This window comes from Zingiber officinale, chromosome 7B (assembly GCF_018446385.1).
Source record: "Zingiber officinale cultivar Zhangliang chromosome 7B, Zo_v1.1, whole genome shotgun sequence".
In the NCBI taxonomy this organism is placed as follows: domain Eukaryota; kingdom Viridiplantae; phylum Streptophyta; class Magnoliopsida; order Zingiberales; family Zingiberaceae; genus Zingiber; species Zingiber officinale.
The window spans coordinates 78,283,123-78,347,850 of record NC_055999.1 but is presented as its reverse complement, the minus strand read 5'-3'; the positions used below and the strand labels follow the sequence as shown (position 1 = coordinate 78,347,850).

General features: G+C 37.4%; 3 protein-coding genes and 1 pseudogene across 5 annotated transcripts; 3 read left to right on the top strand and 1 right to left on the bottom strand.

The window, feature by feature from the left end:
- Nucleotides 1-5,235: 5,235 nt before the first annotated feature.
- LOC122006079 lies at nt 5,236-11,539 on the bottom strand. 3 transcript variants are annotated; one of them, XM_042561413.1, is made up of 3 exons: nt 11,221-11,539; nt 7,190-7,669; nt 5,236-7,087 (listed from the first exon to the last, which is right to left on the bottom strand). In XM_042561413.1, exons 2-3 carry the CDS (start codon nt 7,404-7,406, stop codon nt 5,532-5,534), a joined length of 1,773 nt encoding a protein of 590 aa, XP_042417347.1. In that variant the 5' UTR covers nt 7,407-7,669; nt 11,221-11,539; the 3' UTR covers nt 5,236-5,531. The 3 variants fall into 3 exon arrangements, with proteins under 3 accessions (XP_042417347.1, XP_042417345.1, XP_042417346.1); XM_042561411.1 differs by having other exon boundaries at nt 5,236-7,669; XM_042561412.1 differs by having other exon boundaries at nt 5,236-7,669; nt 11,287-11,539.
- A 14,176-nt stretch (nt 11,540-25,715) lies between these two features.
- LOC122006077 lies at nt 25,716-32,142 on the top strand (annotated as a pseudogene).
- Nucleotides 32,143-45,139: 12,997 nt separating this feature from the next.
- On the top strand, nt 45,140-46,249 carry LOC122003848 (G-box-binding factor 3-like). The gene is made up of 3 exons (XM_042558844.1): nt 45,140-45,341; nt 45,583-45,708; nt 45,828-46,249. The coding sequence occupies exons 1-3, from the start codon at nt 45,291-45,293 to the stop codon at nt 46,092-46,094; spliced, it is 444 nt and encodes a 147-aa protein (XP_042414778.1). The 5' UTR covers nt 45,140-45,290; the 3' UTR covers nt 46,095-46,249.
- A 2,983-nt stretch (nt 46,250-49,232) lies between these two features.
- LOC122006076 (mitochondrial carrier protein MTM1-like) lies at nt 49,233-54,573 on the top strand. The gene is made up of 10 exons (XM_042561410.1): nt 49,233-49,537; nt 49,796-49,885; nt 50,478-50,606; nt 50,693-50,752; nt 51,913-52,083; nt 52,826-52,922; nt 53,439-53,530; nt 53,641-53,790; nt 53,912-53,970; nt 54,119-54,573. The coding sequence occupies exons 1-10, from the start codon at nt 49,286-49,288 to the stop codon at nt 54,249-54,251; spliced, it is 1,233 nt and encodes a 410-aa protein (XP_042417344.1). The 5' UTR covers nt 49,233-49,285; the 3' UTR covers nt 54,252-54,573.
- Nucleotides 54,574-64,728: the final 10,155 nt, after the last annotated feature.

Here is a 64,728-nt window from a genome sequence, read left to right as displayed (position 1 = left end):
GGGCATCCACTGCACTGCTTTTCATTATACTATCGTTCAATAAATACAAATTCCAAAATCATAATAATATAATTATACACATTATATAACAACTCAAAAACATAAATATCAAATAATGTTGAAACAGTTAGGCGGTATATAAGGCAGATAGCAGAGTTATACAAAATCCTACATCACATTGAAAATGTTCTAATCAAAATACAACAAAAGCACAAACATATGCAATAGTCAACTCATATTAAAAACAACATTTCTCCAATTATTAAACATTTCAATTGTCATATTATTCCTGAACGTATTCCACTGGTCAGTTGGGGCAATTGTTTGTATGTATTCCACTTCATCATCATCATCACTTTCCTCATCTTCGCTTTCTTCATCATCCTGTATAGATTCCTGAGGATATGTACTCATAAATTTGCGAATCAAATTATGAAATAGACAACAGGAAATAATAATATGGACTTGGGTTTGTATTGGGAAAAAAGAAGGGGATGCTAGAATTTTCCAACGGCCCTTCAACAAACCAAAACACCTCTCGATTACATTTCTTGCTCTAGAGTACTTCATATTAAAATATTCTTTCGGAGTCTCGGGCCGATGACCATCAAGCTCATTAAGATGATACCTATGTCCACGATAAGACGCAAGAAATCCAAAAAAATTATAATAACCAGCATCCACCAAATAGGAACAACCTTCGGCAATAAAACAATACTAAATGTAAGACTACAATAAAAATTAAGGTAATTGGTTAATTCACAACTTTTTTATGTATACCTTGAGGAACTTTAAGCCCAGTAGGCCTACTAATGGCATCACGAAGAACATGACCATCGTGAGCAGAACCTTCCCATCCAGGTAACACATATATAAATTGCATATTTGGGGAACATACTCCCAACACATTTGTCGCTATACCTCCTTTCATTGTGCGATAATGTTGTTTTTCTTCTTTAGGAGGTGTCACTGGAATAAAAGTATCGTCTAACGCACCTAAGCAACCCTATAATAATCAAATGAATTAAAAAGAAATACTACTAAAACATAATGACCCTACCATGTTACTAAATACTTATCATATGTTATTACCTTAAATGGTTTCCATCTATCATCTTCACAGTTTTCAGATATAGGTTCTGGTGTTTTGAGTAATATGTGGTGAAGCTTCAAAATTGCATGAAGACACAGATTGAAGTGACGACTCACAGTCTCTTGACTTCGATGAAAAAGTAGACTAATTGTTCTGTTTTTCTTGTGATGTGCCAGAATATAGATAAAAAATGCAACAATTTCATCAACGGATGCATTTCTTGTGTCTTTTAATCCCCCAATGTCTCTTACCATATCATATAATATCCCAAAGGTTCTCTTATCCATACGGAGTTCACTAACACAAAATGCAGCACAACACTCTCTTTTGTAAGATTAAATATACATTGCATTCGCTTAATTCGTTTTTCTTCCTTATTTTTTATTCGGCAAATCTTAGTACGTCGATATATTTGATACGAATGTTGATAGAATATGAGAACCAACACAACCATAAGTATAACATGTGTAACCATATTTTTCTACAACAATACAAGTAATAAAACATCAATGAAATATAAGAGAAACAAATAGAAACTAATGCATAACTAATGAGGATATGTAACAAGGACACAAAGTTTAATAGCAAAAAAAAAATCATGTCTAGTTGAATAAGTAATATAGTCACCAAATGAAGGCAAAGGATTATAAACACTAGGGTTGTTGTGTAGTTACTGATAAATAAAATAAAATTGTATTTGCCGTTTCACCTAGATGCTAATGACAAATAAAATATATTTATCAAAATTTCGCTTTACTTATCTATAAAATGAGTTTCTTTCCTGTTGATTATTATTCAAAGGATCATAAGAAATCCGAAGAGACTCTATCACTGAGCTATAAAACTGATATCACTGTATACAAACTATGGCTCTTTCTTAAGTAGAGGATGAATATAACACCTCTATCTTAAGTAGAGGATGATCTCCTACAATCGAGAGGAAAAGACATTACATTGAAGGGGTACCTGGTGGTGAGCGTGGGGAGGAGATGCAGCAGTTCGTGATCGTGTCGGAATACCTAGGTCACCGGTACGACGCTATTGGGGAAGGCGGAGGAGTTCGGGTTCTGGGAGGAAGGGGATCTTTGAATCCCTGGCGAGGTGGCCGCGTTCAGCGAGGTGGCGGCATTCGGCGAGGTGGCGGCGTTCGACGTCGTTCGAGAGCGACGTCGGCTTCGTTCGAGAGCAACTACAAACAGAGGAGAGGAGATGAGAAATATTAGGTTAAGGCCAGTTTTGGTATTAAGGGGAAATTTTGATTACTGCAAATACAGAAATAGATGATTGAAGGGGTGGGACATGGGAATGAACCATTACCCACTAATAAAGAATCATTTGTTGGTGCAACCTTAGGTCAAGGTTGACCTGGGTGACCCGACTCGAGTTGACCTGACTCGAGATATATTTTGATGTTTGACAAGAATAGAGAAGTTGCATTTTGATGTGTGACAAGAATAGGAACTTGGGGGATTGTGGGTGCAACCTTTGGTCAAGGTTGATCTGGTTGACCCAACTTGAGTTGACCTGATTCGGGAAAAGTCCAAGTATGGAGACTTGGCACGGGAAAAGTCCAAGCAGGGAGCTTGGCACGGGAAAAGTCCAAGGATGGAGACTTGGCACGGAAAAGTCCAAGCAGGGAGCTTGGCACGGGAAAAGTCCAAGCAGGGAGCTTGGCACGGGGAAGAGTCCAAGTATGGAAGCTTGGCATGGGAGGTCGGAGAGGGCTCGGTAGCTCGTTCTCTGAACTGGATGGAGTCGGAGAGGGCTCGGTAGCTCGTTCTCCGGACTAGGTCAGAGAGGGCTCGGTAGCTCGTTCTCTGGACTGGACGAAGTCGGAGAGGGCTCGGTAGCTCGTTCTCCGGACTAGGTCAGAGAGGGCTGGGTAGCTCGTTCTCTGGACCGGACGTGGAAGTCAGAGAGAGCTCGGTAGCTCGTTCTCTGGACCGGACGAAGTCGGAGAGGGCTCGGTAGCTCGTTCTCCGGACTAGGTCAGAGAGGGCTCAGTAGCTCGTTCTCTGGACCGGACGTGGAAGTCGGAGAGGGCTCGGTAGCTCGTTCTCCGGACTAGGTCAGAGAGGGCTCGGTAGCTCGTTCTCTAGATCAGGAAGGCTTTAGGTTTAAGGCTGGGAAATTGGGTCGGTCTGTTGACCGATCCAGTGATACTATGGGTATCTGGATCGGTCTGCTGACCGATCCAGTGAAACACTAGGTCATCTGATCGATCTGGTGACCGATCAGTATCCACACAGAAACTTTCTGTGAGTTATCTGATCGGTCTGGTGACCAATCAGTAAGAAGGCTGATCGGTCCACAGACCGATCAGGGATCGCAACCAACTCTCTGTGAGAGTTGGGATCGGTCTGGGGACCGATCAGCGTAGGGCCTGATCGGTCCCCTGACCAATCAGAGACATCCTAGACCGATCAGGGTGGAGCCTGATCGGTCCAGGCCTAGCCGTTGAGACACAACGGCTAGATTTCTGTCTTCTTCTTTGCAGGTTTTGATATAAGGTGGAGGGCCTCTACTGTTGGGAATAGTACTTACTACTCTTCCTCCTTGCGATCTGAGCTTTGCTGAGCTCTTCATCCCTGAAGCTTCGTGTGAGCTTCCCTCGTCTGAGTTTCCAACTGAACAGTTGCTGCTGTGCTGTGGTTGGCATCCGTGAAGTTGTTGCTTCATCAACAGTCGACAAGAAGGCAAGCAAACTAGTGTTTTTACATTCATATTGTTCTTGGCTTCTTGCTGTATTTCTTGTACTCCGATCTTGTTGTTGCAAGAGAGATTGTGGCGAGGTTTCTCCACCCAGAAGGAGTTTTTATTAGCCGGTTTTCCGGGGTCTCATCCACCCACGGATTGATAGGATTCGTCCACCTTACGGACACGCCGAGGAGTAGGAGTATCATCTCCGAACCTCGTTATATCGTCGCGTTTGAGGTTTGATCTTCTTCATTTTCGTTTCTACTTTTTATTTTCGCTGCGCTAACTCAAATTGTAGGAAGAAACGAGAATTTGGGGTCGGCTATTCACACCCCCCTCTCTAGCCGCCATCCGAAGGTCCTAACATCATTTCCTCATTTGTATTCTCATTATTGTAAACCAAACACTAACATTGATTGCTATTCTCATTCTCTACTTGTATTCCCCCAAATTAAACACCCCTAGGTACTTTCAAATTGTAAGGCATATCTTACTATTCAGGATCGTCCTACGATTTGACATGATTACCTTCAGTGACCTTTTATCTTTTGTTCCATAAAGCCAACAAGCAATTTAGCATTGTTTTTGTTAAATTCTGAAGCATCATTTTAAATAATAAATACGATTATATAGATTCTGTGATTTTATGTGATTCCATCGGTTCTTATTTTACGGTTCCAAGCAATTTAAGTACTTTCAGATGGTAGGGCATACCCTATTATTGAGAACCGCCCTACAATTTGACATGATTATTTTTTAATGACCTTTTTGTCTTTTGTTTCATAAACCCAGCAAGCAATTTATTTGTTGAATTCTGAAGCATCATTTTAAATAATAAAACATTGTGTTTCAATTTTAACAAATTAATGGATAATTTTTTTTTAATAGACGATTGGATTGATAGATTATTCGTTATAAACATTTTTTAATTTATCCGACTAATAAAAAATTTTGTAGAATCGAATCAGTTTTAGGATTAATCAATATAAATTTGACTTCATGTCACTTAAAAAAATTAAAATAAAATAATAATGATAATAAAAATAAAGGTGAAAAAACAAACAGAAAGATGACAATCGAAATTAAAGTCACTAAAAAAAGTTAAACTCACTGCTCTAAATGGTCCAAAGGATCTGTTGTGCGACATTATCAGAAGAATGATCTTCGGGCAATCGGAATAGCTAATGGGGTTCAATCAGCGGGACCAGTCTTGCTCGCCGCCGCAAATCATCGCGCCTCAAGAATCACTGCAAATCCTAGCAATGAAGTGGACACCTACAAATAGGCAGGAAGGTTTCAAATTTAGGAGTGGTTCTCAAATCTCAATTTATAATTCAGTTAATGATGATACACTTCCATTTATCAAATCGAATGAAATATTGCATCACAAGGAATTGGGGATTATGCCATTTATGCAATGTCAATAGAAAACAAAGAATAACATGATCAAGAACATCACTTAAACCTTGAAACTAGTTATCTTATCAAACCTCATAAGCAGTTTGCAAAAGCAGCATGTAGCTTACCAATATAATCTCACAATTTCACACAATAATAGCATGTATGCCATGCTCGACGACAAGAAAGTAGTGTAAACTAACATGGTTTATCAAGTCAAGTTTACCTAATTTTGTTTACAAATCTTATTGGATTTTCTGGCTGGCGCCGCGAGCCAATCACAAGTACAAAAATCCAACAAACAAAGCACAAGATACACCTAATGGAAAGTAGTCGCTAATCATTACATCCACAGATACGTTGCGTTTGAGATGTGTGAAGCTCCATGGTTTGAAGTAACTGCGGTTCTTTGATCCCCAATGTTATCGCCAAACCCTGAACGACTCGCAAGCGTTGGTATTAAATTCGCTCCTCGCACTCTGCCTTCTGGAGCAGAAAACCCAAACTGAGATGTCAGGTGATGCACTGGATATGGGATAGTGGTTGACCCAAGTATGATGCCACCTCGAACTCGGTGGTCCTGCACCAGGGCGCTGTGTGCAGCACAGAGAACAATTTTACCCCTCGCAAGCTTATTGCAGACTGGCTCGCCAGCACCAAAGTTTGAGCCAGGTTGACCCCACGAACATCGTCTGCCTCCTCCATGTGCTTTACAAAAGTCGGTACTACCTTGTGCACTCTTCTCACATCCTTCGAACTTGCACCGTTTTCCACCACCGTGACCAACACAGAAACTAGTCCGCCCTCTAGCACTTCTAGGACACCCAGAGACAGCACACCTCTTTCCGCCGCCATGGGCTACACAGAATGGAGTTCCCCCATGCACACTCTTTGGGCACACACCTCCACCGTGATACGAACAGCGTTTACCTCCACCATGTCCTTTACACAAGGAAGTGCTCCCCTCAGCCCCTTTTGTACAGCCCAGAAATGTGCACCTCTTCCCGCCGCCATGTGCCTTACAGAGCAGTGTGCCACCCTGAGCACCCTTTGTACAATCCTCGATCTGGCAACGCCTTCCACCACCGTGGGCAATGCAGAGGCCCGAAGAACCTTCTGCGCTCTTTGTGCAATTCTCCCACTGGCACCTTTTACCACCACCATGCCTAATGCATAAACCAGATTTTCCTCTCGCAGCACGGGTGCAACTTGGATGGCTGCAGCGCCGACCACCACCATGTGCAATGCAGTAGTCTGTACGACCTTCAGCACTTTTTGTGCACCCAAGAAGTTGGCATCGACGACCGCCTCCATGTGCTTTGCAATATATCGTCCTGCCTTCTGCTCCCTTCTGACAGCCAAGTCGGTGGCATCTCTGTCCGCCGCCATGAGCTATACATAAACCAGAAGCACCTCTTGCTCCTTTAGTGCATCCCTGGAACGAACAGATACTTATCCTATTTTTGTGTTTCTGAGAATTAGAAGCCCCGGAAGTACAGGTAACCGGTTTATCCACTGCCTGCATTGTGGTTGATTTTCCATTCAGAACAACCGAAGTCGAATCAGCTTCGGCGCACTCTTTCCTTTCAGAAGAAAAGCTGCTAGATGTTTCTAAGTTGACTGCACACGGTTGAAGACAAGCCCCAAATATCCAACAATGAGCCGATCCTTCCTCATTGCTAGACAGCGCCTGGTTTGCAAACACAGAGTCGCTTGAGCTATTCAGTTTTGGGTCTGTGATTGTCTCGGCAATGGATGGAGCAGATGCAGAAGATACAATCGATAGACTTAATTCCAAGTCGAGCAGATGTCCAGTATGATACACCTTCAAATCATTCACTGATGATTTATCGGGACTCAAGCTATTCTGCCCGCCAAGGTGAAGCTGCATATCCAGTCCTACATTCACAGAGGAGTCTTCTTCAGTTTCCTGAATCAAAGATGCAGTGGAAACAGATGTTGAGATCGTCTTGCAGACATATGAACAACTTGACGACTGACCTAGCAAGGGATATCCCAAATTCTTAATTTCATTAAATTTCTTGAACTCCCATGTCGTCTCTTCTATGATGGGATCGGAATCATGCAGATTTTGAAGGAGATCAAGTGATGTTTTGTCACCAGTGCTGCAGTGATCTGCTGATTGCATTGTGCTCCAGAAACCAAATGTGGGGAGGTTTGTAGTAAAATCCATAGAGAGCATGCTCTCGTCCGCCATATTATTGAGAGTATCTCTTTATCAACCAAACTTGATGGAAAAAGAACCAGACAACCTGTCTTCCAGGACTCGAAGTTAAGAAAACATTCCTGAAAAATACTTTAATGAAGGACCGCAACCTCCACTGACAAAGCCAGATGTATCACGACGGTCCATTATGCAAAATTTGGTACTAAGGTGAGATGATCAATAAACCCTCAAGTCAAACAAACAGACACACAGCTTCGGCCAACAATGTCATCGACGGCAGTTAACAAGAGAGCCTGTAATAGGAAAGACAATCTTTTCAGAAAACGGTAAGAATATATGTAAAATGCATACTACCAAATCATGTTATGAATGCATATTAGCAATTATTTAAGCAAAGAACAAGCAAAAGTATGTCCCTTGAACTTGTTTATGAGTATCCAGCACGATTTTGAATCAGGTGTCTAAGACCATGTCGTCTAAAAAGTATTCTTTGTTGCCAATAAAAATGTAGGTGTGGGGGCGTAACTGATACAATAGAGGAAATTGAAGAGTAAAAAATCAGAGAGCAAAAATACTGTAATGCAGCACCAAAATTGAAGAGTCAAGCCACATAAAAATTTGGAACAAAATTGATGAAGCAAAAGTGCAGCTCTCTCACAGAGAGAAAATCAACCTCAAACAGAGATCATTAAGGAGAAAGTTATATTAATTAAAGATTGAATATTACATAAACAGGCACCACTTTAATTGACTCTATCAACTAAACTAGAAAAGAAATGCCCTTGATTATGAAACACGGTACAATACAAAGATGCTCATTAAATTATAACTAAATTAAATCCTACCAAATTAGAAGTTCCCAAACTTTGCAAAAAATTAACCAGAATTAGGATAATTGCCAGAATTCTCAATTTGCATGATATCATTATTTCCTAAATTTGACAATTTTAATCTCGATAGGTACAAACTGAAAACTAAATGGCAAAAAAATAACATTCTTCAACTGAGGGTATTTCCACATCATCTTCTAGCATCCAGCACGCCTGAAGTAGCCTACAATCAGCATCCCAATCTTTCTTGTTACTAAAAGTTACTCATAAATGAATGATTAATGTCAAAGCCATGCCATACTTGACTCAAGCATAGTGCTATTTGAGGTAATGATACTGCCATAGCAATGTGCAAAGAAATACATCCTAAAATGGGAAATTGAAAATTTCAACATCTAAATCCTTGACTTGGAATAATTCAGACCAGTCCTCAATAAAAATGGTCCACAATAAATATATAGTCTGAAAGGAAAGACAAAAGACTAAAATTTGAAAGTCTAAAATTCTTCCTTAGGTTCAAAACATAGAGAAACCTGTGAAATGACTCAGAAGCAATACACATCGTCATACAAAGTTCAAATAACCCAGTAAAAGAAGGGGCAATTAGTACTAGATATGCCAACCCCATTAAATTCAAGATATCCTTCACCGACATTAGAGGAAAATGTGCTGTTATTTAAAATTACTTGTGGTAGGTACTAGTGTAATTCATCTCAAGGCTCAACCAGTTAATCATTTTCTTCAGCCATTTGTAAATAACATGATGGAAGTGTAAGCTTTGATTTTGTGTGTACTTTTTCTCAAAGATGTAGACTTTAGAGAACTAAATATTAGTTCCGAATCATGTAGCACGACCAAGGTCAAATTTGGGACTAAACACAAGATAATGCATGATTCATGAATAGCATGATACAATAGTATTCTTTGGTTTTAATTTTATATACTTATTACTAACAATGTTGAAGTCATATCAGTTCAAAAATCATGTGTCACAATATTGCTCAAAATTGGAATTGATCACAATATAAATTAAAGTAATCAAAATAAAGAAATGTAAATATCTTTGGTTTTGTGAAATTGAACTAGGACATTGAAGAACTTTGTTTACCCAAAAAAATAGTCAGAAATGAAAAAGGCTAGAACCTAGTTTTAATAATTTCAACCTTCCATTTTAATTTTAAAGAAATGAAAAACAACTAATTGGATGATAGTTGCATTCCATTCCCAGAAAAAATAGTTGGTGTATGAAATCTTGATGTGTTGTTGGAGACTACATTTCCTTGGGAAAGAAAGCTTTTCAACAACTATGCCGAAGTATGATTATGGTCATCGGTAATGGCATTACAGTTTTAAAATCCTTGGGTTAAAGATCCCTGCAACATTGCAACATCCCAGTGACCAAGCACAACTCTGTGGTGAGCTTCTTGACATGTCTTTGATTATCTAGTTGCACAGAAGCTGTTCATTTTACCAAATAAAAGAACCCTCAGGCTTTTGAAAGCCAAACGAACCTCAGTATACCTTGTTAGAGTAAACAGAAAATGGTAACTGCACACCATATAAAGTTTAAGGGTGACATAACTCAAAAGAGGCTCTGTTCCCAGAAAATCAGGAAGCTATCATCCCTTAAGTATGATCCTAGCAATTACATATAATATTCCAAATTTGTTGACCTAGATACTTCCATTAGTTGGATAACCACGACAGACAAAACAGTGTGCAAAAGTCTTCTCTACAGCTACTCTTCTCTATATATCAATTGTGTGTAAGTGGGATATACTAAACAAGCACAAAAGAGTTTTTTTTTCTAAATCACAAATCTTCCAAGATTACAAGTTGAATTTTGCATTATTCCATAATAATTAGTAGAATTAGAAAAAGAATAGATTGAATAGTTAGATGCATGGATATGCATTTCATTTGTGAATTAGAGTTTTAGATATTTTAAATCTATTGTTCAACAAGAAGTAATATTGATAAACATATTATACACAAAATAAATAATGAGTGGTCAAAATGGAAAAGCTTCCAGAATCTTGTGTGAACGCGTGCCCCTTAAGCTAAAAAAGGCAATTATATAGATGAGCTTTAGCCCACCCTACTTTATGGATATGAGTGTCAGGCTGTTAAGAGATTTCCACAGCAGCGGGAGAAAATTTTTGGATACTTCACAACAAAAAGATCCAACAAACACACTCAACCAACAGAACACAACAGCTCAAAACTATTTGGACTTTATGTTACCATGATAGAACGCTAGAACAGGCTAGAAGATACAAGGAAGACACCGAACCAACTAAGAGCAGAAATTATATAAACGCCCAAATAAGATAATTAAATTAAAACGAAACAAGGGAAAAGATAGGCATCGGACAAAGATCGAGCAGGTAGTAATATGGCACAGATCCTAATCTAAGACATCAAAGCACGAAAGAGATTAATTCTCCAGTGAAGATTAATTCAAAGAGCTAAAGAAAGGGCGCCAAGTGTTCCTGAGTCCCACTGCATACTCAAAATTATTCCTGTGGCAACGAAATTACAGCCAACTGCCGTTGTTTACCTTGACGCTCAAACAGACAGACAAATTAATCCAATAACTGAATTGATCTATGTATTAAAATAAAAAAAAAAAAAATCGTCCCTAGAAAGAACATAAGGAGAAACTAGCCAAGGTGAAAAAATTAGTCCAATCGAACAAAAAAAATGTACAGATTTGAATCAATCAGTGAAGATAAAAGTTACTACGGCTCCAAAAACAAGCATGAACGAGGAAATGACCAGTACAAAATTATTGAAGAAAACATCGTCCTTTTCCATTCAGCGACTTATCCGAGGTAAAAAAATTCAAAGAAATCAGAAGCCAAACAAGGGGAAAAAAAACTTCATAAGCGTCACAGTCCCCTATGTTTCTATGAGCAAGATTAAAAAGGATTCTTCAGTGGAAAATAAACTAAATCAGAACGAAATTATATCACAGAAGAAAGGAACGAACTCAAAATCAAATTTTCTTTTACCTTAACGAAAGGAAACAAATAACAATCTCCATCTGTCCAAAAACTCCGACTGGAGGAATAAGATACCTGACGACGAGAAGATTCCCTCTACTCCTCCCCGAAGAAAGCAGAGTAGACAAAGAACGGCAATAGGCGCTTCTCAAATGACCAAAAGAAGCGATCTAACAGACGGAGATCTTGGAGTCGCCGCGGATCAGGAACTAGGGTTTAGTCAGCTTCTACTCGCGGATTGTTTGGAGACGCGGAGAGCGGAAACAAGCGGACAGAAGAAAGGAAGAAAGAACAACGACGCTTTCTACGGCGCGTCACCGTTCGGAAAGGCAAATCGAGAACGGAAGCTTAAAATAAATTAGAGTAAAAACCCGACATTGCCCTTCTAAAGAATTTTATAAATATTAAAATTAGGAAAAATATATATTTTAAAATTGAACGAAAATAATAATAATAAAAAGCGCCTTTGGTTTCGTCAGAAAATATAAAGCGAAGAGTCGCTCAGCTCAGAGGAAAATTCTAAGATTTTTCAAATTTCGAAAGGTAAAAAAATACGTATTTAGAAAAATTAAGGGCCGGATTGAGAAAATTGATAAGATGGGTAGCAAAATGAAATGCTCCCTGCTAAATATCCAGGAGCTTTCGGTTGGGTTGAGGGCACGCGCGCACGTTAGGGGGCGCCAGGAATTCCACAGTCGCGGGGCCCACGCGCGTGAGGGCTTGCGGATGCGGCGGATAGGAGGCCCGTCACTGCGGATTCGCTGCCGATGCGACACGTGGCGGTCCGGAAAGTTTTCGGAGAATAAATATTGTACTTTAAAAATGGTAAAGGAATTCTTTATGATAATTATTTTTTAGAAAAATAAAATAAAATAGTACACATATTAAATTTTTTTTTAAAACGTTCATCTTTTTTTTTTAAAAAAATATATATTATTATTTTAATATTGTTATGATAATTTGATTAAAATTATTATAATATTCTACATAATTTAAATATAATTAAATAATTTTAATCAAAATTATCATTATATAAAATAAATTTAATCAAAACTATTATAATATATAGGATTGTAAATAAGTAAGTTGAGTTTTAAAATTTGCTTGATAAAATAATTGAGATATACTGAGTTAAAAAGGAATTAAGTCATTGAAATAATTGTTAAAATTTAGTTTGATTTAATTTTATTAGCTTAAGGTTGTTTTAATTTTAGCTTGAACTTGATGTATTTAAATATTATTGAGCTCTCATCAATTCATGTTTAATTTTTATTTGATTGATGATTAAATTTGATAATTCAAATTTGTTCATGAATAGTTTATAAATATTATACATATTTGTTTTAGAGATTTTTTATTTATTTAGTACGCTAAAAGTGTTTTGTTAATGAATAGTTTATAAATATTATTCTTAAATATTGTACACCAATATTATTTATAAATATTATTATCAAATATTAGCAAACTAAATATATATTTATTCAAACTTATTTATTTAACTTAACTAATTATTAAATTTATTTATTTAATTAATTTTACATATATTAAATGAATATAAATAAATTTTTACTAAATTGAATATCAAATTTTGTTCATAAATATTTGTCATATTAATATAGGGTGCAATTGACTTAATATAATTTTAATGGAAATTATTATAAATCTGAAAAAAAACATATTTAATAAATAAAAAATAATATGATAAACCTTATTTTATTTTTTTTATTTTATCAATTTGTGCAATTACCCCTTTAAATTTAATAAATTCAAAATACAGTGGACTTGACTACTTTTTTTCATTAAACTTCTCTTTGAAACTGTACTATGCCATTTGAATGAGTCAGAGTAAATTTAAAAATAAATCTAGTATCAATAATAGATTTTTTTAATCATCATGAATCATGTCAAATTTTTTATCTAGAAATCTCCAAAGACTATTTCATTGTTAATATTTAAATCATTTAAATTATTTTGATTACCGACTTAATTATATTGTACTTTTAAGTATGCTTAAAAGTCATGCTTATGTAATTTTTAAAAATCTAAAAATTAAGGAAAATTAAAAGAAAAAGAAAATAAATTGATTAAATGATACTAATTAAATATTTTTACAAAAAAATGAGAATATTTTGGCAATTCTAAATTTAATTTGATAAAAAAAAAAAACGCTTCATGCTAATTATTATTTGGAGAGTTTTGGTATTATTGTCAAACCACACAACTCTGGTCGTGTTAGATACAATTTTATATTTGTGCTTGGCATGGCTTGAATTTGGGTCCAGCACAACTTGTGGGCCAAATAAATGACAGTTCTACCCTTTCTCTCCCTGGTCGAGTTTTGGCTTGAATTTTAAATGGCTTCATGCTAATCCATGTTGTATTGGATCAGGTCGTGTCCTGTGTCACGGGCAATCCAGCTTACTTGACACCGCTAGGCTACTCGTATAAGCCATCATATCGTCTACACTCACTCGAATTCTATATCCTAAATCTCTTCTCATTTGAAAATAATAGATAGATTGATTTGGTGAGAACAAAATAACTAAATTTTGAATCCCAATACGACTAAGTATTTCTTTTAAACTATTGGCATCCGACCAAAACTGAACTGATCTTTGGCCGAAGCTCCAAATCAAGTCGAGACACAGCTAGACGATGTGTTTAGTTAGTGTGGTATGCATTTTCGTGTGAATCATTTTAATTTTCTTTTTCTTTTTTTCTTGGCCAAACCCTCCAAGTTGCTAGCAAACTGAAGGTGGTTCTTCTCCAAAACCTAGTTCGTGCGACGAACATGAAATGTGTTCATATGGATATCGAAAAGGTGCGACCATTCTGATAGATCTACCGAATCAAAGTTACTGCCGGGATTATACGGTTCATGCAATAAATGTAGTCATTCTATCATACTTTGTATACTATATTCACATACATCTATGGAGGGATCATTTTTTCTGCTGCATTTATATATTATTTTTCATAAAAGATCCCTATAATTAGGATCCGGTCCGGAGCCAAGACATGAATGATATTAGTGAATGAGAGTGAGTCTTAGGTGATGTCAGGATCCAAGGTAGAGGCATGAAGGATGTCGGTGATTAAAGCCAAGACGTGGATGATGTCGACGACTGAAGCCGAGTGAGGATGTTAGGATCGTGGCTGAGACATAGATAATGTCAGCGATTAAGGCTGAGACAGAGTTGATGCTGGCAATTGATGCTGAGATAGAGGCGATGCTCTAAAGATAGTCGGCACGTCCGACGCTTCGACCGGAGATATACAATTTCTTAACCCTTACTGTTATTAACGTTTATTGCATGCTCGTCATTTATTGGTGCAATTATAGATTACTGCATTAGTGTAATTAGTTCTAATACAATTACTACAATTTTAGAAAATTGATTGTAGCATCAATAAACATGATGAACGATAAGGTAACGGGGTCTGATGAGGCTAGCGCCCGACCCGAAAGATTTTTCGGGCAAAACTTCAGACGTTGGCAACAACGAATGAAATTCTCGCTTACTACGCTAGGGCTATTCTCCGTTATAGAAACAGACCCTCCTTCACTCAATGAAGAGGAACCTGCCCGTAGTGATGCCTTAGAGAGGTTTAAGCAAAGGGATTATCTCTGCCATGGGAGAATCCTATCTGCCCTCTCAGACGCACTATTTGATGTGTACTGTTCAACCGCTTCAGCTAAAGAGCTGTGAAAATCTTTGGATAAAAAATACAACTCTGAAGATTCTGGTTTAGAAAAGTACACTGTGGCAAAATTCCTAAACTTCAAAATGGTTGAAGGCAAATCTGTGATAGAGCAGACACATGAATTCCAAGTCCAAATTCATGGTCTTGCTGAAGGAGATATGCCATTACCTGAAAAATTTCAGGTCTTGTCAATCATCGAAAAATTGCCTCTGAGTTGGGAAGATTTTGGCATGACTCTTAAACATCGGAGAGGTAAAATCTCTCTCGAAGATTTGATGATTGCCTTAAATATCGAAGAAGAACATCAGAAACAACATAAAAATGATGATACAAGAATGCCTATGGATTTTATTCCAAAGGCGAATGTAGTAGTCTCATCTGACAAGAAGAAATTCAAAAAACAGAAAATGAAAAACAAGATGAAACCCAACCTAAAGGTTCAAAAGAAAACTGGAACCAAACCTAAGCCTTGCTGGGCATGTGGATAGGTTGGACATTATGCCAAATTCTGCCCTAAGCGAAAGGACAAGGAGAAAAACCAAAGCAATACGTCCAAGGCACAAGTAAATGTCGTGATTGCTAGTGACGACACCAGCGATAGGTTTGTTACCTTCAAACCCGAACTAAACTTGATATATCAACTCAATGAATGGTTAGTTGATACAGGTGCTAATGTACACTGTTGTGCTGATCGCTCAGCCTTCCTTACTTATCAGGTAATTGAAGGCACTTCTGTGACCATGGGGAATCATTCTGCAGCCAGGGTGTTTGGGATAGGACAAGTTGACCTGAGGTTCACCTCTGGAAAAGTCCTGTCACTGCATGAGGTGCATCACGTTCCAGCGGTCCGTCGGAATTTGATTAGCGGATCAAAGTTAGTCTGTGCTGGTTATGAGTTGAACTTTAAATGTAATAAAGTTGTAATATTACATCTAGGAACCTTTATTGGAAAAGGTTACCTTAATGAAGGTTTATTTAAACTCAATGTAGAAAATGCTACTTTAAATAAATCTTCTGATATTGGTTGTTCATATAACATTGAGTCTTATGATCTGTGGCATGATAGATTAGGACATGTCAATTTTAATACCGTAAAAAGGATGATGAATCTTGACATGATCCCTAAGCATGCTATAAATGATAAGAAAAAATGTAAAATTTGTGTGCAATATAAACAACCTCGTAAACCCTTCAAATCAGTTGATAGAAATTCTGATATTTTAGAATTGATTCATACTGACTGTTGTGAGTTTAACGGTATAATAACGAGAGATCATAAAAGGTATTTCATTACCTTCATTGATGATCATTCGTGTTATTGTTATGTTTATTTGCTAAAACCAAGGATGAAGCTTTAGATAAATTTATGGTTTTTAAATCTGAAGCTGAGAATCAAACCGATAAAACTATTAAAAGGTTAAGGTCTGATAGGGGTGGAGAATTTACCTCGAACATGTTTCAAAAATTTTGTCAAGATACAGGTATAATCCATGAGGTAACTGCTCCATATAGTCCTCAATCCAACGATATAGCAGAACGAAAAAATCGAACCCTTGAAGATATGATTAATTCCATGTTAGGCAATTCTGGGTTACCCAACTTTATGTGGGGGGAGGCTCTATACACTGCATGTCATGTGCTAAATAGAGTCCCAATGAAGTCAAGGGATAAAACCCCATATGAGCTTTGGAAAGGCCGAAGGACAAGTTTGAAATATCTTAAAGTGTGGGATTGCCTTGCAAAGGTACTAGTACCTGAACACAGAAGGAAAAAACTTGGTCCAAAGACTGTAGATGGTATATTCTTGGGTTATGCTCAAAATAGTATTGCATATAAGTTCCTGATTATTAAATCAAAAATTCCTGGAATAGATGCAAATACTATTGTAGAACTTCGCGATGCTACATTTTTTGAGGATATATTTCCTATGAAGACGAGAACACCTCAATCTAGTATTCCTACTAGAAATGAGCCTTCTTCCGTAGAGGTCCCACTATCCGTAGTAGGTACACCTTCCTCAAGTCACTCTAGACTAGATGAATCTAGTGAGTATACAGAACCAAGAAGGAGTAAGAGGCAACGTGTGTCTACGGATTTAGGCCAAGACTTTATCACCTATAATATAGAAGGTGATCCTGTGACATATAGAGATGCTATGGCTTCTCTTGAAACTAAACACTGGAAAGAGGCTATTAAAAGTGAAATGGACTCTATTATCTCTAATGCCACTTGGGAGTTGGTAGATTTACATCCTGGGTGTACCACTATAGGATGTAAATGAGTGTTTAAAAGAAAACTAAAACCTGATGGGTCAGTAGATAAATTCAAAGCTCGCCTAGTTGCTAAGGGATTCAAACAGAAAGAAGGGATTGACTATTTTGACACTTATTCTCCTGTTACCAGAATTACTACAATCCGAGTGTTAATAGCATTGGCGTCCATATATCATCTTGAGGTCCATCAAATGGATGTCAAAACGGCATTCCTTAATGGAGATCTTGAAGAAGAGATATATATGGATCAACCTGAGGGATATGTAGTTTCTGAAAATGAGAACAAAGTCTGTAGGTTAGTCAAATCTTTTTATGGTTTGAAGCAAGCCCCAAAGCAGTGGCACGAAAAATTTGATAGAGCTATGTTATCATTTGGCTTTGAAATGAATGACTCTGATAAATGTGTGTATGCTAAAATGAAAGGTGATAATTGTATTATCTTATGTTTGTATGTAGATGATATTCTACTGTTTGGTTCTAACATTTCTATTATTAATGAGACTAAGGCCCTCTTAAGTGGTAAGTTTGATATGAAGGATATGAGTTGTGCTGATATGATTTTAGGGCTGAAGTTGACTCGTTCAACTGATGGAATAACAATTTCTCAATCACTCTATATTGAGAGAGTATTAGAGAAATATGGCTATAGCCAAGTTAAATCTGTAGTCACACCCTATGATCCTTCAAAAACTCTCCACAAGAATAAGAGTGGTATGACAGTGTCTCAATTAAGATACTCACAAATAATAGGTAGTCTAATGTATTTAGCAAATTGTTCTAGATCTGATATTTCTTTTGCTATATCGAAATTGAGCAGGTTTACTAGCTGCCCGGACAGAACGCATTGGGATGCATTAGATAGAGTACTCAGATATCTGAAAGGCACTATATCCTTGGGCTTGTGGTATGGGAGATTCCCTGCAGTCCTGGAGGGATATAGTGATGCCAGTTGGATAGCTGACACTGCTGAGTGTAAAGGCGTTACTGGTTATGTCTTTACACTTGGAAGTGGTGTAGTTGCTTGGAGGTCTGTTAAACAGACGATTATAATCTGTTCTACATCTGAGGCAGAATTGTGTGTTTTGGATACCACAGTAACTGAAGCTGATTGGCTTAAGGGTCTTCTTTCTGAAATTCCCTTAATAATGAAGCCAATACCTTCTATTTCAGTGCACTGTGATAATCAAACAACAATAGCTCAGATTAGAAGCTCCAAGTATAACCAGAAACAGAAGAGACATGTACGAATAAGATTGAAATCTATTCGTGAGCTAGTATCTCTTGGAGTGGTGTCATTGGACTTTGTAAGTTCAAAAGACAATATTGCTGATCCACTCACTAAAGGACTTGATTCTGAGAAAATCAAGAGATCCAGTAAGGGAATGAGACTGAGGCCTATCCTGGTTTCATCTATAGCGGCAACCCAACCTATCTGATTGGAGATCCCAAAAAGTAGGTTCAATGTGGTACAAACAAGCTATAAGGGTGAAACGTAAGCATCAAATTGATTGAGATGTAATCTCATAGTCTCTTCCCTGGATAGATGCTTGACTGCTAGTAAGGATGAGCTTAGGAGCTCTTAATGAGTTCAAGGTCTTAATGACAGGATGCTTGCAGTACATCCTTGGAGAACTCACCTATGTAAGTGTAACTGTGAGGCCGCAGTGTGGGAGGTCTAGGCAACTCTCCTTAGTACTTATGAAACAAGATTCGGTGACATGGCCGTAATGCACCAACCCAGAAGGATTCAACCGTCGCCAGTGATGAGTTGTTACCAATTGATCTTCACATATAAAAGGTTTAAGATCAAGACTCTGTTCTCTTCAAACTTATGTGAATAAGATTGGTGTACTTAGGTGAAAATTCAAACCGGAAGGTATTTTCACTGAAAGCTCATTGCAACCAAGCCTCAGAACATATCTTTGTTTTTGACTAAAAATGATTTGAATTTGTGGGGGATTGTTGAATTTTGTTTTAAATTTAAAAGCATTTTTAGTCCCACATTGCTAAGTGGAGAAGCTTGGAAGGGCTTATATAGGAATCCCTTCCATCCTTGCTTAGCAATGATAAGAGGACCTACACGCATGCGCGGGCCAAGCCCAAATCGAGTGGATTTGGGGGGTTCGAGCCGAAAATCCATAAACTAGGCGTCACGTGCGCGATTAACGCGCGCAGGGGGGGTACAAATCCCCAGCCCGTGGGCCTTGCGCTCACGGGCGACCCGATCTGTTTTTGCTGGTTTGGTTCAGTCTGAACCAAACCAGTTTGGTTTCCGGTTCTAGTTCGATCTGAACCAAAACCAAACCAGAGTTTGGTTCCGCGTGTGAGGAAGGGACGCGGACTTCGGTTTTGGTCCGCGTGAGGAAGCGAAGCAGCGCTTCGGTTCTGTCCGCATCGCGTGAGGATGCGAAACAACGCATCCAGCGCATCCACGCGTGAGTGTGCGTCCCTTCCTCTGCACTGCTTCAAGTGTATAAATACACTTCCTCACTTCCTTCTCAACTCACTCCAGAAAGCAAAGCATTCCTTCTCCCTTGCTTTCTACTTCTTCTTCCTTCTTCTGAGGCTTGGTTCGCGATCTGAGGTTGAGTCCGAGTGTGGCACTCGTTTTGGAGTGCACCTACGAGCGACGCGAGCGGTTGTCGGATCTTGGGAGGATTTTGCCGGAGAGCCTCTGCACCGTGGGCGGCAATCAATTCTCTAAAGACAGTCGGCACGTCCGACGCTTCGACCGGAGATACACAATTTCTTAACCCTTACTGTTATTAACGTTTATTACATGCTCGTCATTTATTGATACAATTATAGATTACTGCATTAGTGTAATTAGTTCTAATACAATTACTACACTAATAACTTTTGAACTAAATTTGATAGTAACAACTGCACCGGACTCTAATAATATCATTCTTTTAGATACGATAATGCCATCGGACACAAGTGTCGAAGGACTAGCAAAAAGAAAGATATGGATGGCTCCGCTGTTGGATTGATTCCAACAAACAGAAATATATCCAAAGGCGAGAGAGGAGAAAATATGAAAGTGAAGACACTTACGGAATCAAAGCAGGCAAACATGAACAATTTGCAGAGGCATTGGAACAGTTAAAAGAGAATCTACAAGTGTAGTTGTGTAGAATAAACAATGACTCTTCATCTATTACAATAGGATTCCAAGTTCAAACTCAGAGAAGAATTGCAGTGAAAGAGACATTGCCAACATAGATAAAAAATTTCATGAAAACACCCGACAAAAGCTAAGTCTTACTTCTACTTACAACTTAAGCATACACCGAAGATCGAACAAATCTACAAAAATCATGGCCACCAGCATCACATGATGCGTGACTGAATTAATCTCAATGCAATATTTCAAGTTGCCTCTAATTCAGGTATTATTCAAGCCTCTTGTTTTGCCACTAAAAATAGTTGGATAAAGTTCTATGCATTCACATAAAGAAGCATAAATGATATTATACTCTTTTTTGATAAAATAGGAAACATTGTTTTCACTACTAAGATTGTGACGCCCAATTAAGTTCCAAATATGTGTTGTGAGACAACAAATAAGCTTTACAAACTTAAATGATTGATGTATATAATGAGTTCATAGGTTAGTTCTCTCATCTAAACCGAAGGGAAAATTAGTACAAAGCGGGTATAATCCTAGCTATCATGAGATCTTGCATGAGACTAGGAGTAATTTTTGGGGTATGAGTTAGATTTGGTACCTAAATTGGGATGTTAAACTTTAAGTGGGAGATATTAGAGTATCTACATCAGTTTCTCTATAATATCTCTAAAATTTAAGATAAATCATCCATCCTAAAATTTCTATTATCTTTATTTTTTATTTTTTTCTCTTTCTTCCACTTTTTTAATTATTTTTTCTCTCTCCCTATGTAATATCTACTTTTCATTACCTAATTCATTTCTTTTATTTTTCTCTCTCTCCCAAATTAAATAATATTTTAATATCTAGAGAATATCTAGAAAAGTACTATTCATGAAATCTAAATTTAGGGAATGGATAAGTTAGCTGATGCAAAGATTTTTTTTTTAAATAAAATATAAAATTTAAGGTAAATTCTGCGTTTAGGGAAGTTGATGTAAATACTCTTAGAGCATCCATATTAGTTACTTTATCCAAAGATTTTATCCTAAATTTTGGATAGGGTAGCTAAAAACCTTTGCATCTACTATATCCATTTCCTAAATTTTACATTTATAAATAGTACTTCTCTAAATTTAGGAAATAAAATTCATTCCCTAAACATTATAGAGGAGAGAGAAAAAAAGGGAAGCTGATAAATGAAATAGTAAAAAGTGAATATTTAAATTTAATAAAGTTTTTTTTTACTTTAAATTATACATTTTGGATAAAGAAACTGATGTGGATGCTCTTATAATGTAGTGTTACATGGTGAATTATAGGCCAATAAAGAAACTTTATAAGCATAGATAAGTGAGTTATTGTTAACTTTGACTAAAATATTTTAAGTTAGAGGTTATGCCTCACAAGATGATTACTAAGTTCTCTCATCCAAGGGGATATAAAGACATTTAAATTATTGGGCAAAAGTCAAAAGAGTGCCACTTTTTTTTAGAATCATCAAGATGACGCTCTATTTTGATCAAAAGGGTGCCCTATCCTCATGTACAATTATCTAACTATCCTCCATTACACATTAGCAGTTTATTCTCATTATTATCTCTCTCCTAATTTTTTTAGTCTAAATTGGTGCATTGTAGCAACTACGAACGCGTAGCTACTACACAGTTGTAGCAGCTACGAACCCATAGCTGCTACAATTAAGCTGGCACACTATTGTAGTGGTTACGACTTCGTAGCTGCTACAACATGGAAAAACTTAAAAGACTAAAATTGTTCGAAGCCTCTAAAAAAGAATTTAAACGATATTTTTTGAGCTTGAAACCTGACAGTTATGGGTTTCACCCCATAATTAGTTGTAGATCTTTGAATGAGCTTCGATTTGATATATTGTGTATTTCATTGTTCTCAAGGTTTAACATTGATGTTGTAGAAGCTATGGTTTCATAGCTGCTATAACTATATAGCAACTACGGTTTTGTAGATGGTACAACTAAGTTGTCACACAGTTGTAGCAGCTACGATTTTGTACCTACTACATAGTTGTTTCAGTTATGGTTTTATAGTTGCTACAATATGAATTCTAAACCCTAAACTTTCACAAGCCATAATTTTTTACTCAAGTTGAACTACTAGATTCACAATATATCAAATCAAGACTCGTTCATAGATCTATATTTGGTTTTGAGGTGGATCTTGTAATTAGGGGTGAGCAAAAGTTTGGTTAAACCGAATAAACTGATCAAACCAATCGAATTTTAAAATTCAGTTCGGTTTATTCAGAAATTCGGTTTTTTCTCCAAAAAATCGGTTAATTTGGTTAATTCTGTTTGGGTTACGTTTTGAATTTTTTTATTCGGTTAAACCGAATTGACCGAATAGACCAAATTTTTGAACCAAATCGATTTTTTACCGTATAAATTTTAGACCGAACCAAATTTTTATTAAGCTAAATCAAATTTTTAGAAAAAATCAGTTTATTCGGTTTGATTTGTTCGATTTTATTGAAAATTCGGTTCGGGTTGGTTCAGTTAATTCGGTTCGGTTCGATTTTAACCGAATACTCACCTCTACTTGTAATGACCCGATTTCAGGCTCAAAGAATATCGTTTAAATCATTTTCAGAAACTTTAAACAATTTTAGTCTTAAAAAAAGAAAAATTCCATGTTTGTAGTAGCTACGAAACCGTAGCCCTACAACTATGTGACAACTTAGTTATAGCAATTACGAGATTGTTGCATCTTAGTTTTATAGCTATTACAACATGTTGATTTAGGCATGAGATATGATGATAATGAGAATAGTACTATAGGATAATTAGATTATTTACAAGAAGGTGGGGTACCCTTTTGATAAAATATCAACATAAGGCGTCCTTTTGACGATCCGGTAAAAAAGGGATATCCTTCTGACTTTTGCCCTAAATTATTTGTAGCTATGTCTCATTCAAAAGAGATTGACCAATTAAATTTTCAACTGCTTTTTAGAGGTTGTTTGCTAGACTTTTTGCTTGATTCAAATGACATAATTTGAAAGTGGATTGGACAAGAATTTGTAATCATTAAGATACGTGAAGATTATGCTCGACAAATTTCTAGATTAAACTCACAAGCCAATCAAATTGTTAGATGAATCACAATATGTTTAGAAGATTGGGTGAAATGTGAGGTTCAGAAGAACATAGATAAATCAAGACACATGCTATACTTTACCACTTCATAGAATGGAGGAAGTATGCGAGATTATTAGACAAGACAAATTTAAGAAACACTAATGTTGAAATATTTATATATCCAAAATAGGACATCTTGAATTTGGCTAGACTCACAATTTAAGAATCAAGGAGAAGGAAGCATCTTTTGTAGCAGTTTCAAAACATTAAAAGGCAAAAGTAAAAAAGTGCCTCTTTTTTTCTAAATCATCAAAGTGCAACCCACTTTGATTTTTTGTTTTTATAAAAAAGGCATCCCCTCTATTGTTCAACCATGTATAATTACCTAATTACCCTTTAATACTATTTTCAATACTATTTTTTAGATCGAACATGTTATAGCGATTTTATGGTTGTTGTAGCAACTACGATTTCATACCTACTATAATACATAATCTATTCAACATTGATAAAAATTCAAGTTGTAACATCTACAATATGAACGGTAGGAATTCACGTTGTAGCTGCTATGAAATCATAACTGTTATAATAGAAACCGTAATTACTATACTTATTGTAGCAACTATGAAACTGTAGTTGCAACAATGTGGATTTGACTTGCTCACTTAACATTTATGTTGTAGCAGCTACAAAACTGTAGCTGCTATAACACACCCAACCGATTAAAAAATTAGGCGGGAGATAATAATACTAAAGGGCAGTTAAGTAATTGTATGCGGCTGAACAGTATGGTGGGACACCCTTTTGATAAAAAAATCAAAATGGAGCGTCCTTTTGATGATTTTGAAAAAATAGTAGCGCCATCTTAATTTTTTGACTATTATAAAAAGATTAATTTTGCACTCCAAAATTTTTACATGTCAAATCATAAAGATCATAGAACAATCATGGATCCCCACATAGTGCCCCTTTAGTCAGAGGTGACAGATTTACTACAATGGGAGCGTAGATAAATTTTCGATTGATGCATGCCCTCGGGGGAAAAAATTTCTTCTACCTCTTAGTCACTTGACGATCAGTTATAACTTAAGGACAGATTGTGAGAGACGTCGGTAAATATAATCATCTTTTACTATAATAGAGCAATCATGGGTATGAAACTCTTGTAGGCCAAACTATTTTCCATCTCCCAATAATATTTGCCTATTGAGTCTATTAGAATCCTACCAAATCATACAACATAATCTTCCCACTGGGATCAAAACCACTTCATCATCCCATAAAAATATCATTCTGATCAGTTAGGCAAAAGAAAAATACTCTTGTTTTGTACAGTAGTAATGGGCCACGCAAAGTATGCAACCCTAAACAAATACCCATCGGAATTCACAAGCAGCTACTTGAGAAGAGCGAAGACGAAGACAAAATTGTTCGTCGGAGTACTAACCTTACATTACATCGAGATCAGCCACGTTGAGAGAGAACTGAGAGTGCCAATCAGGGCTTCTCAACCAGTCGTACTGCCCATTCGTCCTGGCTCCAGCGGATGCATGACTTCTTGAGCCACTTTTCAGTAAAATTAAACAATAAAATATTAATTCAATCAAATTAATTGAATTTTAAATAATAATATATGTTTATTCAATTTTAATTTTTTTAAATCAGTTGAATATAAATCTAGTTATAAAAAGGAAAAATTAAATAAATTAATTTATTCGGTTTAAATAATTATTGAGTTTTAAAATTAAGATAAACCAAATTAATTGAGATAATCGATATTTACAAAATTTTAAAATAATTCAATCAAAAATTTTAATTCAATCCATTTAACATAAATTTTGCTCAACCCTATTTATTCCTTTGTTTTTCTCCTGAAAGCAAAAAGACAGAGGCAATGGCTTTCTCGTAGTCGTAAGGCTAGGAGTCTGTTCACGAGGATGATTAGAAAAGGAATAGATATTTTTAAAAAGAAAAACTTCACAAGAAGAAATTAAAATTTAATAAGAAACTTAAATTATTAATTCATTATATAAAATTTAATTAGGAGGAAAACAAAACTCATTGTCTTTATCTATCATAGTAAACACAGCAAGATTTGGCTTGAAATCGGTTGCATGAGGGGTAATATGGCAATTTCAAAAAGTTGGGGAGGAATTTGGAAAAATCAATGAAAACGATTTTTTTTTTCGCTGATAAGTCTGGGGAGTGGCGAATGGAAGAGGGAAGATCTGTCCGCAAGCCACCTGCAAAATTGTTTCGATCGCATCTGAGTAAGCGAAAGGAGAGAAAGGGGAAGAGGATCGTGGTGAGAGCAGGGGTCGGGGGGGGGGGGGGGGGGGCGGCGGCAGCAGTAGCGATGCAGATCCGGGGATCAGGTCCCCGCCCGCTGCCTAACTCCCGGATCTCTGCCGTCATGCTCGCAATGTTCGCCAGCATGGCTTCCTTCTACGTTGCGGGCCGGTCGGTTCCCTTTTCGGTCCTCTACTCTACGTCCGATTCATTTTTCTCCTTTTGTTTTTTACTCGAATGCTAGTGTTTTCCCGCTTGTTGGCATCCAAAAATGGCGAATTTTAATCACAGTTATTCTCTTTTTTGACAGTCTCTGGCAGGATGCGCAGAGCAGGGTTTATCTCATCAAGGAACTGGATCGAAGGACCGGACAGGTTCTTAGATTTTGTTCTTCCGTTAAATGACTAGCTTTGTCGTCAAATTCCATCCCCCTACTATTATATTCTAATCTAGCTGAAGTACATCAACATTAGGGACAATCTGCTATATCAGTTGATGTGACGCTGAAGTTGGTAGACTGCAGGTGACTTGCTTTCAGATTGCTTCTCTTTAATATGAGCCTCTTCTTGAGTAGTAGGGATAAAGGTTGGGTTAAGATCATGAATATTTTGCTATTCAGACAACAGCACAAAAAGTTAGCGGCTCTGGAGATGGAGCTTGTGGTGGCGAGACACAAAGGGCTTGTTGGGCAGTACTCTTCGGAGACCAACGGGACTAATTTTTCAAGGAAAAGACTGCTTGTTGTTATAGGAATAGCTACAGGATTTGAACGAAAAAAAACAGAGGGACGCAGTTAGAAAGTCATCTCTCGCAACTAGTGCAGTACAATCTTCTTTATTCTACTTATACCTATTCATCGAATTCATGAAATGTATAACTTATTATAGACTCTTTAAGCCTATGCAGTTACATACTGATTAGTGTTGGTTTCATTGTCTCGGATTGAAAAATAGATGATCAATGCCCCATGTTTTCTATGAGATAAACTAGGATATATTAGTATGCAAACAGACTGTAAAAGAATTTACATGGAGGATGAATTTTTCCTCTTGCATTCCTCCTTATGGGCAGAATTCTCAAGATTTTTTTCAGAGAATTCATCAAGATTTTAGAATACTAAATGGGGGGGGGGGGTTTACTCAGTTTGTTCTCAGGTGCAGCAATGAAAAAACTGGAATTAGAAAAAGGTGTGGTAGCACGATTTGTGATAGGACGAAGGTAAATTTCAGACATTGACAATGAAACATGATCATATTTGATGTGTCAGTGCAAATCGTGGAGATAGTGCTGGTAGAGAGATTGACAACGAAAATTGGAAGACAATTGATTTTATAATACTTGTATGTTTAAACTGTATTTCAGGTTCATATTCTTAATGTTGTCCTTATCTATCCTTGTTTATGTAGTTCAAAATGTGCCTTTTATGTTTATATTTCATCTTATTTCCGACTCTAAAAATATTACCTTTTTTAGTTGTTTACATGTCTGTCAGTTCAACTGCAATGGTAAAACAAATCCTGTGATGATATATTAGCACCAAATTTGAAGTTTATTAAGAGGAAACAAAGGATAATGATGATAGTAAGCTACAACCATTCTGCATTCTTTTCGACACAGTTAAAAGTAACTGGAATTTCTATTCCTCTTCTAATAATAAGTTGAATTCCATCTTCTTTTTGGATCTTTACTTTATTTCTTCCCTGTGGAATACACTGAGGCAGATGTTTGCTTTTATGCTTCCTGTCAGATGCATATGAAATTAGAAACTGATGGAAACATGATAAAAGAGCTTTTTGTCTTTAACAATATGCTTATCTTTGTTGTGTAATGATGCATCCAGAAACCTGTAAATCTTATCAGATGAAGATTGAAGTTACTAATAATATTAGATTTCTAGAAACCTGTAAATCTTATTAATAATTTTATTTATTAGTTCTAGTAAACTCAGTAGGACAATTCTTAGGAGACAAGGATATTTTAGGGTCTATCAGAGAGATCCCCTACCAACTTGTTCTTCAAATTTTAATAAAGAAATTGCCTACGGAAGCAAGCAAACTTTCATTTGCAGCATCACCTCTTCCTCAGTATTATGTGGTATCCTCTTTTGGCACTGTAAAATTTTGTATTCTTTATTGATTATCTTCATTTTACTTATTAACAGCGTTCTATGTGTAGTATCTTGATTTTCTATATGCTTGTTGATGTTAATTTTTTCAATATGTCATTTGCAAAAAATTTCTTGCATAGAACACCAGCTGAAGTATTTTAGCATCTAGCTAAGATGATATCACATCTTCATTTGAATGATTAAACAATTTGTTCTTATCTTCAACAGGATAATCATGTGGAAGCTTCTGAGGAACAACCGAAAAAGACAAAACTATTTCTTGCTCATGCAGCAGAAGCATGGGATGCTGAGTTCTATGCTAAAATTAATGATGATGTTTATGTTAACATTGGTATGTTTATTGTGAATTGCCTAGATATATCCTTCCAAATCAATTCGACTTAAATAATACTGCTTTTCTCATGCAATAAGATTGACTGAATAACAATTCCGTTTTATTGATTCACTGATCTAGAAGTGTTCAGTTGTAACAAGTATTTTAGATGAGCTATACCGATTCCTCTTGTTGAAAATTCTTTTAGCCCATGATTACTTGAAAGGAGGGGAGAGAGGTGGAGGAAGGAGTAGAATGGGATTTAAAAAACTGATTGCTTGAAATAATGAGATGAGAGGAAGGATATTTTACTTTTGATCTCCTGATTACTTGGACAAAATGGAGTGTAGAAAGAAAATAAAAATGTCAAAAATTTCCTCTTCATAAATTTAAATCCTTTCGATCCCTTCTGCTTGTTACTTGGAGAGGAGGTCTTATATGTTTCCTGTGCGTTAGAGGATTTCCTCTTCTCTTACATTCCATCTAACAAACTATATTTCATTCTTAACTTTGCCCTCAATCTAACTGGAGATATCCTATTATTAACCATAATGAATAGGATGAATGAATCTTCCACCACTCGATTAATGTTTCAGTATAGAACAATATCTTCATAGTCCACTGACACACCAAGATATAGAACATAACCAATTGTTTATGTCTTCTTAAACCACCAGAAATAACTAGAATCAAGTAAAGCAAAACAACTTATTGTGAACAAGTATTTGAAATAACAAATGTTTGATAACAACAATGTACTGAAAATAGCAAATGTTTAAAACAGAAGTCCAATCACAGCAAAGGAATCTCATTGATGCTACAGTTAGCCACATCAATATGCTTGTACCTAGGACTTGATTCTAATTGGAGAAGAGACTTTCAGAATATCCACTACAAACTGTTTGAATTCATTTATTTACTTCAGAGGAGCATGATTAGGTAGCATGACATCTGGACGAGCTCTCTTTTCTAATGCATCTTGTGTTTCCTTTCCGAAATGTAAGTTGTAAATGCATGAAACCATCCCTATCTGTTGTTTCTGTTTTATATCTAATTGTCCAACTACTACAAGTGGGTCATTGACAAAAACTGCATTCCATTACTTTTTGATCCTGACATTTTTTCTTTTACTTTTGGAGAGACTGGACAAATGGGAGTTGCATCTAAAGTTCTAGTGTGTTTTGGAAACCATGTCAATGATTCTTCATTATTTTTCTTCTGGTTTCAATGCTATATCTACAAATCAGTTGTTTGCATACTGAATAACTTGGTTAGTTGGAAGATTATTCTTTTCTTTCCCTCTGAAGGCCAATGGTCTGAGGTAGACTAAGAATTATAAACTAACTGTTGTTAATTTGTTTTTCGATGGCTATAATTAACAGTCAACATAGTTGGCTAGCTTCAGGCCCTGAATGTTCATGTATGTATCAACATTAACATAGCTCCTCATTTAATAATAATCTGATTGGTGATTATTTGTGCTTTTATAGATGCTTTGGGTACAATGCTTGCAGCCCACTTGGACAAACCCCGTGCATATATTGGGTGTATGAAATCTGGCGAAGTTTTCTCTGATAAGTGAGTATTAATAGAGGTCATAGTCTTGTGCTGAAAGTTAGCTTAATTATATTTATTGATTGCTAATACTATATTCAGGAGTCAGAAGTGGTTTGAACCAGAATGGTGGAAGTTTGGTGATGGAAAATCGTAAGCATTTTTTGAACTAATTTATAGTTAGGCATATCAAGTTACATTGTGTTTAGTGAAAAAGTAGTTATTTTTTGCTATGATTCAAGTTATAGCTATGAACTATTTGAATTGATGGCTATCAGCTGCACATGTAACTACAATAGTCTTCAAGAATTCTCTGATTGGAAAGGAATTAGAGGTTGCAAGTAGATTTACTTCATAACTTTGGCGGTGATTATTAGATCTGTTGCAGCAAAACTCTAATTTTAATCTGTAAAAGCATGTAATCAATCTTATGTGCATGTATATAATATTATGAAAAATTAACATTAGACGGCCCAAGTGCCCAAATCAAGATAATTAAATATAGTGCTAGGTCCATTAGTGAGCCTACCTTCCGAAAGCCCACTAGTAAGGCTTTCTAAAGGGTAGAGAAACATGGGTATCATATAAGGTCAGAATTCAAAAATCCAAATGTGGGAGTAAAGGTAGAGCTAATTTTTCAGTTTTCTCTTCTCCAAGAGTGATTGCTACTCATCTTTCCTGTTGTTTTTGAGTCGCTTATGCTAAAGTATCGGGTAGGAAGATATCAATCAAGGAGCTTTGTTACTTTCATTTACCATTAAACATTAACATAACAGCATGCGTGTCAGAACAGTTGCAAACAGTGACAAGAATCACTCATGGACTAGTGAATACTTGAATGTATCCTTGAAGTGGTATCAAGCTTGAAACAGGCATAAGCATTGGTTTGTTGTGTATCTGTATAATCTGTTTTTCCATTTGGGTCATAGGGCTTTATGAAAATCTTGCTGTTTAGTCAGACAATTTGTGTCATTCAAATGCTACTCAATCATTCTGGCTACAAACTGAGGTCATCTATAAGAGAGAGTTGTAATCAAATGCTAGTGGAATCATACCAGCTTCAAGCTGAGGTTATCCTGTAAATAGAATTACTGCTTGCGGTACATCTATAATATGGTCTAGGTGCGTAATCAAAAGCTATTGTCATATTTCTTCTCAGTGTGAATATTAGATATACAGCATGCTGAAATTTTGACTACTTCTAGATCACTGCAACACAAATTGTGGCATTCATTGATGGAAAGGCACATAACACATGCATTTATGCGGCAAGCAAATAGGATACCCTTTGGTTGTCAACACAATTTAGTTCAAAAAGCATTTATGTTTTGTAGATAATTTATTTCAAAAAGATTTTATTATAGTTTATTTTGTCCTGAATACTTTTTTTGACTAAATGATGATTCCATGTCCAATTATGGATGCCATAGTGCAATGGCTTTCAGTTCATACTTAACATGGATTTTAAATTGTTTTCCTCTGCAGTAAGATATTTTGTGTTATCAACTTCCTCATTATGTTGACACAGGTATTTCCGGCATGCTTCTGGAGAGATGTTTGTGGTATCTAGAGCCCTGGAGAGATGTTTGTGGTATCTAGAGCCCTAGCAAAGTTTATTTCTATCAATAGGTTTGTGCGCTTATTCTAACTGATCGATTAGGCAATTGGTTGACATCATTTAGGGAACATGTAATTTATGACCGATGCAATTACTTTGTAACATAAGGCTATTCTTCGCACTTATGCCCATGACGATGTTAGTGTTGGTTCATGGATGATTGGTCTTAATGCGCAGCATATTAATGAGGGAAAACTATGCTGCTCCTCATGGTCATCAGGTTGGCTTATAAACAGAAACCTATTTTTCTAAAACATCATCCTATGATCAAATTTCTTACACAAACTGAGACACGACATTTCAACCATGCATATCATGCGAAGCAGCATGAAGTTATAAAAACCATTCGATTTATATAATGATTAGTTAACTCCAACAGACCAAGTTGAGTGTTGTCACTGATTTCTTTTACGCCACTCTTTTTTCCATGATCTTATATTCTTCTCAGGAGCCGTATGTGCAGCTGCTGCATGGCCTCTACATCTGAATACTTTTTCTCAATCTCGGAGTAAATTAACTGTATCAAAATCAAATTGTTTTGAGTTAGCTTTTCAACAGAAGAATTACAGTTGAATTCCTTAGGTTGAGAGCTTTGCTTGTGTTGATCTGTGTAAGGTACGCCATTAACCATTCTTTCACAATGAGATATATATTTTTCAGTAAACTGCAAGTAGTTTTTTCTTTTGATGATAGTAAATTGTCAGTAGGTGAGATTATAGAGTGTTTGGTTACCACATTGAATCTTAAAATGGACAAGTTATATGTATCTCAAATTTGTTGATATTTGATCACAATAGTAGTTCAATTGTTAATCTATTCAAGGATATACGGTATGCACAGGGGAGCTTTGATGGTAAAATTATTATCATGTGATTTGGTGGTCATGAATGTGATTTGGTGGTCATGAATTCAAATTATGATGTAGAGTAAGATTGTATATAATTGACACCACCCAAAGATCATCTCAACTAATTGCTACGGGGTACGAAATGGATTATCCAAGTCTAAGACGCCTTGTGGAGAATCAGCATAACCCTCAACAAGTATACTCCACAAGTACATTAATTTCCCCATATAATCCACCCCAGGATGCAATGATGGGACCACCTGGTTATTCGCCGGCAACAACAAGAGCGGATCCAGGTCCATCAAGGCCCACCTTTGAGCAAAGGCCCACTAATATAAGGTTTGTAAGAGACAAAAATAATGAAATGTGGACCTTGCCCTCAGCCCAACAACAAGGTGGCACTATATTTGTTATTCCTGAACAAATTGGGCTCTTTCATGATGTCTTTATTCGCTGGGAGTCTATTACTAAAAATCATGTTGCTAGCCAAGGCTTTACTGATCCTAAGGATAAGATAGAATATATGGAGAATCTTTTAGGAGAAATTGAAAAGCTAGCCTGGATCCAATGGAGCATGAATTATCCGGCGGAATACACAACATTAATAGATATAGCCGATGACCGATAAGGAACTCAGAATATATTATCTCAAATGAGAAGAGTATTTTCTTCTAAAGACCCAACATCAGGATCCACCGCCATTCAAGATGCAGCTTACAGGGATTTGGAAAAATTATCCTGCGATAATGTAAAAAACATTGTTCAATACATAAATGACTACTTAAAGCTGTCATATAAAATTGGAAGGCTATACACTGGACCAGAGCTTTTAGAAAAATTCTGGCTTAAGATGTCCGGTGAACTCGGAAGCAAGATTAAAGAAGCATTTGACATAAAATATCCTGTTTTAACAATTGGTGTATTTTCAAGGGTTGTATTTGCATACAAATTCCTGGAACAGGAGTATAAGGATGTTGCATTCGAACGCTCCTTGAAGGATCTCTCATTCTGTAGTCAAATGTCAATCCCAGGATATTATAAGAACTAGAGCCAGAAGAAATATGACATTTGAAGGTCCAAAACATATAAAGGCAAGCCACACGAGTCTCACGTCGGGATAGAAAAGAGGAAGCACTTAGTGAAGAATAAGAAATGCAAATGCTACCTCTGCGGTCAAGAAGGACATTTCGCAAGGGAATGTCCAAATGACAGAAGGAATATTAAGCGAGTTGCTATGTTTGAACAACTTAATATTCCCGAAGATTATGATATTTTGTCAGTACAAGAAGGAGAAGCACAAAGCGATGCTATCTTTAGCATCTCTGAAGAAGACGAAGGCCTTGAAACCCTACAAAGGTCTAATGAGTTAATTCTAATGCTTGGACAGGTAGATGGTGATTACCGTCCTCAAATAAGAATCAGGGAGAATCAGTTAAATTGTGTCCATAACTGGCACCATAATGAAGATATTGATCCCCTTCAACCCATCAACTATACATGTTACAAACGAGAGACTATAAAGAGGGCAAGGATTCATTGCCCAAATTGTCTCATCACAACTTGCAATTTATGTGTGCACTACTATTTCAATACAAAAGTGTTTGTAGCCCCATCCGCACCAGCTCCATTCTTCCCACAAAATCTAATACATGAACAACAATATTATATATCTTGGTGCAAAGGGGAGATCGAGCGGCTACAAAAGGAAGCTGCATATTATAAGGGCTGATATGAGAAGCTCTTACTAGAGAAGGAATTAAGCTTAGACTTTCATAATCTTGAAAAGGGAAAGGAGTAGAAGAAGCAGAAGCTGCTAATGTTCTATATGAAGAATCAACAAGCAAGGTAACTGCAACATAGGAACTCAGAGGACCTAGGCTTGTCAAAAATATGGTATACAATCTAACGGTCGAGATAGAGATTCCTGAAGTACCTAGGTTCTCATTAAGAGCAATTTTGGATAGTGGAGCTACAACTTGCTGTGTTGATAAAAAATTAGTACCCAAGGAAGCTCTTGAAGACAACACCTTCGTGGTCCAGTTTAGCGGTATTAACTCACAACAAACCGCTAGGCTAAAGCTAAAGCAAGGAAAGATGATCATAGGATCAAATATATTCAGAATTCCTTACACTTACCGCTTCCCAATGACCCTTGGTGACCATATTCAAATGATCATTGGGTGTAACTTTATTAGAGCAATGCAAGGCGGAGTCAGAATCGAGGGCAATACGGTAACATTTTGCAAAAATTTAACTACCATTAATACCTTACCTACTGTTACCACAGCTGCAACAATTGAAGAATTAGAGTTGGAGGAGGAAGAATATATACAAATAAAGGAAATGGTTAATTACTCTCCGGAAATAATTTTGCAAAATTTCCAAATGCAGTTCAAGCCCCTCTTATCGGATTTAAGGAACTAAGGTTTCATTGGAGAAAATCCTCTATGTCATTGGTCAAGAAACAAAATACTCTGCCACCTGGATATTAAGAATCCGGATTTCATTATTGAAGACAAACCCCTGAGACATCTAACTCCTCAGCAAAAGGAGACCTTTACAAGACATGTAAAATCATTACTCGAAATAGGGGTTATCTGACCAAGCAAAAATAGGCATAGAACTATAGCAATTATTGTAAATTCCGGAACAACTATTGATCCAAGGACAAGAAAAGAAGTAAAGGGCAAAGAAAGAATGATATTCACTACAAGCGTTTGAATGATCTTACAAACAAGGATCAATATAGTCTTCAGGAATCAACACTATCCTCAGAAAGGTCAGTAATAGAAAAATATATTGTAAATTTGATTTAAAAAGTGGATTTCATTAAGTAGCTATGCATCCTGATTCCATTGAATGGTCGACCTTCTGGGCACATGACGGTCTGTATGAATGGCTGGTAATGTCTTTTGGCTTGAAGAATGCCCCGACAATATTTCAAAGAAAAATGGATAACTATTTTAAAGGAACGGAGGAATTCATTGTAGTATATATCGACGACATATTGATATTCTCACCAAATGAAAAAGAGCACACACAACATTTGAAGATCATGTTGGACATTATCCGAAACATGGGCTGATTTTAAGCCCAACAAAGATGAAGATAGCAGTTCTTGAGATAGAGTTTCTTAGTGCCATCATCGACAATCAAAAAATCAAACTTCAACCACACATTATCAGAAAAATTGCTGATTTTAACAATAAGGAGTTGCTTACAAAACACGGGCTACGTTCCTGGTTAGGCCTTCTAAATTATACCAGGAACTATATTTCTAACTTGGGCAAACTATTAAGCCCATTATATGCAAAAACTGGCCAAACTGGAGATAAGAAGATGAACTCACAGGATTGGGCCTTAGTAACACAAATAAAAGATACTGTCCAAACACTACCAGATCTGGAGGTTCCTCCAGAAAACTGCTTTATCATTCTTGAAGTTGATGGCTGTATGGAAGGATGGGAAGGAGTTTGCAAGTGGAAACAAAATAAATATGACACCTGAAATACTGAAAGAATCTGCGCATATGCAAGCGCCAAATTCCTTCCTATAAAATCAATCATTGATGCAGAAATTCATGCTGTTATGAATTCCCTAGAAGCCTTAAAAATTTATTATCTTGACAAAAAAGAATTAATTATCAGGGCTGACAGTCGACCATCATCAGTTTCTTCAACAAGTCATTAAATAACAAATCGTCTCGAGTTAGGTGGTTAGCCTTCATTGTCTACGTAACTGGCATTGGAGTTCCAATAACTTTTGAACATATTGAGGGGAAAGACAATCAATTAGCAGATTCTTTATCTCGCATAATTAATTGCCTTATTATTTCAGAATGGCCGGAAGAACTCCTCAACAAATTGGGACTCATAGCACCTGCTCTCCAAGAGATAAAGGAAAAGCCTACAATGGAAGTTCAGGCTCCGATGACCCAGACTCTCTTAGCCCTATCAGCCTTGCTAAGCAATATCAACAATTATTCCACAGGCAATATCCAATCTCCCTTGAGGACAATGCAAAGATTGACCAGCAGCTCCACATGCTACAGCAAAGGGCCGCTATCCATGCAACAAATGCTCTCCAGCAACTCAGGCTGCTTCACTCCTTGAAGAAACAGGAGTGACAAAGAAGGAGTACATCTGACAATTGATGGTCTGACTGGTATCCAGCTACATAACAAGTTGATAAACAGCTAGAAACCACTGCCTACCTACTAAATGATGTTATTCGTCGGATGGCTTCTTTCCATTTGTAAAGAAAACCTTGCGGAAGTGGTGAATCCACAGGGAATCAATGACTCAACCCCCTTCGTTCTTTGGGCTTTTCAGATGTTCCCAAAGATAGGTTCTTTAGCTTGTCAATTAGTTCGTAAGGGATGGATGAAGTTTGAACTTCTCGTCTAGTTTGCTCTAGGATAGTCTTGAGGTCTGTCTGGATATCCCTGAGACTTTCAGCGATCTGCATAAGTAATTGAATTTGAGTATTATTTTGCTTAATTATAGCAGAATTTCTTGAAGTTGGTCCCTGATATTCGCCTGGCTTAGCGAATCCCACAGCAGGAGACTCACTCTGCTCTGTGGCTTTGACAACTTCCTTGTATGAGAGTGTGCTTTTTGTAATAGTGTAACTTTCGTTCATGAAGTTGTCCACTGTTCAAACTTGTGGAGGAGTTTCTCCACTCGATCGATCTTTTTGTTGAGGTCTTCAGTTAACCTAAAGGTTCTTCCACCAGTTTTGGCTGCTCTACAATTTTTGCAACAAACTCTCTAACTTCCTGCTTGGTTAGAGGCTTATTTTCTGTATAAATAATAGTTAAATTTTGCAGGGCAGAATTAAGCTTAGAAACCACCTCTTCAAGTTTTTGGCACCTTTCTTGGATTTGTTTGAAAATTTTCAAGTGGACTCTAGATGATAGACAGATTCTATCTGATACTACATCAAGGTTGTTGGCTAACCTATTGGTTGTAACCTTTGGGATGGAAGCAAGGTCAAGGTATTCAAGGTTAGATGTACGGGAGTTTGTATACCATTCATATATGGCCTTTTCCCAGGTCTTTGACATTAGGCTCTTAACATGATAATCATCCGATTTTGCTCACACAGGTGTGCCCTTGGTCTCATAGAGGCCTTCTGTCTTTTTGCCAAGTTAGGACCTGTTCTTTTGCGCTATCTGAAGTTTATCAGATTAAGGTATACAAATATGAGTATAGTAGACCCCATAATCTTTCCTTTTATACCTTAACCCTTAAGGTCTTAGGTTTCCATAGTCATCTCTTTACACCTTACTCTGATACCAGAGTGTGGCCGTTTTAATAATAGAGCGCGTGGCGTTTTAAATCAATCAGATTATAAAGAGATTAATAGAAATAAGGGTAGAGATGAAAAGAGAACTCACAAATCCTATTAATCTGGTAGATTACACAAGACCACGGATTACACAAGATCCCAAGTAGAGCTCAGGTTATTGTTAGACCAACAGTCACATCTTGAGTCTATCGAATGGGTTAGGATCCCATAATATTATTAAATTGAAAGATGATTAAATGGATGGGATCTAAACCCTTTTATAGACTCGAATAAGAACTAGCAGTCTAACTAAGAAATCATATATTTTTTCTCTCTAAAGTTATAACTAACTTTAAAGGGCTTAATTTATCTCTTAAAGCTATATCAAACGTTTAACAATTTTTAGAAATTAAAAATATATATAAATTTTAAACTTTAAATTTAAAATGAAATCTCTATATTGGTCCTTAAAAAATATATAGAAATTTTCAACTCTAATTTAAAATGAAGTTTGTAAATTGATCCCTAATCTTAATTTTGGTTGGATAGGGTAGTTCTACTTCTTCCCCATCACCTTCAGCTGTGCAAAAGTAATAATTAAGGGATTGTTGGAGGACCTCGGCTTCTTCCTCGGAGTCGGTTTCACAGAGTGTGGTGATGTATTCAGTAGCCTTCCCCGCAAGGTTACCTATGGATCGGAGTACAGCGGGCCCTGGCCTTGTAGCTCCTGCATAGGTGCGTTGAGGGTTGGGATATTGATAATTCGCCGATTGTGCTGAGGCTGGAAGATAGCATTTTGTGGTACAAGTGTTTGCCAGAGGTCTTGTGTAAGTGGTTGTTGGGGGGTTTCCTTGAGTAGATCCGAACCCTTGGGTCCCTCTCTTCGTTATTTGAAATTCTGTGACCTCCATAACGAAATTCTGTGACCTCCATAAAATCCTGTTGGAGGATTTGTTGGATGATGATTTGGGCGACTCTCTCACCTGGTTTTATAAATACAAGACGAATAGTATGGTTAAATAAGAGGATTTTAACGTCACCTCGATAGTCACTATCAATGACTCTAGCGCCGACGTGGAGTCCCAGCTTTAGTGCTGCATCGGACCATGTGGCTATACGCCCATAGAACCCAGAGGGGATGGCTAGGCAAAGGCCAGTGGAAACAAGTCCCCGTCCACAAGGTTCAATGGTGCATTCTTCATCTGCCATCAAGTCATACCCAGCTGCCTCTTCTAATTGTCTTTTGGGTATTTCCGCTATTCTTGTTAATCTTTTAACTTGGACCATGCTTTCTTCGATAAGCACTGTTATAGTGTGAGTTAAAAGTCTTTCTTCATCACTGGGAACCTCCTCGTCGTGGTTATTGTAGAGTGGTGGTCTTAGTATTGGTGCTGCTGTATAATTATGGAAACTTAAAGTTATACGTCCGTCCAGTAGATTACTGTTGTTGACCTCAGTTGATTGCATCGGGCTACTTAATTGTCTAGGTCTAATGACCCAGTTTAGCCTTTGAAGTTGTGCCGTGGAGTACCTCCGTCATGGTAACGCAACAATTCCATGACTTGTTAGGTAATCAACCACACCATTTACCTCATAAGCGAAGGCTATATTTGGGGTGTTTGATAATCTCCCGATAAGTCCTCGAGTAATCAGGAAGTTTGCTTCACCGTTGCGCCAAGGTTCATATCCACGTGTGAGGATTGAGAGTTGTATATTTCTAAAGATATCTCCAATTGTCATCATAATATCGGGAATAACATAAATTAGTTGGCTGCCCCTTGTTAGGTCGACTTCCATTGCTGCAATAACAGACCTGTCATCTTGCCATCTATTGTCTCTGGAAATTATAAGAGTCATCGTTCCTTCCTCTTGCCTGTGTAAGATTTGGATACATATCTGTAGCACTCCAAGGTGGATATATTGCATATGGCTACATCGTAGTTGATTAAAACTTTCTTCTTGTATAAAGGATCGGTCCACCTGATTGTTATTTAGGCATCAAATTGCCTCTTCTAACGAGTGTATGTAGACCCAATGATGAGCATCATTGCGTCTAGAGTGATATAATACTTCAGCGGTGTGATTGCTGCTCTTTCTCGCATTGAGAGTTGTAATTGAGCTTGAGGGTCAATTTGCTACTCAAGTGTATGTTGGGTTATAGCTCTGCCTGTTAGCCTTCTTCCAAATCTTTGCGTGGCTTGTTGAGCATTAAAAAAGCGTCTTTGATTCCGACGATACTCCCGAATCTGGTCTTCATCTAAAGGTGTTGTAGGAGGCTGTTCTTGCATTGTTTGAGTTCTTGACGTCATTGCTTTAGCTACAGTTTCTCCTTATCTTCCTTTAGTATTCTCAGGGGATCTTTGAATACTAGTAATTTGCCTTTCGCCTCCTTGGGCTTTTCAGATGGCCCTAATGAAAAATTGGAAAGCTTAGTAATTAATGATTCAGGTAATGAGGTTGTACCTTCAGTCCCCTTTTTCTAGTCTATTATAGTTTTGAGGTCAGCTCGAATGTCTTGTAGTGCTTCAGCAATTTGCACCAGTAGTTGTATTTGGATGTTGTTTTGCTTTACTATTGCTGTATTGTTTGCAACTGTACTGGAATACTCACTGGGTTTGATAAACCCAAGGGTTGGCGGCTCAATCTGCTCAGTGGCTTGGATGGTTTCTTTGTAGGAATTTGTGCTTTTGGTGAATATGTAGTTCATCCAAAAAGTTACCTTTCAATTTTGGATAGTAACTGTTCCACCCTTTGAAGTCTTTTGTCAAGACTTGTCGTAAGCCGAGCAGTTTCCTTTTCGGATAATAAGCTTTGCTTCTCCTGTCGAGTTTGAGGCCTGTTCTCTGAAAATAAAGATGTTAATATTTCCACAGCGCCTCTAAGCTTCTCAATTTCCTGTTTCTGGTCTTGAGTTTGTTCTAGTAGGAGCTTAAAGTTTCTTAAGTGGACTCTACTTGATAAACAGATCCTATCGTAGATAACTGAAAGGTTATGAGCTAGTTCTTTGTTTGTTGGCTTAGTACTTGCTAGGTCAAGGTATTCCAAGTTCGAGATTTGTGAACTAGTATACCATTATTGTATTGCTTCCTCCCATCTCTCAGACATTAAGTTAGGTGCTAGTACCCTCTGGTTTTCCCTCTCTTGCTAAGGAGACTGTTATCTCACCTTTTTAGTGGGTTTACAGGTTTCCTACCCATGCTTCCACCGTACATCTGTTGATATTTGGGTTCCTTCTCAAGAAAATTACTTCCCCCTGGGTACTAGTATCTAACCCTTACTAGATCGGTCTTACCAAGGTCTTATTAGGTCCAACCTCTGTGCATTGTATAAGCGAACTCTATTCGAAAGAGCTTATTAGGTCCAGCCTCTATACCTTCCTATAAGTTATCAGTTAAGGTTTATAGGAGTACTTCAACAAGAAATGGTACCTATGTTCACGGCCTTTTACCCTGGAACCTTGAGGGTTTCTACACAGCCATAAGAACAAGCTCTGATACAAAAAATTTGGTATTCCTTCAAGGATTTACAGATAGTACCAACAAAGCAGAATTTATCAAAAACTTGCTAGGGGAGGCAGAGAAGTTAGCATGGATCTAATGGAGGATGTCCTACCCAAATGAGTATCAGGAACTCCTTAATAATGCGGACGGCTCAGCTGGTACGCAAAATATAATTTCACAAATAATAACTATTTTTATGCTAGAAGATCCATACCAAGGGTCTACAACAGTTCAAGAAGAAGCATATAGAGATCTGGAAAGACTGACATGTAGCAATCTCAAGGATATTATTCAATTCCTAAATGAGGACCTGAGGATAGCAGCAAAAACAAGAAGGCTATTTACCAGTCCAAAATTATCCGAAAAATTATGGGCAAAAAAGCCTGTAGACTTAGGGAGAAAGATAAAAGAAGCATTTGAAAAGAAGTACCAGGGAAACACCATCGGAGTAATTCCAAGGATATTATTCTCCTACAAATATCTTGAAAATAAATGCAAAGATGCTGCTTTCAAAAGAGCATTAAAGGACTTGTCATTCTGCAGTCAAATACCTATCCCAGGATATTATAAAACACTAGAAAAAAATACGATGTTAGAAAATCCAGAACATATAAGGGGAAACCTCACCCCTCGCATGCCAGAATAGAAAAGAAGAAACATTTGGTTAGAAATAAAAAATGCAAATGCTTCCTCTGCTTGTGAATGTCCAAATGAAAAGAAGAATGTAAAGAGAGTAGCCCTGTTTGAACAGATCAATCTCCTGGATGACTATGAGATAGTATCAGTTGAAGAAGGTGAAGACTTAAGCGATGCAATATATAGTATCTCAGAAGGGGAAGACAACATAGAAGACCTTCACCGAGGAGTTAATACCATGATATTACAAGAGAAAATCTTTATGCACCGAGAGGAATGAAGGTCATGGTGGATTGGGCCGAATTATGGACTATCCCAGAGACAGTTTGAATGCAAGCATCTTTGGGAAATCAATGAAGATTTAGATGGAAGCTATGAAAAATGCCACTGCTGCAAAAGAGAAACCCAAAAGAGGCACAGAAGACACGGCCCCTCATGTAGAACAACCATCTGTGGAATGTGCAACCTGTATTATTATAACAAGAGGACTCCGGTGGCACAAACCACTCCCTTAAGGTATGATCCTAAAGACCTGCTTAAAGAACAACAGGATTATATTTCTCATTGTGAAGAAGAAATAAGAAGGATCACTACAGCACTAGAAGCTAAGCAAGAAGAGAAAGAAGAGCACCAACAAATGAAACAGTAGGCGGTAGAAATGGCGGAAGAAAACCTGAGACTAAAGCACGAAATAGCAGCATGGAAGGCTAAATACAAGGAGCTTGAAGATGAGTCTATGGAGTTGGATAGCTTGATGCTTGAAAAAGAAGACTTACAAAAGGAGATAAAAAGTCTACAAGAAAGTCTGAAAGGACTCAAGGAAAAAGAAATCATAGACTTAGATTTGAACGTCTTACTAATGGAAGAAACACAGAAGGTGTTCTCCTTGGAAACACAGGAATTCCAAATACTCCCAATTTTAGAGTAAATGCAATCTTAGACACTGGTGCCACTACCTGCTACATTGACCAAGAATCAGTACCAGCATCTGCCCTAGAAGAAAATCCATTTGTGGTGCACTTCAGTGGCATTACTTCAAAAACCACTACAAAGAAAAAAGTAAAAGGTGGAAGGATGATTATAGGGGATAATACATTCAGAATCCCCTATACATACTCATTCCCAATGAAGCTCGGAGAAAATATCCAAATGATACTTGGATGCAATTTTATCATAGCCATGCAAGGAGGAGTTTGCATTGAAGGCAACACGATAACTTTTTATAAAAATCTAACAACAATAAATACTCTTTCATTTGTGCAGCAACTGCTATTGAAGAACTAGAATTAGAAGAGGATGATTATATTCAAATAAAGGAGCTGGTGAACTATTCCATCGGGTCAACGCAACAAAAGTTCCAAGAAAAGTTTAGTGACTTATTAGCCGAGTTAAAGGCTCAAGGCTATATTGGGGATGCCCCCTAAAACATTGGAGCAAGAACAAGATCCTATGTCATCTTGACATCAAGAATCCGGACTTCACTATTGAAGACCGTCCCCTGAAGCACCTCACACCAAAGGCAAAGGAATATTTCTCTAAGCATGTTAAGGCTCTACTAGATATTGGTGTTATACGCCCAAGCAAAAGTCGCCATCGGATGACAGCAATGATAGTCAACTCAGGAACCACAGTTAATCCGAAGACTGGTCAGGAGGTCAAAGGAAAGGAAAGACTAGTTTTCAATTACAAAAGACTTAATGACATCATCAATAAAGACCAATACAGCCTACCTGTGATAAATACCATCCTGAAGAAGGTCAGTAGCAGTAATATTTATTCAAAATTTGACCTAAAGTCAGGATTCCATTAGGTGGCGATGCACCCAGATTCGATAGAATGGAGCGCCTTCTGGGTCCCCGAAGGCTTATATGAATGGCTAGCAATGCCATTTGACCTTAGGAATGCACCTGTAGTTTTCCAAAGAAAAATGGATGGTTGCTTCAAGGGGACAGAACAGTTTATAGTAGTATACATTGATGATATACTGGTCTTCTCAGAGTCAGAAGAAAAGCATGAGAAGCACCTGCGAGTTATGCTAAAGATTTGGCAAGATAATGGGCTAGTCCTGAGCCCGACCAAGATGAAGATAGCGGTTAAAGAAATAGAATTTCTGGAGCAATATTGGGAAACAGAAAAATCAAGCTACAGCCCCACATAATCAAGAAGATTATTGAATTCAATGAAAACGACTTACAACGAAGAAAGGGCTTCGATCATGGTTGGGAATTCTTAACTATGCAAGAAACTACATTCCTAATCTTGGAAAGCTATTAAGTCCTCTATATGCCAAAACTAGTAATACTGGTGAAAGAAGGATGAACCAGCAGGATTGGGATCTAGTGAAGACAATCAAAGAAAAGGTACAAAACCTCCCAGACCTAGAAATACCCACAGAAAATAGTTTTATAATCTTAGAGGTTGATGGTTGTATGAGCAGTTGGGGAGGAATCTGCAAATGGAAAGTGGAGGAAGGAGATCCTAAATCAACAGAAAGGTTATGCGCCTACGCAAGTGGAAAATTTTGCCCAATTAAATTCACCATTGACGCTGAAATACACGCCGCAATGAAGACAATGGAGGCCCTAAAAATTTATTACTTAGATAAAAAAAGATTAATTATCCGAACGGACTGCCAGGCCATCATTAGCTTCTTCAAAAAATCAGCGCAGAACAAACCATCAAGGGTCTGATGGATGACCTTTATTAATTACATCACGGACAGTGGAATAGAAGTTACATTTGAGCATATAGAAGGGAAGGATAATCAACTAGCAGATTCCTTATCAAGACTAATCTCAATTCTTGTTATTACAAAATGGAAGGAAGAACATATGGACCATCTGGGCACCGTGGCGAGAGCTATTCAGGAAGTCCAGGACAGACCCAACGAGCGGATGATAGCGCAACTCAACAAAGCAATCAAGAAGACTATAACCTTGTTGAACAATACAAGGCAAAAGTCCAGTTCATTAGAACAGAGGCCCAGAAGGGAATCAGAGGAGATGTGCTCGAAGCAGCCGAAGCCGAGCTGGGCCGAATGCAAAAGGAAGCAGCCCAGCAGGCCATCAAAGTACTACAACAGTACAGAGAGATCCATGCAATCAAGTTATCATAATACAAGCGACAAAGCACAAAAAAAAATTGGTATGGCGACTGGTTACCAGTTGTCCAACAACAGGATAACTAGTTGGAAGTCGCCCTACATCTAACAAACGACACAGCAAGGAGAACACCAGCCTTCAGCATATAAGCATGGTGGACACATACACTACCTTTGTATAAAGTGTGAATTACTTAGTGCTGGCAAGCACTATCTTTGTGTAAAGTGTGAACTACTTTAGTGCTGGCAAGCACTACCTTTGTATATATTGTGAATTATTGGACTGAGCCTCTTGGAGCTGTCCAATTAAGGCAATAGGCTGAATCTTATCGGGGAGCTGTAAAGGAAGAAGATAAGGATTCGATGGGGCCCATAAGCGCACCCGATCCTTGCTTTCTTTCCAATAAAAACCCCCTATGTAACTCTTGCTAAATCATCAGATGAACTCTGAGGTTTACTCGAGTAGAGTGAAGTAAACTTTTAAGTTTCCCTACTTTCTAAATCAAGCTCTTACTTTCTGAATCAAGTTTGTATTTTTGTTCTTTGGTACTCATCTTGGTTTGGAAATTAGAGTCCCCTCGGATGGGTCTAGTGGCTAGCGCATGAGGTGTTGCCACAAGGAGGTCTGGGGTTTGAATCTCGGCAAAGCTAAGGTAAATACCTCCCTTATGTGCTAGTCACTATTCCAAAGGCTAGTAGCCGCCCGTGATTTACCTCCTCGGTGTTGGCCTTGAGACGGGTTGGCGGGGGCGCTGAGGGCGAGCATATTCGCCTTTTTTTTGCCACAATGGTTTGGAAATTAGAAGCACGCTACCGTGATTATTTTTGGTATCTGCACCACATTTCTTGTCATTTTTCCCTTGCAGCTGAAGTTTCAGTTCTTTCACATTCCAGGTTGAAAATGAGGAACTTGCCAAGAAAGTTGATACCCTAGTTGCTGAAAACACAAATCTCCGATCTGAAATTAGTCAACTTATCTCAAGCTCTGACGCATTGCGAGCAGAGAATTCAGCTCTATTGGTATCCTTTATTGTCTGCTAGTAGTTTGTGCCATCAGTCGAGTCCGTTAAATTAAACTGCATTTTATTGGTCGAATCTAGAATAATCTGAATCTAACAATTGTTTCATGTTATGTGCAGGAGAAACTGAAGAATCTCCGATCAATCCACCCCGAGGAATCATCTCAACCTAATGTGGAGACTGAAGGTGCACCATCAATTGTTGCAGCAAACTTACTGTCGATGATCGATAAACCAAGTTCGATTAATCCGAGTGAAAATCTAGAAGCCGGAAGCACTGGCGACCCAAATGGCAAGCTTCAACAGTTTCTCCATACTAGTCCAAGAACAGACGCGGTTGGAACTGTACTGAGCATGAATCCGGTGACTATGATCAAGGGATTCTAGTGATCCTGTACAATCCTCTTTCTTCTCTTGTTTTTTTTCCCGGTTTGTGAGAGAATCCATGTAACTACCAATGCTGGAAGCTTTTCGAAATTCCAACTGCTGTGGATGATAAGAACTGTTGTAAGATTTATCTCAAAGTTGTTACCCTAACCATGAGCTCCTTTTTTAGCTTTATGGCGTCATTCTGCAACTGTGGCTGTGATTTGGATTGGGGTTTAGGGTTGAACTTCTCATGGTCTGGTGTACTATGGTCCGTATCTGGCATCCCATAAATGGGTTCAAGTTGGGTGTGCTACCTTCGTAAACTCGCAAATCAAGTCAGGGTCCCGGTTTGTGAGAGAATCCATGTAACTACCAATGCTGGAAGCTTTTTGAAATTCCAACTGCTATGGATGATAAGAACTGTTGTAAGATTTATCTCAAAGTTGTTACCCTAACCATGAGCTCCTTTTTTAGCTTTATGGTGTCATTCTGCAATTGTGGCTGTGATTTGGATTGGGGTTTAGGGTTGAGCTTCTCATGGTCTGGTGTACTATGGTCCGTATCTGGCATCCCATAAATGGGTTCAAGTTGGGTGTGCTACCTTCGTAAACTCGCAAATCAAGTCAGGGTCCATGTCAAACAAATCCTAAATGTGCTCGAATTGAGAAGTACCTTTTCGCAAACCAAGCCAATCACTATTTGAAGCTAGGGTTGTAAATGAGCCGAGCCAAACTTTGGAGTTTTCAAGCTTGTTTGATAAGGTAGTCGAGTCGAGCCTAGCTTAAAATGAACTAAACTTTTGAAATGAGTGTTCAAGCTTGTCTTGGTTTATTTTTTATGAGTTTGAGTTTGTTTGAAGCTTGGCTTGAGCTTGATTCGTTTAGATGTTATCAAGCTTTCAATTCAAGCTTGGCTTGAGCTTGGTTTGAGCTCGGTTCGTTTAGATGTTATCAAGCTCTCAATTCAACTCATTTGATTGTTTGAAAACTTTTAGTTGTTTGATTGATTATTGAGCTTGATAATTTAAATTTATTAATTTATTTTAGTTTATTATTTATTTAGCATATTGAAAAGAGTTTTATTAATGAATATGATTCTTGAACATTGTTCATGAACGTTGTTCACGAACATTGTTCACAAACGTTAACGAATTGAACACTTATATGTTCAAGTTTGTTTATTTAGCTTAACGAGCTCTTCAAGCTTGTTTGTTTAATTAATTTTAGGTATGTTGAATAAACATAAACAAGCTTTTACCAAGCCGAACACCAAATTTATTCACGAACGTTTAATTTATTTATAACTCTATTTGAAGCTTCTATTAGTTTGGGGGTCCTAAGGTAGAGTCAGATCATTGAATCTGTTATATTATTTTAAGTCTACCAAGTTAAATTTTAAAAAAGTTAATATTAGTTAAACTAGTATTTATTATCATAAATCAACCAAGGGGAAGTTTAGTATAACAATAAAATATTTGTATATTTTCGTTTTATGATTATTTTAAATTTAATAATGCAAGGAAAGATTTAATGTGGTCTCATCCTTCTCTAAAATATCATATTAACGTTCACCGAGTTATCCTTTATCATAGATTTACTAATTCTTAAATTTTATGCAAATGGTAAGTAGATTGCTGACTAACAATGGGAAAAAAAAAATACAGTGTTTGGAAAGAATGTTTCACTTTGGAAATCAATAAATTAGAGATTTGTGTGTTTTTATTTCATGATTATTCCAAATTTAACGTGCTATGGTAGATTCTGACCCTTCCCAAAATATCATATTCAACCTGAGTTTCTGTATCGAATTATATTTTATTATAAATTAACTAATTCTTAAATTTCTATCTACATAATCTTCTGAATCTATACCCTTGGTCTGCTACCAGGGTTACTCATTGATGGGATCCCATAAATTTCACCTGTATAATATAATATGTGGAGTCCATAAAATCCTACTAATAAATGGAATGATCCAACTTCTGGACTGTAAGTAAATTATTGAAAAAATATAGTATTTGGAAAGAAGGTTTCACTTTGGTAATTAATAAATTGTAAATTTGTATATTTTCATTTATGATTATTTCAAATTTAATGTCCCTAAAATATCATATTAACGGAAGTTTGGTGGATCGATCGAATTATCTTTTATCATAAATGAATTGATTCTTAAATTTCTATGCAAATGGTAGATTACTGACTAATAATGGAAAAACATGGAAAAAACAATGCAGTTTGGAAAGAAGGTTTCACTTTGGAAATTAATAAATTACAGATTTGCATATTTTCGTTTTATGATTATTCCAAATTTAATCTGCCAAAAATATTTAAAATTTTTAAAATTATGAAAAAAAAAACACATTATTAGGTAGGTTGAGGATCTTACTATAAGTTCGAAATAAACCACGGGGCCCACCTGAAAACTGATTATGTACTGGTGTGCAAGATTGGGGCCCTTTTTAGGGAATTAATCTCACGTGGCGTGATCTCCGCCTTCATGTTAATGCGCTCCCTCTCTCGCCCCCCTCTCCAAGAAAGTTAAAATTTCATTGCACCCCTCAAAATTTATTATATTATTTTGAAGTACCTTTTTAGAGCCACAATGTCCGTGAGTAAATTTAATATTTAGCTTTATAGAAATTTATTTCAATCGGTTTAACATATAAAAAGTTAATTAAAATAAATAAATTTAAATAATTTATTAAATTAAAAGAATAAATTTAAATCTATTTATATTATTCGTTAAATATTAACTACAAAAGTTAATATTCATAAATAAAATTTATGAATCGATTAATAAAATTCTTATAAACTTTATAAATAAATAAATTCTCATAATATTAAAATTTCAAACTTATAAAAAATAAATTCAATCTCAAACTCAAACAATTATTAATAACATAGTTTATTTTAAATTCTACTTATATTAGTTTATCAAATAAAATTGAAAATATAAACTACTTTATTTATTTATTTATTAATTATTAATTGGTATATCCTGTTTTTCGAACTAATTAATTTTAGGATGATTCCTTAATTAAATAGTTTGAAGCCCTAGTTTCAGAATGAACTAAATTATGGGGCCAATTGTAATTTTTCTCATTAAAATCCCGGTCGTTATTTTCTTCCTATGTTTTTCTTTTTTCTTTTTTCTTTTTAGAGAGAGAGAGAGAGAGAGAGAGAGAGAGAGAGGGAGAGAGAGCTTGGAAAATGGCAGGCTGTTCGAGAAGCGGGTTGCCCAAGTGGATGCCCGCCGCCACCAGGGTAGAGTTCGACGGCGGCTCGTCTGGAAATGTACCAGAGTCGGACTCCCACTCCACCTCGTCCCCGCAGCCGCCCTCCGCTTCTCGTCTCGGCTCAGCTTCGTCCGACTCTCAGACGGGGTTCGGGGAGAGGGCGCTCTCCGCCGCGGGCGCCGCCGTGATTTCCGCCGTCCTTGTAAATCCCCTCGACGTCGCAAAGGTGAGATTTTGACTTCGTTCGTTGTTTTTTTTTCATCTGGCGTTTTCCGTTTCTTCGTTTTTGCTCGCTCCTTGGCGTTGTCGTCTGTGCCATGTTTTTTTTTCCCAACGCTTTTGGTTCTGCGCATCGATTCTTGATTCTTCATTTTGTGTGTCTTATTTTCCCGTCGTTTCCAATTGAGTTTCTGGTGGAATCAAGATTGGTTCTTTCCTTCCGGTTTTTTGGAATCATTAAAAGCTTCCTGTTTTGTAAACGCAGACGAGGTTGCAGGCGCAGGCAGCTGGAGTCTCATATTACCCTACGCAGCATCAGTATGAAAGGCGCTTTGCGTCTCTTGGTCCAAGCACAGTATGGTGTTGCCTGTTTTACTATGCCACTATCTGAGTCTTCATTGTCTAATTTTGATTTATCATTCAACTCATGATGCTAATACTTACATCTGTTCTTTTCCATTAATAGGCTCATACTTACTAAGATGTGCTAACTCTGTTCTAGTTGATACCTCAAACCGTAATTGGTTGCAAGGATCATTTGATAATTGGTTGGATTGAGCATTTCTGTTTTTGCATTCATCTATATGGTTAATGACTGTAGCTGATACTTTGTAACTCCAAGAGATGCTTGAGCTTACGATATCGGCTGATGTAATCTGGTTACCAAATTTTCTACTATTGAGAACTCCATTATAATGCATTGAGCATTTCCTGGTTTAATATCATTTTGGTGTGATACCGGCCTTTATGCTAAACATTGACATTTTCACAAGAGAAAATTCTTACAGATTTGCTTTTCAGGATAGAATTGCTAAAGGGCATTTTCTGTTTTGTTTTTGATTTTCTTGAATGCATCTCTCTGCTGACTATTGACATCTTTTACAGTACTGTGTTTGTCTTAATCATCTGATGTCTCATGGCTGACATAAATTTGATAATGTACTCAGATGTTTTCGGATTTAAGATGCTCCCCATCCTGCACCCGGGCTGCGATATTTGGCACTGAATCAGTTTGCCCTCCTGATTGCTTCCAGTACAAGGGAACAATGGATGTCATCAATAAAGTTGTTAGGCAGGTAAGTACACTTAATTAACACAAATATAATCATTTCTTTGCAAATCTTCCCCATTATGCCATTCTATCTACTTTTAAAAACAACAGGAAGGCTTTGCTAGATTGTGGAGGGGTACAAATGCAAGTTTAGCATTGGCTGTACCAACTGTGAGTTTCCAATCTCATTTCCAAAACAGCAGCATAAAAGTCCATGATTATATTGTGTTACTCTTTTTTACTTATATTTTTATATTATATCAGAATTACCCTCTAAATAAATGATCTCTTTTTTTTTTTGAACTTACCTTCATACTATACCTTCAGCTTAATTGTCTCCGATCTTCTGGGCATCCAACATAGATGTTTAAAATTTAAATTGATTTTAGCTCACACAACTTAACTATTAGATTATTTATTTATTTTTAGCTTGAATTTGTCAAATAAATATTCAGTTTTGAACTATATTTGCAATTAACCAATTATGCATTGTGCAATAAGTTTCTATGTTGCTGCTCTTGGATAATTTCTCAAGCATAGATTTTAGATATGGCATGTACTTTAGATGGTTTTGGCAAATCTAGCTTAAATTTTGATTTGTAACAAGTTTATTATATAAACTTCCACCTTTATAACCAGCATATATCATTGTCAATTTACAATTATCTGTTAGCCATGCAAGCTAGTAGCGTGACAGTTTTGGGTATGTCAACATGATATTTTGATTTGTAACAAACTTAGCTCAAATTGATTTCTAAAATTTCTAATCATGTACTTCCAACTATTTCATTTGTGTTACCGAGTGCCATTTTACACTGCACTCTTAGCAATGCCAGCTGATAAATCATTCTGTGTTAGCTCAATGAGGTCGTGCCATGTGGTGCCTACATGATTCCATGATGTTGGGCATCTTTTGAATATTCTGACTAAATGTTAGTCTCTTATAAAGTTGACGGCGAGTCAAATTTATTAAAAGTTAAAGTTCAGGCTAGATTGAATGACATTTGCAAGTTTTAATACAGACCATTTTATGATGGAGTACGAGCTCAATCCTTGAGAATTAAAGTAACAAAGCACTCAAATTCAGCAAAGATAGTATACTACTTTATTGTGCATGCTAGAAAGAGAAAAGAAACAGATCATCCTATGTATAATTGGCTTTTTATTTAATGAAATATTGAAATCTGAAGTTTGTGCATCATGAAATTTGTTGAGACGTTACTTTTTTGCTGAATAAATTAATCATAAATTATTATTATTTCCTACATGGATCTGATAATTTTCTACTTGGATTTATGTGTAATACTTTCCTGATTGGACTTTACTTGTAGGTAGGAATATACTTACCATGCTACGACATATTCCGCAATTGGATTGAGGAGTTCACTGTCTGCAATGCTCCAATTTTAACACCTTGTGTCCCTTTATTTGCCGGCACACTTGCACGCTCATTAGCATGTATTTCTTGTTCACCAATTGAGCTCGCAAGAACACGCATGCAGGTAAATCATATACTTTAGTTGGTCGATTCACTATATTAAATCTAATGCTTTATAAAAATAAGAAAAATATCATATCATCCCAACTATTTCGTGCCTGTCCAAATGCATCTTACTCTCCATTGAGATTTATGCTAGGCTATATCAATACTAATATGCTAATCAAGCATTTTTGTTTTCTATTTAACATTTTTTCCATCTCCCTTGACTGTTATACTTGTCGCTATAATTAGTCCAATTCTCTCAACTTTAAAATTTGTCGGTTGCCTTTGAATGTTCAACCTATCAAACTCTCTTAATTATACTTCTTCTTCTTCTTCTTATTATTGTTACATATTGATGTTTGATTACCATAGTTGTATCGCTTAGCTGGTCTCTATGCATTCGTCATAATTCTAACTTTTAACCTTGTCATTGGATGGTTAACATTCGTGCTTATTGATCAGCATAATTTATTACATATGTATTTATTGCTAGGAAGAAGTCTTCTGATGGGGCTTTGTAACATTTTACTAAAGACAAACTGTTGAATATCAATATGCAAGTTATGTATAAATGCAGCCATTTATCCATGTGCTGCTTGTTTTTAGCTTGAATTAGGGTGTTTTCATTGAATTTATTTACCAATGAGCTATGAATCAACTAAGACCAAGTCTCCACTGGTTGATCTTTCCTCTACTTGCTTTCTATACTGCAAAGTCAAGTCATAGATATGAAAATTGAAAGTCAATTGTTGTAACATCAGGCATATAAAGAATTGAGACCTGGAGTGAAACCCCCTGGAATATGGAAAACACTAGTTGGAGTTCTATCTTCTGTTGGTACAAATGACAACCATAACTGTAAGTTGATAGATTCTTGTTTTCCATTACTCTATAATTCTCATCAGGAAGCCATGTGTGTGTGAGTTGTAAAATATACGTAATTTCTTTTTGTTTGTCAAAGACCAGAAACTGTTTTCTGAATTACCTGTTGAATTCGTGTTGAATTGGAATTGAATTGAATATTGTAGCAAGATGCATCTCAAGATATTTGATATTGATTCTTTTTAAATTGATCGACTCTTAGATAGATACATGTGATAATTGTCAAAATGTGTTGAGGGAATGTTCTTTTATCAATACAGTTGTGCTGATTGAAGATTGGATTCTTGTCTTGGAAAGTTGTATTAGTCTATGTTATTAAAAGTTAGTTATAGTTTTAGGGATAAATAAACTTTTTTAGTGCCTTATTGTTGCAATGCATTTGTAATTATGATAATGGCTTATTGGATATTTCTGTTGTCTTATTTTCTCAATAAATCTTAATTATGAAACTTGCAAGATGACTGATTGAGACTTTTATACTTCTGAAAACAGTGCGAGGATATCGCGTCCTGTGGACAGGTATGGGAGCACAACTAGCCCGTGACGTTCCCTTTTCCGCCATATGCTGGCCAACTCTTGAGCCGGTATGTTCTATCAGCAGTAATCATGCACTTCTTGTACCGGGTTTATGAGTTTGCAGGTTGTTTAGAAATGCTTATGTTGTTTTATGCTTTGCACTTGTTTCATTATATAGATTCGTCGAAGATTACTTTCAGTAGTCGGTGATGAAGGTAATGCCGCTAGTGTTTTAGGGGCAAACTTCTCAGCTGGTTTTGTGGCTGGGAGTATTGCTGCTTTCGCCACATGCCCTCTCGATGTCGTGAAAACGCGGAGGCAAATTGAGGTTTGGTCTCAGAATCCCTATCGATCTTTATAAATCATGGCGATTTTTTTACCGGAGTTGCACAAAATACCTCTCGATCAGTATTCATGCTAATTCACTTTTATCCTGATTCGCATTCCAGAAGGATCCATCAAGGGTTCTAAATATGACGACGAGACAGACATTGGCAGAGGTTTGGAGGTGCATCTCTTATTAACATTGTTCCTTGAGAAATGTTTGCATATCCAAATAACTACTCGTATTGAAATAATCACCACTTGAATTCATCACTTCATCGATGCTTGAATAAGAAACCGTCAAATTGAATGACCTTCTTCAATGTATGCAGGACTGGAGGCTTGAAAGGTCTCTTTACCGGTGTAGGCCCTCGCGTCGGTCGAGCAGGTCCTTCTGTCGGCATCGTAGTCTCCTTCTACGAAGTTGTCAAATACATTTTACATCAAAGGAACGCAGACTCGTGAAAAAAGTAAGATTGCCTGATATGCAAGTCGATGCTCATGGATCTTCGAAGGTTGCTGCGCAAAGAATTGCTTCCCTCAAACTCGCTAACCTGGCCATCAATGGTTGTCTTCTAACCATACCGCAAAATAGAATAAGATGTCCCAGTTTTGTCGGAAATTATATTCGATGACAAATTTTGCGCATCTGTTTATGTTCTTGCGCCGATGGATGCTTTGCTTTGTCGTCGCATTATCGCTCAATTCTATCGCGTAAAAAATGGCGATGAGCCGATTTTGTTGATGAAAACATTGTTGTCGTTCATAATCATGCTACATTGCTACCGCTTCTGTGCACTGTGAAGGCTGAATTTATGTCCATGTCGATACAGAGAAAAAGATCTCGCTTCTACGCCGAGCTCTAAAAGACTCTTCCTTTTTGAGATCGATTAACGAGCTTCAAAGAGAGTCGAAAAGAGGAAGATGGCAAAATCTTAAAGATCTTATTCGAATAACAACATCAAACAATTGTCTCACTCGATCTGAATTCGACCATGAACTGATGAACACACGAGATCACGAACAAAGTCATTCGCCGATAATCTCACCAAAGCCCACATCAATCAAACTCGTATACATCTTCTCATATCACACACATAATATTTGTATACATGCACATACATACAATTCAGTTCAATACATCATTGGCTCCGGCATTGTCGGATGGAGGCCAGACAAAGGCTCCGATCGCGAAGCCCCTCTTGTCGGCAAGGTCTCCGGCGACCGGAAGTCCATACTGCACCAGCAAGCGGTCCAGCTCCCACTCCGGCATGGCCTCGTAGTCATCCTTGTTGTAGCGCGGGTAGTGCACAGGCAAGTGGAAGCCGCCGCCGCCGCCATCGCTGCTGCTGGTGAAGAAGTTGGCTGAGTTGTGATCTAGCTTTGCTACCATGGCCTCCATTGCCGTCTCACTAAGGAAAATCCATATATATATATATATAAAAGTGACGAGAGAAGGGTCGTTGGGCCACAGTCGAGAGGATGAGGAAGGTGGGGAGCCACTGAGTTCTTGACCTCTTCCTTGTCGAGACAATCAGGCTTGATCTTCATTATGTGCTTTTCTTGTTAATTTAGGTGTTCTAATTTCACTAGATATATTTTTAGGGATGTCAAAAATGAATCTGATTTAAGTTAATTAAAAATATTATATTAAGATTAGGATTTTTGAATTCGGAATGAGTTTGGATTGAAAATTTTTGGATTGTGTTAGGGTCGAATTGGATTCGGTTGTTCCTGTGTTTATGATTTAAAGTTTAGAAAAATAATTTAAATTATAGATATAAAAAGTTATAAAACGTCACAGCTTTACTTATACAAGGATTTTGTGTCAAATTGTATGTTTTTTAAAAAATAAAGAAAGATGGTTGAATAATTGATATGTCTACATTTCTTATTCTATTTCTTTTTTAAAAGAAATAAAGATGGTTGAATGATGAAAAACTAAACAAATAAAGTAAAATAGTTGGAGGAAGATGCGATTTATTTTAAAATATTCAAAGTCAGATTAATATCTAAGGATAAGATTTGATTCAATATTTTTATGTATTTAAATTAACTAAAACAATTACCTTGTCAACTAGATTTTAAATGTATTTAAATTTGAATATTTGACATAAAAAAATGCAAGTTATGGCCTAAAACCTAACTATTTTTGTCATCATTAAAAGGCGTTTTATATTTTAAAAAATATATAAAAAGTATTTCATCTTTCTTTTTTTCTTAAATATCCTTGGTATAATATTATTATAACAGTTTTGTTCAAAGTTAGTACCATATAAAATAGTTTTAGCTAAAATTGTTATAAATAAATTTGATTAAAACGGTTTAATATTATACTAATTTTGATCAAAATATTATACTAATTTTGATCAAAACTGGTACAATAATGTGATTTAATTAAGTCTAGATAGTTTTAATCAAATAAACATAATAATATTTTGATATAAAAGTGATCTATGGACCGAATAATTCTTGGTTTACAGCTAAGTGTCATTTCATTCCCTATTAAGTAATCCAAAAAGATATTATATATATATATATATATATATAGAGAGAGAGAGAGAGAGAGAGAGAGATTGAGAGATGTGACTCACTTATCACTGGTCAGTATATAAATGGTGTCTGACTTCCGTCCATGACTGTATACGGGGCGGTCGAAAGAGTTACAGACAGTAATCCACTAAAAAAAATACTCTTTAGCGATGAAAATATCCATCGCTAATTGATCATAATGACTGGTTAGTGATCGATTATTGTCGTGACTATGACATTAGTCACTGACATCATTTAATAATGGAATTAAATAATCTGTCGCTAATTAGAGATGAAATTTAATTCCATCTCTAAATTTAGCGACAAGATTAAATAGTTTGTCGCTAATTTTAGTGACGGATTTAAATAGTCCATCGCTAAAATAGAGATGACAACTTATTAATCCTGTCGAATGTTAAATTTGTCTCCAATTAGCTACGGTTAATTTAATTCTATCACTAAATTCATTAATGATATTGTTATAATATAACTAAACTTAGTGATGGAATAATAAAATATCATCGCTAATTAGTGACGTAATAATTAAATATTATCGTTAATTAGAGACAGATAAATGAATGGTCTTCGCTAATTATCGTAACATTTTTAAATTTCATATATAAAAATGGCGACCAAATTTAAAATTCGGTCGCTATTTTGCGATATAATTTACATAGACAAAATTTTAAATTTTGTCACTACCTAGTGACGGAATATTAAATATTCGTCACTAGTTATTATAACTTTTAAAATTTCATATATAAACATAGCAACAAAATATTAACATTTTGTCACAAAATAACAACGAAAATTTAATATTTCATCACTAATTATCAATTTTTCCAACCGCACAAAAACGAAAAGTATCAAACCCAATCATCAAATTAATCCAACAACAAAACAAAAATAAATATCCAAACATCGTCTCAAATAGAGTATAATACATCTGAATCTAATAATATAAAATAAAACACCTCCTAGCGAAGACAGTCCACTCAAAAACTAGCTAGTAGTATTCAATCAGGTAGAAATATAATATGATAGGTTATTAATAAAATAAGGAACAAACTAGTGACACATCATTATTATGACCAACATATTGAATTTAATAGGATGAATAGTTGGGATAGAAAATTATTTTACACACGTGAGTACTAGTTTAGATATCTACTGATCGATAATATTTTTGAAAAGATATAATACAATTATATATATATATATATATATATATATATATATATATATATATATATATATATATATATATATATATATATATATATATTGACGAGTGACTCATATTTGGATGAAGGGATGTCATGGAAGAAAAATCTGTTAAGATTTTTCGTAATAAAATTCTGTTAAGATTTTATATAACAGAATTTTGTTATGTTTTTCATAACAAATTCTGTTACGTTTTTACCGGGTCTGGGGGTTTAGCAGTATTTATAGGGATCATTGTAAACCCATTGTAGATCAGAAAACACAAGAATCATTAGATGTGATTCTCTTGTGTAGAAGAGAATTCTAATAAAGCTTCGGCCGTTTTGTGGAGTAGGCAAGTCGCCGAACCACGGTAACTCTTTTCTTTCTCTTCTTCTTCTCCTTCCTGGTGTTTGCTCTCTTTTGTGCGTCTTTGTCTTGTTGTTCCGCGCGATCTCTTTTCTCTCTTCCTCTTCTTCCGCGGTTCAGAAAGGTTGAGAGGTATTGCCCCCTTCTTTGCACAACAATTGGTATCAGAGCTCCAGGTTTTTGGCAGATTTCTTCAACATGTCGGGGATGACTTCTGCGAAGTTTGATATGGTGAAGTTTGACGGAACCGGAAACTTTGGATTATGGCAGAGAAGGGTCAAGGACTTGTTGGTGCAACAAGGCATGGTGAAGGCGCTAGGAGAAAGAAAACCGGAAAGCATGGAGAAATCAGATTGGGAAGAACTTCAGGCGAAGGCAGTAGCAACAATCAGGCTTTGTCTTACGGATGACGTGATGTACCATGTCATGGACGAGGAGTCACCGGTGACAGTTTGGCAAAAGCTGGAAAGCTGGTACATGTCAAAATCATTGACAAACAAGCTGTATCTCAAGCAGAAATTATTCGGGCTGAAGATGACAGAAGGAACCGATCTGAGCCAGCACATCAATGTATTCAACCAGATTGTAAGTGATCTGAAGCGGATTGATGTGAAGATCGAAGACAAGGCGCTGGTGTTGTTGAATTCTCTACCTTCATCTCCTACGTACGAGAATTTGGTTACTACTTTGATGTGGGGTAAGGAAACTCTCAAATTGGAGGAGATCACAAGTGCGTTGCTAGGTTTTCACCAAAGGAAGAAAACAAGCGATGAAATTTCTCAAGGAGAAGGACTTGTGGTAAATAGCAACCAAGAGCGTGGTAGGAGCAAATCTCGACATGGATATGACAACAACAACAAGACTCGTTCTAAGTCGAGAAGGAAGAAGGTGATCACGTGCTACAAATGTGGAGGTAAAGGTCATATCAAGAGAAATTGTCCAGAGATAAAGAAATATGTTGCAGAGAACAAAAGTAGTTCGACAAAGTCTGCAAACATAGTTGAAGAAGAAAATTCAGAAAGCGGTGATGGAGATATGCTATCAGTTATGTCAAGTTCGGAGCAGCTGACGGATGCATGGATTTTAGACTCTGCATGTTCATATCATATGACTCCAAACAAGGATTGGTTTGACACCTATAGGGCAGTGGATTCTGGTTCAGTGTTGATGGGAAACGATGCATCATGCAAGGTTATCGGCATAGGGAATGTCAGAATCAAGATGTTTGATGGTGTGATCAGAACTTTATGTGATGTCAGATATATACCAGAGCTAAGGAAGAACTTGATCTCACTAGGCACACTGGATGGTATTGGTTGTAATTACAAATCAGTGAGCGGGGTGATGAAAGTCAACAAGGGAGCTCTGACGGTAATGAAAGGACAAAAGGTAGCAGGAAACATCTACAAGTTGATAGGGACTACAGTTGTAGGTGGAGTCGCCTCGGTGGAGTCTGAATCAGATAGTACTATCTTGTGGCATATGCGGCTAGGGCATATGGGTGAACGTGGGATGCTAGAACTTCACAAGAGAGATTTGTTGAAGGGTGTCAAAACGTGCAAGCTTGAATTCTGCAAATTCTGTGTTCTTGGGAAACAGAGCAAAGTGCAATTTAAGACGGCAACAAACAAGACGGAGGGGATTCTGGACTACGTACATACGGATCTCTGGGGACCGGCCAGTGTAGCATCACGTGGAAGGCACTTGTATTTTGTGAGTTTTACTGATGATTTCTCACGAAAGGTATGGGTATACTTTATGCGTCACAAGTCAGAAACTTTTGCAAAGTTTAAATTGTGGAAAACTGAAGTAGAGAACCAGACCGGAAGGAAGATCAAATGCCTTAGGTCAGATAATGGGACTGAGTACACAGATTCAAAGTTTCAGGAATTCTGTGAGCAGCATGGGATAATGAGGCACTTCTCGGTTCGCAGGACACCTCAGCAGAATGGGGTAGCGGAAAGGTTGAACAGGACAATCATTGAGAAGGCAAGATGTCTTAGGCTGAATGCAGGGCTTGCAAAGAATTTCTGGGCGGAAGCAGTTAACATGGCATGTTATCTCATTAATAGATCACCAAGGGCAGCACTAGAAGGCAAAGTATCAGAGGAAGTATGGAAAGGGAATCAAGTAGATTACTCTCATCTTCGAGTTTTTGGATGTCCAGCCTATATGCATATATCTAGTGAGGAAAGATCAAAGCTGGATGCAAAGTCAAAGCAATGCATTTTTTTGGGCTATCAGAAAGGAGTTAAAGGCTTCAAGCTTTGGGATCCTAAGGCAAACAAGGTGGTGATCAGCAGAGATGTGGTGTTTGACGAGAAAGCTATGTTACAACGTACTCAGGAAGAAGGAAAGGAAACACCACAAAGCAACAAAGAGAAAGATATTGTGCAAGTGGAGCTAGAGACTCATGACTTCGATGATTCTAGCTCAGAGCACATGGAGCATCGCACTATAGCTAGTGGTAGAACGAGACGAGTCGTAAAACCATCCACTAGATACGGATTCGAAGACTTGGTATCTTATGCACTTACCACTAGTAGCGGAGACCCTACATCTTTTCAGGAGGCAATACATAGCTCTGAGAAGGACAGGTGGACGGGTGCTATGGCAGAGGAGATGGAGTCGTTGCATAAAAACCAAACGTGGGATCTAGTGGAACTTCCTGAAGGAGAGAAAGCTATAGGGTGCAAGTGGATATTCAAGAAGAAAGAAGCAATGTCAGAGGGAGAAGAAGTGAAGTTTAAGGCTCGGTTGGTAGCAAAGGGGTATTCACAAAGAAAGGGGATTGACTATGAAGAAATTTTCTCTCCAGTGGTAAGACATACGTCAATTAGAGCGGTATTAGCTTTGGTGGCACATCACGATTTGTATTTGGAGCAAATGGATGTGAAGACGACATTTCTTCATGGAAATTTGGAGGAGCAGATTTTTATGTCACAACCTGAGGGATTTAGTCAGTCCGGACAAGAGCAGTTGGTTTGTAAGTTGAAGAAATCGCTCTATGGACTGAAACAATCTCCTAGGCAATGGTACAAACGTTTTGATTCATACATGATTCAAAACGGATATAGGAGATGCGAGTATGACTGCTGCATATATGTGAAGGGCCTTGAAGATGAATCACTGATTTTCTTACTACTATACGTAGATGACATGTTCATTGTTGCGAAGAAGATGAGAGAGGTTGACAAATTGAAGAGGCTACTGAGCAAGGAATTTGACATGAAAGATTTGGGAGAGGCCAAGAAGATTCTTGGGATGGAGATTCACAGGAATAGAGTTGCAGGGAGATTATGGTTGTCTCAACGTAGCTATGTGGAGAAGGTGTTGGATAGGTTCAACATGAAGAATACAAAGTCGGTGAGCACACCCCTGGCGCATCACTTTAAGTTATCCAGTACACAGTGTCCAAAGACGGATGACGAGATCCAAGAGATGTCAAAGGTTCCTTATGCCAGTGCAGTTGGTTGTCTGATGTATGCCATGGTTTGCACGAGACCAGATTTAGCGCAAGCAGTTAGTATGGTAAGCAAGTTTCTCTCAAATCCTGGTCGACCACATTGGGATGCAGTGAAATGGATTTTCAGATACTTGAGAAATACAACTAATTATGGCATCATGTTCAGTAGACAACCGGAAGATCCTTTAGTTGCTGGGTACGTAGATGCAGACTATGCAGGAGATTTAGATAACAGGAGGTCTACTACAGGATACGTATTCACTGTGGCAGGAGGACCTATTTGTTGGAAATCTATGATACAATCTATTGTTGCATTGTCTACTACGGAATCCGAGTACATGGCAGCAGCTGAAGCAGCGAAGGAAGCTTTATGGCTTACAGGGTTGGTCAGAGAACTGGGTGTTCAGCAAGGTGGAGTCAAGTTGTTATGCGATAGTCAGAGTGCTATCTATTTGGCGAAGAATCAGGTGTATCATGCGAGAACCAAACACATTGATGTGAGGTTTCACAAGATCAGAGAGTTGATTGCTTCCGGGGAATTCAACTTGAGAAGGTTCACACTGCAGACAATGCTGCAAATATGCTGACAAAGCCAGTGACCACAGAGAAGTTTAAGCATTGCTTGAACTTGATCCATATCTCTAGATGCTAGAGGAAGGAAGCCCAGACCCAGAGATCCAGATGGAGTTTTGTCCAGATATTCGTATTCTTCGAAGGGGTGAATATTCGCCAAGGTGGAGATTGTTGACGAGTGACTCATATTTGGATGAAGGGATGTCATGGAAGAAAAATCTGTTAAGATTTTTGGTAATAAAATTCTGTTAAGATTTTATATAACAGAATTTTGTTATGTTTTTCATAACAAATTCTGTTACGTTTTTACCGGGTCTGGGGGTTTAGCAGTATTTATAGGGATCATTGTAAACCCATTGTAGATCAGAAAACACAAGAATCATTAGATGTGATTCTCTTGTGTAGAAAAGAATTCTAATAAAACTTCGGCCGTTTTGTGGAGTAGGCAAGTCGCCGAACCACGGTAACTCTTTTTCTTTCTCTTCTTCTTCTCCTTCCTGGTGTTTGCTCTCTTTTGTGCGTCTTTGTCGTGTTGTTCCGCACGATCTCTTTTCTCTCTTCCTCTTCTTCCGCGGTTCAGAAAGGTTGAGAGGTATTACCCCCCCTTTGCACAACAATATATATAATACAAATCAGTATAGTTTATATATTTGAAAAGTGATAAACAAAAAAAAAGAAAAGTAAAAGGTCAATACATCTTTGAGTCAGCTACTAATCAGTATAGTCCTGAGGGTCCGAGTGTCATATATCTCCCGAGAGTCAAAATGATGCGGCATTTGACTCATTCGAATCATGAATTCCCTATTTCCCATCCAATTTCCTTAAGATGCATTCAGGATTGCAACTCCTCTTAAAAATCTCTCTCCAATGCCGAGAGTCGATTCTTCAAATCTTGGTTTTCTTTCTCTAAGACATCAACTCTAGTAGATAATCTGGATCCACTGGGATAACCCCTGGCCATAGGAGTCATTGTTGGTGCAACCTTAGGTCAAGGTTGACCTGGTTGACCTGACTCGAGTTGACCTGACTCGAGTTGTATTTTGATGTTTGACTTAGGAAGATTGTTGGTGCAACCTTAGGTCAAGGTTGACCTAGTTGAGTTGTATTTTGATGACACTCGTGGAAGAGTTGTATTCTTGATATGGGACAAGAATAGATGTTTGGGAGATTATTGGTGCAACCGTAGGTCAAGGTTGACCTGGTTGACCTGATTCGGGAAAGAGTCCCAAGTATGGAGACTTGACAACGGAAAAGTCCAAGCAGGGAACTTGGCACTGGAAAAGTCCAAGCAGGGAGCTTGGCACGCGAAAGTCCAAGTGTGGAGACTTGGCACGGGAAAAGTCCAAGTATGGAGACTTGGCACTGGAAAAGTCCAAGTATGGAGACTTGGCACGGAGAAGTCCAAGCAGGGAGCTTGGCACGAGGGAAAGTCCTAACTAGGATGTTAGGCAGGTGGAAAGTCCTGGTGAGTGAAGCCAGACAGTGGGAAAGTCCTAACTGGGATGTTAGGCAGTGTGGAAAGTCCTGGTGAGTGAAGTCAGGCAGTGAGAAAGTCCTAACTGGGATGTTAGGCAGTGTGGAAATCCTGGTGAGTGAAGCTAGGTGAAAGTCCGGGTGAGTGAAGCCAGGCAAGGGAAAATTCAGATGGATCAGGGATGATCGGACATCTGGTGTTGAGGAAAGTCCAAGTAGGTCAAAGGGATTGACCGGACACTTGGCGGGGAATTCTAGCAGGTCAAGGGAGTGACCAGATGCTAGGAATGAAGTACCAACAGGTCGAGGTTGACCGAATGTTGGTTTGGAAGGCTTGGGACTTGGTTTGGGCAAAAACCAAGTCACTAGTTATCTGATCGGTCTGGTGACCGATCAGTAACCGATCAGTGTGCTACTGATCGGTATCTGATCGGTCTGCAGACCGATCAGAAGGTGATCAGTAGCCGCGAGAAAGACGCCTGATCGGTCTGTGGACCGATCAGGAGCTTCCCTGATCGGTCGTGGCGACCGATCCAGCTGTGGCCTGATCGGTCCACAGACCGATCAGAATGTTTCTGTGCACTGACTGATCGGTCTGGGGACCGATCAGCGCAGGGCCTGATCGGTCCACAGACCGATCAGGGTTCTAGCCGTTGCAACGCAACGGCTAGTTTCTTCGCTGTTTCTTCTTCGCAGGTATAAAGGAGACGAGGGCATCTTCTGTGCTACAGCTTCTTTCTCTTCTCTTCTGCTACAGAGCTGCTGTTCTGGTGCTTGAGCTTTGTTGAGCTCTTCTTCGCAAGCTTCGCGTGAGCTTCTTCCTTCGGCTGGGACTCCGACTGAGCTGCTGCTGTGGTTGGCGTCTGAGACAAGAAGGCAAGGGTTGTTTACATTTGCTGTGTATTTACTTCTTGCTTCTCTTGTATTTGTACTCCTTATCTTGCTGTTGCAAGAAGTAGTTGTGGCGAGGTTTCTCCACCCATAAGGAGCTCATATTTAGCCGGTTCTCCGGGGACTCATCCACCGACGGATTGGTAGGCTTCGTCCACCTTACGGACACGCCGAGGAGTAGGAGTTCATCTCCGAACCTCGTTACATCGGTTTGTTTTTCTTCTCCTTAGTTTCTTCCTTGTATTTCCGCTGCGACTAACCCTAACTGTAGGAAGAACGAGAGAATTTGGGGCGGCTATTCACACCCCCCCTCTCTAGCCGCGTACGAAGGATCCCAACAAGTGGTATCAGAGCGAGGCCGCTCTTCGAAGGATCAACACCCGGGGGAGCACGGGCTAGAGATGGATCTCTATGGAGAAGATGTCACGATTCAAC

Bases quoted from the DNA above. Each gene is read 5' to 3' on its own strand.
- LOC122006079 (XM_042561411.1), bottom strand. From the start codon at position 7,406: ATGGCGGACGAGAGCATGCTCTCTATGGATTTTACTACAAACCTCCCC.
- LOC122006076 (XM_042561410.1), top strand. From the start codon at position 49,286: ATGGCAGGCTGTTCGAGAAGCGGGTTGCCCAAGTGGATGCCCGCCGCC. The intron at 49,886-50,477 runs GTATGGTGTTGC...TAATGTACTCAG, and splicing joins CGTCTCTTGGTCCAAGCACA to ATGTTTTCGGATTTAAGATG. The intron at 53,531-53,640 runs GTATGTTCTATC...TTCATTATATAG, and splicing joins GCTGGCCAACTCTTGAGCCG to ATTCGTCGAAGATTACTTTC.
- LOC122003848 (XM_042558844.1), top strand. From the start codon at position 45,291: ATGAGGTGTTGCCACAAGGAGGTCTGGGGTTTGAATCTCGGCAAAGCT. The intron at 45,342-45,582 runs GTAAATACCTCC...TTCACATTCCAG, and splicing joins TGAATCTCGGCAAAGCTAAG to GTTGAAAATGAGGAACTTGC. The intron at 45,709-45,827 runs GTATCCTTTATT...TGTTATGTGCAG, and splicing joins CAGAGAATTCAGCTCTATTG to GAGAAACTGAAGAATCTCCG.